At 42.1% G+C, this 72089-nt stretch overlaps 1 protein-coding gene across 1 annotated transcript; it reads right to left on the minus strand.

The window, feature by feature from the left end:
- Positions 1-18688: 18688 nt before the first annotated feature.
- si:dkey-30e9.6 (uncharacterized protein LOC564083 homolog) lies at positions 18689-26411 on the minus strand. The gene is made up of 5 exons (XM_067995908.1): positions 25992-26411; positions 23908-23992; positions 19659-19801; positions 19414-19491; positions 18689-18769 (listed from the first exon to the last, which is right to left on the minus strand). The coding sequence occupies exons 1-5, from the start codon at positions 26409-26411 to the stop codon at positions 18695-18697; spliced, it is 801 nt and encodes a 266-aa protein (XP_067852009.1). The 3' UTR covers positions 18689-18694.
- Positions 26412-72089: the final 45678 nt, after the last annotated feature.

The raw sequence follows: 72089 nt of genomic DNA on the forward strand, positions 1-72089 counted from the left end.
TAGTAGCGAGTTCCACATTCTAACCACTCTCTGGGCAAAGAAGTTTCTCCTGAATTCCCTATTGGATTTATTAGTGACTATCTTATACTTATGGCCCCAAGTTCTTGTCTCCCCCGCAAGTGGAAACATCTTCTCCACGTCTATTTTATCAAACCCTTTCATAATCTTAAAGACCTCTATTAGGTCATCCCTCAATCTTCTCTTTTCTAGAGAAAAGAGGCCTAGCCTGTTCAATCTATCCTGATAGGTATAACCTCTCAGTTCTGGTATCTTCCTAGTAAATCTTCTTTGCACTTTCTCCAGTGCCTCTATATCCTTTTTACAATATGGAGACCAGAACTGTTCACAGTACTCCAAGTGTGGTCCTGCACAAGTTTAACATAACTTCTCTGTTTTTCAATTCTATCCCTCTAGAAATGAACCCAAGTGCTTTGTTTGCTTTTTTTATGGGCTTATTAACCTGCATCACTACTTTCAGTGATTTGTGTTTCTGTACCCCCAGATTCCTCTGCTCCTCTACCCCATTTAGACTCTTATTTTCCAAAGAGTATATGTCCTCCTTATTCTTCCTACCAAAATGTACCACCTCACACTTACCTATATTGAAACTTATTTGCCAATTACATGGCCATTCTGCGAGTTTATTAATGTCTTCCTGTATTTTGTCGCAGTCCTCCTCCATATTAACTATACCTCCCGATTTGGTATTTTGAAATTGTGCTTCCGATTCCCAAGTCCAAATCATTTATGTAAATTGTGAACAACAGTGGTCCCAGTGCTGATCCTTGTGGAACATCACTCCCACCTTTTACCAGTCTGAGTAACTACCTTTAACCCCTAGTCTCTGTTTTCTGTTTTAATGCCATTCTGCTACTTGTCCCCTGACTCCACATGTTCTGACCTTAGTCATGAGTCTACTATGTGGTACCTTATCGAAGGCCTTTTGAAAATCCAAATATATTACATTTACTACATTACCCTTGTCTATCCTAGGATGTAGGCCATCAGGTCCAAGGGATTTGTCGGCCGTTAGTCCCATTAGTTTCTCAAGTACTTTTTCTCTCTTGATATTAATTACTTTAAGTTCCTCACTCTCATTAGCCCCTTGGTTCCCCATTATTTTTGGTATGCTTTTTGTGTTTTCTACTGTGAAGACAGATACAAAATATTTGTTTAACGTCTCTGCCATTTACTTATTCCCCATTATAATTTCTCCTGTCTCAGCTTCAAAGGGACCCATGTTTACTTTTGCTACTCTCTTCCTTTTTGCATACTTGTAGAAACTCTTACAATCTGTTTTTATATTTCTTGTTAGTTTAATCTCATTCTATTTTCTCTCTTTTTATCAATTTTTTGTTCATCTTTTGCTGGTTTCTAAAACTCTCCCAATCCTCAGGCTTACTACTATTCTTCGCAACATTATCAGCCTCTTTTAATCTAATACTACCCTTAACTTCTTTAATTAGCCACGGATGGATCATTTTTCCCATGGGAGTTTTTATTTCTCAATGGAATGTGTATTTGTTGAGAATTTTGAAATATTTTCTTAAGTGTCTGCCACTGCTTATCTACCATCATACCTTTTAATCTAATTTCCCGATCTACCTTAGGCAACTCGCCCCTCATAACTATGTAATTGGCCTTATTTAAGTTTAAGACTCTAGTTTCGGACTTAAGTATGTCACTCTCAAACTCAATATGAAATTTTATCGTATTGTGATCACTGTTCCCCAGAGGATCCATTACTATGAGATTACTAATTAACCCTGTCTCATTACACAATACAAGTTCTAAAATGACCTGTTCCCTCGTTGGTTCCACAATGTATTGCTGTAGGAAACTGTCTCGAATGCATTCCATGAACTCGTCCTCCAGACTATCTTTGCCAATGTGACTTGCCCAGTCTACATGAAGATTAAAGTCCCCCATGATTATTGCATTATCTTTGTTACAAGCTTCTATTATTTCTTGATTAATACTCTGTACAACAGTATAGCTACTGTTAGGGGGCCAATAAACTACTCCCACTAATGTTTTCTGCCTCTTGTTATTTCTTATCTCCAGTGTTGATTTGATCTGGAATGTCACACTCTGCACTCTGCTTACTTTAATGGGTTTCAGGCACAAAGCTTTTACAGTGATTACTTCCAGCTGTCTTAGTCACAAAAGAAGAAGAAGAAGAAGAAGAAGAAGAACAACAACAACAACATCAGCAACAGCAACAACTTGCATTTATATAGTGCCTTTATCATAGTGAAAAATCACACGGTGCTTCACAGGAGTGATTATCAAGCAAAATTTGACACCAAGCCACATCAGGAGATATTAGGACAGGTGACCAAAAGCTAGGTCAAAGAGGTAGTCTTTGTGGAACATGTGAAACCTGACGTGCTTTCGGATGATGTCGCCGAGGGGCAGCATTTAGATAAGGAGCGTTTTAAATTACAAGAGGGAAGTATGATGTGGAGATGCCGGTGATGGACTGGGGTTGACAATTGTAAACAATTTTACAACACCAAGTTTAGCGAGGGAATTCCAAAGCTTAGGACCTAGGCAGCTGAAAACACAGCCACCAATGGTGGGAGCAATTAAAATCAGGGATGCACAAGAGGCAAGAATTGGAGGAGTGCAGAGGCCTCGAAGGGTTGTAGGGCTGGAGTAGGTTACAGAGATAGTGAGGGGCGAGGTCATGGAGGGATTTCAAAACTACGATGAGAATTTTAAAATCGAGGCATTGCCAGACCGGGAGCCAATGTACGTCAGCGAGCACAGGGGTGATGGGTGAACGGGACTTGGTGCAAGTTAGGATATGGGCAGCAGAGTTTCGGATGAGCTCAACTTTATGGAGGGTGGAAGATGGGAGGCGGCCAGGAAAGTATTGGAGTAATCAAGCCTGGATTTAACAAAGGCATGATGAGGATTTCAGCAGCAGATGAGCTGAGGCAGGAGCGGAGACGGGCGATGTTACGGAGGTGGAAATAGGCGGTCTTGGCGATGGAACAGATGCCTGGTCGGTAGCTCATCTCAGGGTTAAATAGGATGCCATGGTTTTGAACGGACTGGTTCAGCCTCAGACAGTGGCCAGGGAGAGGGATGAAGACAATGGCTTCGGTCTTCCCGATATTTAGTTGGAGAAAGTTTTTGCTCGTCCAGTCAAACAAGCAGTGTGACAAATCAGAGACAGTGGAGGGGTCGAGGGAAGTGGTGGTGAGATAGAGCTGTGTGTCGTCAGCGTAGAGGTGGAACCTGATGTGTTTTTGGATGATATCTCCGAGGGGCAGCTTGTAGATGAGAAAAAGGAGGGGGCCAAGGGTAAGTCCTTGGAGGACCCCCATTGTAAAGGCGTAGGAGTGGGAAAAGAAGCCATTGTAATGACTAGATAGATAAGAATGGAACCTGGTGAGCGTAGTCCCACCCAGCTGTTTACTACATTTCCAAGTTTCGTGTCATCTGCAAATTTTGAAGTCATTTTATGTGTTAAATTCCAGGAGCACAATAGGTCACAACATATGCATAGGTCAAGTGATTCAATAGTATGCAAAATAGCAGTATATATATTTGATTGATTAGTTTAAATTTCTACTTATAGGGGAGCCAAAGATTGATTTAGCTGTATTGATTTGACCTGGAATGTCACAGTGGTGACCCACCATCTCTGCGCTCTGCTTACTTTAATGGATTTTAGGCACAAAGCTTTTACAATGATGACCTCCAGCTGTCTTAATCACAAATGACCAGTAGTAAGCATTGAATCTATCAAACTGGTAGACTATTTCTGTGGGTTGATTCACCAATTGTTATAGCACATTATTACAGCAAGGCATTGATATATAGTTTATACCGATGTGCAACACAAAACACACATGGGAAAAACAACTACAAATGCTGGAATCTGAAATAAAAACAGAAGTTGTTAGAAATGCACTGCAGGTCCATCAGCACCTGGAATGAGGATAGCAGGTTAAACAAAAAGCAAATAGTGCTGATGCTGAAAATATGAAAGAAGAAGAAAATGCTGGAAGCACTTAGCAGGTCAGTTAAATGTTGGTTAAAGTTTTGGACATGGACCCCTCTTGCCTGTTTTATTACAGAGCACACAATACTCACACTCCTTGGAGCACAGCAATTTGATCAGTTGTTGATTACAAGCTTTAGGAACTATAATTTATGCTTACAAATGACAAAGAATCTTGCCAACAGTAATAAAAGTATTCATTCCAATCACACATGCTAAGCTCTGCATGCTTCAGTATCCCTAAAAATAATTATTTCTGCCAGTAATCTAGAATTCAAAATTAGTAAAGCAATGCATTTGGACTAAAGTGTTTGCCATTTGTTTTGAGACCCCATTGCTTTCATTTAGAGTGTCAAGTGTTGTTGTCCTTAGCTGGCGTTAGCAATCTGTAAAAACAACTGATCCTGCATTCAAGGCAAACAATGGTTGTCCTGGCAAACAAGTATCAGAATAAAAAGGAAGATCAGATTTCTTGAGGGTTCCTCACAAACCATTCAGCAGAAATAATGTAAACCGATGCTTCTTGGTGGTGCCAGTGCTAATAGCAACCGAGTGCCAACATTGCTTTAATTTCAGATGCTGTTGCTATAAAGCTGATGTTTATTTCAGATGAGTTTCAGCATTCTCTGTTATTTGTACAACCTGCACAGGTTAAAACTGTCTTCTGACCGACGAGAGTTTGAAGTGACATTGTGCTGACCTGGTGTGCGTGCGTGTGCTTCTGACATGAAGAGTGCTTCTTTGATGCTGATGGTGCCCAGGGGAGCAGAACTTTTGACAAGATGTATCTTTAAACTTGTCATGGAGTTGCTCTCTTGAGTGCCATCTATTGCAGATCTCTGAATTCCTCAAGGAGACTGAAGCTTCATTTTCCCAGTCTAAATATGGATTAACATTGCCGACAACATAGCTTTTATCTTTGTGACGAATCATTTTCCTGGCAAGAAGAGTATCTTTGATTTTTGAGTTCAAAGGTGGAAATCCTGTTCTGAAGGTTTAATGTTTATTTACAATCAAATGGAGTATCAAATAGATGATAATGATAATCAAAGCGTAAAAGATTTCAAATGAACTACGAAGCTATTGATTTGCTACAACTATTTAAAAGATGGTGGTGGTGGAGTGTCTGCAGAATTTGTGACTAATAATGCTGAGTTTTATTGCAATACAGCTAGATACAAAATTTAGGATTTAAATTATATGCAATTGTTATGGCTTTACTGAGGGGTAATCAAATATGTTCACTCTTTTTCTGCAAAATCTCAAATTCATGTACGCAATTAATCAAAACCATACATTTGATGAAAGTTTCTATTTTCCTCTTGTATTTGTGCTGTGATAACTTAAGATTCAAATCGGTGGCTATTTTGTGAATTGTGTCAGGGAGGAATGACATAGAGAATGCCTGTAAAGTGTCTGCCCCTTCCAACTTTTTAAATGTTTTTTGTGGCTACTCTCCTGCCTAATCAAGCATAATAGTCCAATATGTAAATTCTTGTTTCATGCAAATGAAAAGAAAACATTGAAAGGGCACTGACTCTATTTGTACTTCTCCCTGCCACAAAATCCCCTTTAGTGCTGGCATAAATAATGTTGTTCCAAATTTGGGTCAATCTTCCAGGGTTCAGTAGTGACATCCGCTCCTTTAAACAGTCTAAGCATCTTCCTTTTATTGGAATAAAAACAGAAAATGCTGGAGAAGCTCAGCAAGTCAAGCAGCATCTGTGGAGAAAGAAACAGAGTTAACGTTAATGTCAGAGTTCTGATGACAGGTCTTTGACTTGAAACATTAACTCTGTTTCTTTCTCCAAAGATGCTGCCTCACTTGCTGAGCTTCTCCAGCAATTTCTGTTTTTATTTCAGATTTCCAGCATCTGCAGTATTTTGCTTTTTGCTTTCATTGGAGTAGATTCACACTGCCCAATATATACTTGTATAACAGGGTAACCCAGGGTCATAATAATAGTATCCCTTTGTGATTTGAATTGGATACTTACGTCTTTCATACGTACTTCAACCTTTCCGAGGACAGACGGAGCAAACGTTGGTGCCACAAAACCAGATATGAATCGATTAGCTGCTTTATTTAACAGTAAGGTAAAGGTACAAAAAGGCAGTCATGATTGTAGTTGCTTAATTCAATCAGTACAAATTATCTTCACATAATAATACAAAACAATGAACACGCCATACTTCCACATGTAGGTGGGTTGTCTTACTTGACCTGAACAAGTGACATGGAGGATAATTTTCACTCAGACTTGAACACAAAACTGGCAGTTGCAGATTGGCTGCATGTTATAAACTGTCCAATTTTCTTTTCTATTGAAGTCAATGGAAAGGATAATCGGGTGGGGTGTATGATGGGTGGGAGGTGTGTGATGGGTGGGAGGTGTGTGATGGGTGGGAGGTGTGTGATGGGTGGGAGGTGTGTGATGGGTGGGGGGTGCAAAATGGCCGGGGAATGTATAATGGATGGAGGGTATATGATGGGTGGGGGGAGTATAATGGGTGAGGTTTAGGAAGGGTGGGGAGTGTATAATGGGTGGGGTGTGTATAATGGGTGGGGAATGTAAAATGGGTCAGGGTGTATAATGGGTCGGGGTATATGATGGGTGGGGTGTGTATAATGAGTGGGGGGGTACATGATGGGTGGGGTGTATAATGGGCAGGGGTGTATAATGGGTGGGGAATATATACTGGGTGGGGGGTACATGATGGGTGTGGTGTATAATGGGTGGGAATGTATAATGGGTGGTGGGTGTATAATGGGAGGGGATGTATAATGGGCGGGGTGTGTATAATGGGCGGGGTGTGTATAATGGGTGGGGGATGTATAATGGGTGGGGGGTGCATAATGGGAGGGGATGTATAATGGGTGGGGGGTGTATAATGGGTGGGGTGTGTATAATGGGAGGGGATGTATAATGGGTGGTGGGTGTATAATGGGGGTGTGTGTATAATGGGCGGGGTGTGTATAATGGGTGGGGTGTGTATAATGGGCGGGGTGTGTATAATGGGTGGGTGTGTATAATGGGTGGGGGGTGTATAATAGGCGGCTGATTTTCAACTACCAGTTTACCACCCACACCGAAAGTGAAAATCATCCCCATCTTCTACATACAAAAATTGTAATCAAGCTATTTACAAAAAAAGCTTTTGAACAACACCCAAACCATAACAGAAAGGAGGAGGAGGAAGTTGGAGACAGATGGGGGAGGCAAAAATAACTGAATTAATTCCATTGCCTGTTATTGTTCTCGCCAGCAAAATCCTTCGGTTTAAATATAGCCTCCTTTGGAGCAGCACCCAGAATTGCCGTCACAGAATCATAGAACTTTACAGCACATAAGAAAGCCATTCAGCCCATTGTGTCTGTGCCGGCTCTCTGAAAGAGCTGTCCACTGAGTCCCATTTCACTGCCCTTTTCCCATACCTTTAAAAACATTTATTGTTCAAATATTCATCTACTTTCCTTTTAAAAGCTATTATGGATTCTGCTTCCACCATTGTTTCTGGTAGGGCATTTCACAACCTATCAACCCTAATAATCCCTTCACCGTTTTGGTGATGATCTTAAATTATGTGCTTGAATTACCAACTCACCAACCAGTGGAAATAACTTTTCTCTATTTACCTTATCTCGTAATTTTGAACATCTCTATCAAATCTATTGTTAATCTTCTCTATTTTAATGAAAAAAATTCCAGTTTGTTTAGTCTCTCCTCATCACTGAAGACTCTCATCCCTGATATAATTTTAGTAAATCTCCTCTGTACTATCACCGTGGCTCCCATTCTTCCCAAAGGATGGTGTGCAAAACTGGACACAATATTCCAACTGCGTCTTAACCAATCATTTTTCTAGGTTTAGCATTACTTTTCTTTTGTACTCTGTGCCCTGATTTATAAATTCTAGGAAGGGCTTTGTCAAATTGCCCTTCCAAATTAAAAGATTTGTGCATCGGGACCCCCAAGTTTTTCTGTTTATCTACTCCTTTTAAAGTTTTACCATTTAGTGTATTCCCTTATTCTTCCTCCCCAAGAATTTTCATCTCATATTTCTCTGCATTAAGTGTCATCGAAAATCTATCTGCCCAAGTTATTAACCACCTTACCTCCCCCTAAAGCCATACAAGATATGACCACATGGTTTTGAAACCAGTATCCGTAAATTACTAGGAATAAAAAGGAGAATTTTGAAAATTTCTGGATTTTAACCTGGACAGTTGTGATTTGTATAGTTGTGATGGATTTGTACCTCGAGATAGCACCAGAAGATTACAGTCGAATCATGGGATTTAATAATTGAGAAAATGAAAATTGAGCATATTGGACATGAAAATCTTCCTTAGACATGTCCTCAAAAACATTGCAAACAAAGGTTGCATTTAATAGTTTAAAGTGGGTTTCACTGTAACTCAAGTACTAAATGCTCTTTAAACCATTGTAATTACCTCTTAAATAATGTCCCTGACATCGACCTGATTGCTCCTTGAGGTTCTTCTCCCAATATTTGGCTGTGTGCCATTATATCTGGCTATTCCTTTTCTCACATTACTATGAACCAGACTGCCCACCTTTTGGTAATATCTTCCAACAATTTTTAATCAATTTCTGTTGCGGGCTATTGACCTTTCATGTCTCCCTCAAGACAAGGAAGCAATCAAGATCTGAATTCAGCAAAAACCTACATGATGTGAATGCCTATGTGACTCCCTGCTATGTCTCAAATGCGATCTGCCAACTCGGGCTTGAAAAGAACAGAGAGACTGGTCCCACACATTGATATATCATGGGCAAAGGTATGAACCATAAATGGAGGGGAAATGAGAACACAGATCTGAAGGCTGATTTTTATCCCTCCCTACCCCTTGTTGGGTGGAAACAGGATGGTGGTGCAATAAAAAAAATGTGTAGCATTTACCAGCCCATTCTCACTTATGTCCAAGTCACTGCCATTCTAGAGGGAGCTTTGAAATGGGCAGCTCAGGATCCCACCGGAAACAGGCGAGAGCCTCATTAGCCCATGCAAATGATAGTCCTATGACATCAATAGGACCCCAACGCAATTTTGAAATACCAATAAGCGAAGCGTGCCCTGCTTATGCTCCACCCATTGGTACCTGGTGTAGAGCAGCCAAACCAGAGGTCCTTAAAGAGACTACTGCAGGTTGGCCAAAAAAAAGTAAGAGAAAGGTTTTTAAATTATTTTTGTGGGGCCAGGAGGAACCGACTTTTCAGCCCCCTCTGCCGATCAGCAAGCTGCTACAAATGTGCAAGCAACCCACTGACAGAATTCAAATTAGGTCCAACCATGAAAGTGGTTTGGGCACTCTGACCGCTTTCATGGGATGGATAGTGGGCTCACTCTGCCTGTCTCTCACCCAGTGTCGCTTCTAAATCATACTCAAAATAAAAAATGATGCTCTGTCTCTTTCTTATAAGATCTTTTGTATCTTCTCTTACTCCAAACAAAATTTAAAAATTTTGATGAACAATTTTTCATGAAGACAGTACAATTTAATGCTTGTTTTTTTCTGCAATTTTCAATTGGAATTTTTCTCCTAATCTTCTTCCCTTCTGTCCAGAAAATGCTGGATGAAGCTCCAACAAAGGCAAAGAATAACTTGGCCATACTAAGTAAATATATATTAAAGTTAATCTCTTTTATTCCCCTTTCTAAGCACATTTATCCAACAATTAAATATATATGCGTGGGGGGCAAAGACAGTGAAACACCTTGGAGTAAATTTTAACCCCCAGGAACGGGTGGGTTAGAGGTGGGTGGGGAGTAAGAATCCTTCGTTTCCAGACCGGGACCACATCTCAGCTCCAACACGCCTACTTCTGGATTTAACTCAGGCAGATTTGTATGCGTGGAGAGCAGACACCTGAAAATCCCCTGCCACCACTTAAAGCTGGCGGGCCGATACTTAAAAGGACAATGTACCTCATTGAGATACTTGAGGTACTTAATATTTTGTGCATTGGAATAATAAAACAAATTTAAACTTACCTGTTCGGGTTTCCCATCGCTTCCCATTCACGTCAGGTGAAAGCAAGCGGGAAGGACCCGGAGGAGCAGGAGTACTTTATCCAGGCCCAACAAGCTCACTTGGCCGACAGGATCCTCACGATCGGCTGACACCCCCTCCCGCCACGATGGTGGACCCCACCCTACAGTGGACCCCACCTCCCCATCAAAATTGACCGTATTGTCTGTCAAGATAATGGGGCAGTAAATTGGGGGTGTATTCTCTAGAGTTTCGAAGGTTAAGGGGTGATCTGATTGAAGCTTATAAGATATTAAGGGGAACAGATAGGGTGGATAGAGAGAAACTATTTCCGCTGGTTGCGGATTCTAGGATTAGGGAATACAGTCTAAAAATTAGAGCCAGACCTTTCAGGAGCGAGATTAGAAAACATTTCTACACACAAAGGGTGGTAGAAGTTTGGAACTCTCTTCCGCAAATGGCAATTGATACTAGCTCAATTGCTAAATTTAAATGTGAGATAGATAGCTTTTTGGCAACCAAAGGTATTAAGGGATATGGGCCAAAGGCAGGTATATGGAGCTAGATCACAGAGCAGCCATGATCTTATCAAATGGCGGAGCAGGCACGAGGAGCTGAATGGCCTACTCCTGTTCCTATGTTCCTATTGGTGATCCCACCTGAAATCAGGCGGGAATGAGGTGGAGAATGTTGGAAAACTGGGGTGTTGAGGTGCCTCACCTCCCCAACTGAGATTTCCTTCCCCTGACTTCTGTTGACACCACCGCTGGGCACTCCTTCCCCACCCACCACCTGAAAATAGCAGTGGGTGCACAAAGTCAAAGGCACCTTCTTTCTACCTTCATTACCGTCACTCCTTAGAGCCTGCCATATGGAAAGTGACTGTATTCCGGAAGTGGTGGTAAAGGGCCAGAATGTTCCTGCCCCCTTAAGGTACCTCATCGCCTCTTCTAGTAATGCAGCAGTATCTTCGCTGCAGCACCACTGGGAATCTCTGTCTTTGCACTGACGGACATCTTTTTTGATGGCATGAATCCTCCCAGGAGCCCATTGTGCATATGCAATGAACTCTGACCCAGGAAAATAGGTCAGGGCAGGGACAAACATGAAGGGCCTCAGTTTAATGTCTCATCCAAAAAACAGCATTTCCAACAGTGCAGCACTCCTTCGGTACTGCACTGGAGTGTCAGCTGATACTATCTGCTCAAGTCTCAGGAGCAGCACTTGAACCCACAACCTCTGGCTCAGAGGCAAGAGTGCTACCACTGAGCCATGGCTGACATTTTCAAAGTAAGTCTGTCTTGTCAAGTTGAAATCATTTTGTCTGAGACGCACTCATTTCAGTTTGAAAGTGTAATCTATTTTGATGATTTACTCTGGAAATAAGCACAGTTCCACATTTTTAAATGCAAGTGCAGTCGTTCAATTATTTTTAATTGTAAATTTTGTTCCTAACGTTTCTGTGATGTTAATACTTCTAGCAAGTATGAAGTTCCAAAATATTTTTGTAATATTGCTTCTTTGGACATAATTGTGCTGACCCAATAGTCAGCTTAAAGTTTCTGTGACAAATAAAATTTATCAATAGAGGTTGTCACAGAAAGTTATCAATGAGCAACTTTTACTGCCATCAAGTGCCTTATCGTTGAATCTATTCAATTGCTAATAAGAGGAAAATCCACTGGTACCTTCAGCTTGTTTTGTTCAGTCAATCAAAGAAAGATCTAATCTTCACTATCCCTAAGAAAGGAAATTGAATTAACTATAAATAAATTGCTAATATATTTCCACAGCTGCAAGAATTTTTGAACAGTTGTCCATGTCAATAATCTAGCAGTGTCAGTATACCATTCAAGCACTGATATTTTATGACAAGGGTTTTATTCTTACAATGAATTGCCCTGGCAACTATATATCAAATATTCTAATAATCTAATTATAAATAATGCATCCAAATGTCTCAGGAAGGCGTGTCCTGGTGCACTGTTTCCATTGCAATTACTCCAATAAATGATTTGAGGAGATTGTTGGGCAGTGGTTGCTAAGCTGTGGTATTTGTTTTTCTTTGTTTCCATAGATATAAGCAGAGCTTAAACAATGAGAATAGGAGCAGAGGAGGCTATCTTTAACTTTCAAGTAGGTTGCACAGTTCTGCCTCTGTGAAAGGTTGAGAGGTGACACGACACATAATGCATTTTTATTAAAGGAACACTGTCTTCATGGTTTGCAAACGCACAACCCAATAATGTAAACATGTTGAAATACATCACTGGCACTTGCACATGATGCATCCCGGCTCCTACTTCTGGGTTTAACCCAGGCAGGTTTGTATGTGTATGGAGAACAGGCACCAGGAAATCCTGGCCACACTTAAAGCTCGAGGGCTGATACTTAAAAGGGCAATGTACCTCATTGAGATACTTGATGTACTTAATATTTTGTGTACTGGAATAATAAAATAAATTTAACCTTATCTGTTCGGGTTTTCCATCGCTTCCCATTCATGTCAGGTGAAAGCAGGTGGGAAAGGCCGGATCCATGAGATGAGTGCATTTATTCCATTGCTTGTTGGCCTGGATTAGCAGGAGTGCTTCATCCAAGCCCAACAAGCTCACCTGACTGATAGGACCCCCGTAATCGGCCGACCTCCCCTAACCCCCCGCCGATGGTGGACCCCCACCCATGATGAACCCCGATCTACCTCTGACTCTTCATCCGACCTCCAGCGACCTCCGATCTTCTTCCTTGGCCCCCCGAACTCCTCCCTGGCCCCACTCCAATCTCTTCCTCGGCCCCCCAAACTCCTCTCCAGCCCTCCTGATCTTCTCCCTGGCCATGATCCCTCCCTCCCTCCTTCCGATCCCTGGCTGTGGCCTGCTGCAGCAGGCCTTCCTGCTCGACAGCTAGCCAGCCTGTCAATCAGGCTGGCAGCCGGGCGTGAAGCCCGCAAGTACAATTGATTAGCCTCCGGGTTTCGCACCTGGAAATCTTCTCCCCTGCTCCCTTCCTGGCTCGCAGTTAAAATTTACCCCCTTGACATTGGTGGTGTGGATCAGTGGCACTGAGGTTTTGCATGCACAGAGGGTCAAAGGTTGCATGTGTGGTTGCATATGGGAATGGCCTGAAAAACAGTGAGGGGGAAAATCATGCATGTTGGGAGATCATAAGAGAACCATTGAGGGGCTCCAAATTAGTGTTATGGTGAAGGTGAAAAGATTAGGAGCTTCAGAAATGAAGAAAAAGGCAATGCAAAGGTTGAGAAAAGGGAGGCATGTCAGAGTACGCAGAAGGATGGCTAAGGAAGCAAAATGGCTGTTAGTAATCAACTGTCTATATTTATGCAAATTATAGTTATTTGAATCAATCAGAAACATATAGATACATAGATGGTAAACAGGGTTCTTTACTATATTTATATATAGAAGTAATGAAGCCATCATTGTATCATCAATAATGTCTGTTGCTGTAAATTTATCATTGTGTCTTTGTTTTGTCTTAGGTTTAATTAAGCTTGTTTCCATCACTGAAATGATTTTCTTTCTTCTCATGTTGGACAAGGGGACAATGTTTAGGAACGGAAATGGGTAAAGTGAAAGCTGCAGTATAATGACTGCCTTCACTGACTTCCATCTTCTGCTGAATTTCCCTTTGTAATTTTAACTCCTTTGTGCCATTACTGACAGAAAGAAGCTGGAAGTCCAATTGTTTTCCTTGCTATGTTTGAGATCCCTGAGAAGTTACTGTCTCCTCTGTAGTTGCAGACATACAGGCATGGGCAGACACATACAGAAGTTCAATTCACATTAAGCATATTCTGTGCCATTAATGGAGCAGCTTATATGTGTGTTAGTTATAAATATGTTGGGACTGCTATGCATTAATGTATATTAATCAGCAGACAGAGGAGGACATTCTCCCATCAAACACATAGGTCTACCCTTCATATGCTCAGTTTCCATGAATTCTGGTTTAATTGCAAATTTCCAGTCTTGATACAGAATGGACCTCACAACATAAATTTTCTGATCAAATTCACCAATAAATAGGTGTAAATTGGGTGAAATTGATTGGAAAATTGGATAGAGATCTGTAACACCTGATCTCCACCCAATGTGCCACTTTAAGCACCACCTGCATTTCTGGGAGTGGGGAAAATATGAGCAGGTGAAACAGGTGGCATTTCATTAAAATATTTTGCTTATTTTCTGCTGCCATTTAGATTTTGAGGAACCTTTGTGGTATTTGCACCGCTGCCTCTTTTTCTCCTACAGCTCCACTAATGGAATTCCAAATGGAAATCTCCATAGACCTGAGTTTTTTACAGGAAGGAGAGGAGGTCCAAAAGAGGGATGCCGGGCAGGTCTGGTAGCTCCAGGGGTGTTATGTACCCACTTGTAAGTATCCCCACACCTGCATTTACGGAACCAAGTGCATGTACCTCAGAGTAAGCAGATTGGTGCATGTGGAGGCTCCAACTTCCAAAGGAAAATTGTGGCAGCAGATGCAATAGCACAAAAATTATGCGTTAAAGCTAATTTTAATGCTGGATACTTCTTCAGAAGCACTTCAATCACAACACATCATGTTTTCAGTGGTACCGCATGAAAGAAGGCTCGTCAAAGTGAACAACAACCAGCATAACCTGATTGGCAGTACCTCCCAAAATGCTACTAAACAAATCTGCAAGCATTGTTACACTTACCTGGCAAGGGTTATAGAGAACTGTGTTGTAGTGTCTGGATAAGCTAGATGCAGAACTATGCCATCTGTTGCTAAGATACCTGAAGTTAATGTGCACCATAGGACTGGCACAATTGATGTGGAACTTTTTTGAAAAATAAAACAGTTTGTCAGCTTATCTATAACCAATTCAAAGAAATCTTCCAGCCGATGATGGGGTTTAACAGATTTTTTTGTGAACTTGCCTCAAAGAGGTACAAGCACAGTATAGGAACCTCTTATAACTTTTAACTTTCTAATATTAGCAAAGAGCTATTGTGCATTGTCGTTGTGCAGAAGTGATCACATTGATGTAAGTATAAATGCTCAGAGCTCCCCTTTTCCTGAACGTTGAACGGTGCAGTGCCAGCAGTATAACTCAGTGCTGCTAGCTTGCACTCATCTAAAGCATGATGTGGAGATGCTGGTGATGGTCTGGGGTGGAATGTTCCCCTGTCTGAACACCATCCATGCAGAGGTGTGATAACAGGCAGTTGGAAAGATTATCTGTAATCACCAGGCATTGTTCTGTGGCTATATCTGCAGTACTTTGATGGAAACCTTCGCACACCTGACGAAGGAAGAAAGCTCCGAAAGCTTGTGATTTTCAAATAAAACTGTTGGACCATAACCTGGTGTTGTAAGATTCCTTACATTCATCTAAAGCAGGTCTCAGACTGGTGCAGGCAGTACAACTGGACCATATAAGTTTCTTTTTAACTCTTCTAATCAAATTCATTCTGGTCCCTCCTGGACTATTGGAGATGGTTTTCTAACAAAGGTAATTAACTTGTATCACCATGGTTACAATAAAGCCCGAAAGCTGATAAACTAACATTTTATTGTACTTTATTGTATTTTGTAAATATGTCATGTGCTATAACTGATCTCTTAGAATCATAGATGTTTACAACATGGAAACAGGCCCTTCGGCCCAACATGTCCATGTCGCCCAGTTTATACCACTAAGCTAGTCCCAATTGTCTGCACTTGGCCCATATCCCTCTATACCCATCTTACCCATGTAACTGTCCAAATGCTTTTTAAAAGACAAAATTGTACCCGCCTCTACTACTGCCTCTGGCAGCTCGTTCCAGACACTCACCACCCTTTGAGTGAAAAAAATGCCCCTCTGGACCCTTTTGAATCTCTCCCATCTCACCTTAAATCTATGCCCCCTCGTTATAGACTCCCCTACCTTTGGGAAAAGATTTTGACTATCTACCTTATCTACCACCCTCTGTCTTCTGTCGTCAATCCAATTTTGTATCCAATTGGCCACCTCACCTTGGATCCCGTGAGATTTAACCTTATGTAACAACCTACCATGCGGTACCTTGTCAAAGGCTTTGCTAAAGTCCATGTAGACCACGTCTACTGCACAGCCCTTATCTATCTTCTTGGTTACCCCTTCAAAAAACTCAATCAAATTCGTGAGACATGATTTTCCTCTCACAAAACCATGCTGACTGTTCCTAATCCGTCCCTGCCTCTCCAAATGCCTGTAGATCCTGTCTCTCAGAATACCCTCTAACAACTTACCCACTACAGATGTCAGGCTCACCGGTCTGTAGATCCCAGGCTTTTCCCTGCCGCCCTTCTTAAACAAAGGCACAACATTTGCTACCCTCCAATCTTCAGGCACCTCACCTGTAGCTGTCGATGATTCAAATATCTCTGCTAGGGGACCCGCAATTTCCTCCCTAACCTCCCATTACGTCCTGGGATACATTTCATCAGGTCCCGGAGATTTATCTACCTTGATGCGCGTTAAGACTTCCAGCACCTCCCTCTCAGTAATATGTACACTCCTCAAGACATCACTATTTATTTCCCCAAGTTCCCTAACATCCATGTCTTTCTCAACCGTAAATACCGATGTGAAATATTCATTTAGGATCTCACCCATCTCTTGTGGTTCTGCACATAGATGACCTTGTTGATCCTTAAGAGGCCCTACTCTCTCCCTAGTTACTCTTTTGCCCTTTATGTATTTGTAGAAGCTCTTTGGATTCTCCTTTGCCTTATCTGCCAAAGCAATCTCATGTCCCCTTTTTGCCCTTCTGATTTCTCTCTTAACTCTACTCCGGCAATCTCTATATTCTTCAAGGGATCCACTTGATCCCAGCTGCCTATGCACGTCATATGCCTCCTTCTTCTTTTTGACTAGGGCCTCAATCTCCCGAGTCATCCAAGGTTCCCTACTTCTACCAACCTTGCCCTTCACTTTATAAGGAATGTGCTTACCCTGAACCCTGGTTAACACACTTTTGAAAGCCTCCCACTTACCAGACGTCCCTTTGCCTGCCAACAGACTCTCCCAATCAACTTCTGAAAGTTCCTGTCTAATACCATCAAAATTGGCCTTTCCCCAATTTAGAATTTTAACTTTTGGGCCAGACCTATCATTCTCCATAAAACTAATGGAATTATGATCACTGGTCCCAAAGTGATCCCTCACTAACACTTCTGTCACCTGCCCTTCCTTATTTCCCAAGAGGAGGTCAAGTTTTGCCCCCTCTCTAGACGGGCCATCCACATACTGAATGAGAAATTCCTCCTGAATACACTCAACAAATTTCTCTCCATCCAAGCCCCTAATGCTATGGCTGTCCCAGTCAATGTTGGGAGAGTTAAAGTCCCGTACTATTACACCCTATTTTTCTTGCAGCTGTCTGTAATCTCCTTACATATTTGCTCCTCAATTTCCCGTTGACTATTTGGGGGTCTGTAGTACAATCCTATCAAAGTGATCTCTCCCTTCTTATTTTTCAGTTCTACCCATATAGACTCAGTGGGCGAACCCTCGGATATATCCCCTCTCACTACTGCCATGATGTTCTCCCTAATCAAGAACGCAACTCCCCCTCCTCTCTTACCTCCTGCTCTATCTTTCCTATAGCATCTGTACCCTGGAACATTGAGCTGCCAGTCCTGCCCCTCCTTTAGCCATGTTTCAGTAATAGCTATAACATCCCAGTCCCATATACCCATCCATGCCCTGAGTTCATCTGCCTTGCCCATCAGACTTCTTGCATTGAAATAAATGCAAGTTTAATCTAGACTTCCCTTGGTCTTTGCCCTGCTTTCTCAGACCATCTGTCCGGTCATGTTTTGTACACTCTCCCTTACTGCCTTTTGTTTCTGTCACCACTTTACTTCCCACTGACTTCCTGCATCGGTTCCCATCCCCCTGCCACATTAGTTTAAACCCTCCCCAACAGCACTAGCAAACACTCTCCCTAGGACACTCCCCCTCTTCATCTAGACATCTGCTGCTTATCTGCTTTCATCCCTGTTTAATGTTTATATCTCTCTTGAACCATTGATTCCTAAAGTCTGAAATTGAAACAGATTTTTCTAATTACCTAGATAGCTTCAACGTCTGTGTTAGCATTGCATTATATTGTAGGTATTACTGTCTTTATGAAAGTGTCAGAAAAACAGATACTTGTTGGAGAAAGAGAACAACTGAAGGACTAAAAATCATTTTTGTAACAGAGATGAAGTGATGTGATGGTTTTATCAGCATTGTTTCATGAAGAGAGTGCACCTTTTAAGAAAACAAAGTCAAGATCTACCCCAATACCTCCTAACTTCAATGGAAATAAATGTCAGGAGAGATATGAAATGGGCTGCCGATTCACTATCACCCATTTTACACTATAGCACAACCTCAAAATCTACCCCATTGTGTACTAGATTAAAGCATACATAACCTGAAATTTTCAGAACCACACACCTCATACTTGAAGAGGAGAACCTAGGAAGATTGAAAAATTTGTCGGTCTAAAATAAAACGTAGTTAGTCTAATAAGCAACATAACCACAGGACATGTTACTAAGGTTAACCCAAAAATACTGTCCTAAAATATATTTAGTGAGTATAATTTTTGTGATTTCCAAAAGACATATTCAGCATTAACACACATTGTCTTGCTGTACTACTGAGTTATTTTGTTTCCTGTTGAATCGCTGGTATCCATTTGTTTTAATTGCCTCTGCTGCAGTTCTTGCTCCTAAAAAAGATAAAAGTAATATGACTTATGCCTGTGAGAATTTCAGCAGAGCAAAGCGCTAAATGACTTGAAATGTCGGGACTTGGATTACTGGGCTTTTACCCCTTTAACGTAGCCCTAGGATTTCTGAGGTTTTCCTGGATGATGGTTTCCTCAAGTAACACAGCCAATCAGATCTATTCTAATGAGGCCCAAGGGGGCGGTTCCCTGCCACTTGCCTCATTTTATGACCTCTACGCTTGCTGGAGGTGGGGGGGGCAGGGGGTGCACAACAAAGAGGTTGTTAAAATGGCGCTGAAGTCAAAAATCGGGAGAGATGTAAAACAGGCTGACAATTTGCTATCACCTGTTTTACATTATTGCACAAAGAATAATTACACCCGATGTGTGCATTGCAGAGCATGTCATGGAATAAGTCTAAATAAATATTCACACTCCTTGCCTTCAGGCTCCAGCAGAACTTCAAATGCTCTCAAACTGTACTGTTAGAACACTCTCAGAGAATATGTGATAATCTAATTGTATATTGTGTGGGTAAATCAGTCATGTCTGAAAATGTAGTTCCTTTTGACTCATCACCATATAAATTAATGCATTATGAAAGAATACAGCCATGGTATATATTGGGTATTCCTGCAATTCACCTTTTGCCAAAGCTTTGTAAGTTTTTCTTCTACTCGGTCCATGAAGGCACTGTTTATTCCCCGATGCCTTCTGTGTCTCTGTAAGTGAGTCAAGATGATAAGGTCATGTTTTATGTGGAACACAAGTTGCATTATTGCCAGAATCACTGCGTATTGCGCTCATATTACATTTGAAGAAAAGATGAAAAGCATACTCCAAATATCAGGAATCTGTTGATTTAATGACCGATAAATTAAATACTGACCGTATAGGAAGCTGATTTGTGTGGCCAGGGCTCTTTCTTCAAAATGAGCTGAGTGTCCCATTTGACTTCCCGAGCTTTGTAAGTATCAAAACTTTGAGCACTTGCACCCTTTTGCTGATTGATGTCTGGGAGAAGTTCATGAACTAATAAAAGAAATTAAGCATCATTTAGTTAGTGTGTGATTCATCCATAATCAGATTAGTAGATCTCCCATAGAATTGACCGTGAGTAGTGTGCGTCAGTTTGTCAAGTTTACTGTGAAATCTGGTGGGCCAACCGGTCATGATGGGCCTGCAGCAGCATCTTAAAGAATTGGGAGTTTACAACAACAGGGGAAATTTTGCAGCACCGACAGCAGCAAGGAGTTGAAATATTGGAAGCCTTTAAGGCGCAAAACACACATACGACTGGAGAGAAAATGAATGCCAGTCCTGCTTCCAGCTTTCCATGACTGCAGCTGAGGATCTATTTAAATACCATTGGAAATGGCCATCTCCTGACCTGTAACGCCCATGGTTTCTGGGCAGGTTGAGGAAGTAGCGACGCCGGAGACCTGACAAAGTCATTTGGCCCCCATCTGCATATATTAAAGAGGATCCTGCTAGTTTCTGGTGTAAGCTCTGTCTGCCTAAATCGAGGTCTGCTCAAAAATCAGAACGGACAGACCTCCAGCGGTAAATCAGCAGGACTTTATTTTCATGATTTTCATCCCGCTTCTGCATTTTTATGCCTAAAATACATAAGTAGTGAGAAAAATCAGCCCCATTGTTTCTGCAATCATCATGAAACCATTAAGACAACTCAGCTAATAAAAATGTAGCAATTTCAGGGAATGTTTGTTGTTCTGCAGAAGGTTGTTTAATTGACACCCAAGAGTAACCAATGAGAATAATCAAGAAATTCTATGTCGAAGTTTGAGGTTAGGTTTAAATGAATTCATGTCATGTGTCATGGGTCATATATCTGTTAGCTGCTACCTAAGGAGTAAGCTGAGACTGGAATGAATTTTAAGGGCTAGATAGCGTGCCTAATGATAGATTATTCCAGTTTGACAGATTGGAGGGGACCAGGGGACATGCATTTAAACTATGCAAAAGTAGGAATTGACTGGATGTTAGGCAGTTCTTTATTTCCCAGAGAGTAGTGAGCCTCTGGAATACATTGCCAGTTGGTGTGGTGCGTGCTGACTCTCTGTACGCCTTCAAGAGAGAGCTGGACCAGTTCTTGATTGGGGCAGAGATCTCATCATATAGCAGGTTAGTGGATTAACAGATAACAAACACATGGTCAATGTGATCTTCTGGACTGGTTTTGATCACCTGAGGGGGTCGAAGAGAAATTTTCTGCAGTTTTTTTCACTTATTGGTCCTGGGTTTTTCTCTTTTTTTGCCTCTTCCAGGAGATGATATAGCTGCGGCAGGGGGGAAGGGGGAAGCGGGAGGGGGGCGAAAGGGGTAGGAAGGGTCTAGTCATGATGCTCCAGCCATCATGAGTGTGGGGCAGGCTTGATGGACCAGCTGCTCTTTTTCTGCTTGTCATTCCCGTATGTTTAGTATGTTACCTAATAAGTTTTTGATCACTTAGTTCAAGGCATTGCAGTTGAGCCTACAGAGCCATTTGGTACAATTCTATACTGTGAATACTAAAGGATGTTCCTCAATGCTCACAATGACCCTTTGCTGAGATGACTATGGCAAAACAATTTTAAATTCAACCAATTATTTCAAGTTTGCAGCAGCAGTGACTTGAGAAAAATTCTACATTATATACACAAAATTATAATCTGGAAAATTTGCTCAAAGCACTCGCTGAAGATCTTGGGAAGTAAGGTGCATTGCCAAATAAGGGAAGGCTCACCAAGAGAGGAATGATCCAGGAAGTCCTGCTTGAAAAGGAAAGCTTTTCAAAGTGAGACAAATTGAAGGAGAAGTAACAAAGAAAACCTATTTGTTGGAAGACTGCATAAGGTAACTCTGCTCAGGGAATGGCTACTTAGCAGTTAGGAACATAGGAACATATGAACAGGAGTAGGCCATTCAGCCCCTCGTGCCTGCTCCGCCATTTGATAAGATCATGGCTGATCTGTGATCTAACTCCATATACCTGCCTTTGGCCCATATCCCTTAATACCTTTGGTTGCCAAAAAGCTATCTATCTCACATTTAAATTTAGCAATTGAGCTAGTATCAATTGCCATTTGCGGAAGAGAGTTCCAAACTTCTACAATCCTTTGTGTGTAGAAATGTTTTCTAATCTCGCTCCTGAAAGGTCTGGCTCTAATTTTTAGACTGTGCCCCCTACTCCTAAAATCCCCAACCAGCGGAAATAGTTTCTCTCTATCCACCCTATCTGTTCCCCTTAATATCTTATAAATTTCAATCAGATCACCCCTTAACCTTCGAAACTTTGGAGGCGATCGATTGCGAGAAATCAAAAATGAGAAGTTAAAACTAAACCTAGCTGGGGATGGCTAGTTCGGGAATATCAATTCTGATAAGCATATGACAGGATTTGAAGTAAGGCTGGTGAAGCAATTTGTCATATGGAATAAATGCCATATTCAATGTTGATTCTGCCATTTCTGTAACTTTGGAATAATATTGGTAGTCTGCTCACACTATTGTGTGCCAAGAAAAATCTTAATTTCTGCAACCAAATCTATCAGTGTTACTTCAAATAGCATACCATTTTCGATACCTTTAATTGAAATCATTGGTTATTTGTTGTGAAGGTGTCAGCTGACTATAAACAAGCAGGGCAAATGTTCACATTTGTGATGGCATCTGATTGCAGGTAATGTAATCGTACCAATACCAAAATTTAGATATGATCTTCAAATCCATTCATTTGTTTGAAAATTGCACTCTGTTAAACCTTTCAAAAATAGAACTAATCATCCAACACTATTGTGGATGCAGTTGTTTGTCCTGTTTGTTTAATTGATAATCCACTTTTAAATCCTCAATTAGTGGCTACGGTGGTTAAATTACTGGCCCAATAATCCAGAGGTCTGGACTAGTAATTCAGAGAACAGTAGTTCAAATCCCAGCATGGCACTTTGAGAATTTGAATACTGTCAAGCAGGGCCGGTTAACTTAGTTGGTTAGAGTGTGGTCCTAATAACGCCAAGGTTGCAGATTCAATCCCATCCTGGTCAGCTATCCTGCCTGATGTTGCTTTGCCTGAACCACAGCGATTCATTTGCAGATGACATGAAACTCGGAAATACAGTGAACAATGAGGAGGATAGTAATATACTTCAAGAAGATATAGACAGACTGGTGAAATGGACAGACACATGGCAGATGAAATTTAATGGTGAAGTAATTCATTATGGTAGGAAGAATGATGAAATGCAATATAAGCTAAATGGCACAATGGCTAAAGGGGGTTCAGGAACAGAGAGACCTGGGGGTGTATGTGAAGGTGAATCTTTTAAGGTGACAGGACAAGTTGAGAAGGCTGTTAAAAAGAATACGTGATCCTTGGCTTTATAAATAAAGGCATAGGGTACAAAAGCAAGGAAGTTATGCTAAACCTTTATAAAACATTGGTTAGGCCCTAGCTGGAATATTGCGTCCAATTCTGGACACCATACTTTCAGTAGGATGTCAAGGCCTTAGAGAGGGTGCAGAAGAGATTTACTAGAATGGTACCAGGGATGAGGGACTTCAGCTATGTGGGTAGACTGGAAAAACTGTATTGTTCGCCTTAGAGCAGAGAAGGTTAAGAGGAGATTTGATTGAGTTGTTCAAATTCATCAAGTGTTTTGATAGAGTAAATAAGGAGAAATTGTTTCCAGTGGCAAGAGGGCGGTAACCAGAGATCACAGATTTAAGACGATTGGCAAAAGAACCAGAGGCGACATGAGGAACACTTTTTTGGAAGCAAGTTGTAATGATCTGGAATGCATTGCCTGAAAGGGTGGTAGAAGCAGATTCAATAAAAACCCTCAAAAGAGAATTAGGTAAATACTTGAAGGGGAAAAATTGCAGGGCTATGGGGAAAGAGCAGGGGTGTGGGACTAATTGGATAGCTCTTCCAAAGAGTCGGCCCAGGCACGATGGGCCGAACGGCCTCCTTCTGCGCTGTATCATTCTATGATTCTATGAAATCATTACACGTATCATGAGCATTGCAAACAATTTTTCACAATTAAAAGCATAGGAAAAATGAAAAATACTTGTACCTCTCGTCATTTGTTACTGTGGGTTCATGTTAATTTATTGATTTACAGCAATTAATATACCTGCATTTAAGTTCTTTGATTTAAACTTCAGATTGAATGGGTCTCTGTCAAAACTGGTCACAATGTCCGGGATATTGGTCTTATACTAATGACAAAAAGAGAAGACAGTTATCATAATTATTGTATGTAGTTTGCAGAAATAAACATACTTTAATACTTTATAACCATGACAGCCATTGTATAAATCTACATTGTGAAACATAAGATCAGTATAAAGATTAATACCAAATAATGCAGCATAATGGCAGGATCATGGTGCTGCAATTTACTGTGCTATATGCTTAAGAATATGGGTTTACATCTGTATTTCCTCACACAGTGAGATCCTGATCTCATCAATACTGTTGGAATGAGTTGTTAATCAGGATCTATTGCAACTTTCGAGGGAGAAGTGGATGAATATTTGAAGCAGAGGAGGGTGTAGGACTACGAGGAGAGAGCAGAGCAGTGGGATTTGTTTTAGATTGCCCTAGCAAAGAGGTCACACAGACATGAAGGGCCAGATAGCTTCCTTCTGTGCTATAAACTTCTAGGAGGAAAAATTCAACCCTGTTTCACCCATTTTTTGGGCAGAGTATTATGTTGGGGGTACAAGGGTCGCGATCTCTTGCACCCAATCTCTCCTGGAAGTATCGTGACTGCCAAATTGGAGTTAGCGACTCCTAAGTGTGCAAGAGCTCCTGCCTGAAACAGGCACTATCTGCCTTAAATATGCAAATCGAGGCCCTAACATAGTTTTTAGGACTCCGGTGCAAAATCGGTGAGCAAATATGCAGAACGTGTGCTGAACATCTACCGCACAGTTGTTTTGGATTTTCAGCGGCCTAACCAGAGGTCCTTAAAGGGAGGCCACCCACAAAAATCTAAGCATACTTTTTAATAGTTTAATTTCTGTGGAGCCAGGAGGGCCCAGGCTCCTCCTGGTTCTCCCACGAATGGGCCTCAGGCCGATGTCCTTGAGTGCACATTCGCATTGATCAGCCACATTTCATCCTGGACACTGGCGTGAGTTGTATTTCTCCCCTCTATGCTTCTAACATAGAAAAATGCCTCACAGGTGCATCACAGTTGAAGGCGAGTCAGGCAAGAGAGAGATTGGAGATGTGAGTAAAGCTGTTGTTGAGAAGATAGGTTTTAAGAAGGCTCCTGAAGGTGGGGAGGGAATAGCATGACAAATGAGTTTAGGAAGAAAATTCTTGGCTGTGGAGGCAAGATGGATGAAAGGTCTGTCACTGATGGTAGAGCGGAGAAAAGGTGGAACACTCTGTAGACTAGTGCTGGAGGAGCAGACAGTGCGGGCAGGAATGTAGGGCTGGAAGAGGTTGCAGGGATAGGGAGGGGTAATGCCATGGAGGAATTTGAAGATGAGAATGAGGATTCCAAAATTGATGCATTAGGAGGTGGGAACCCAATGAAGATCACCGAAGGGTGATAGGTGAATGAGATTTTGTATGGGATAGGATGTAAGCAGTGGAGTTCTGAATGAGTTGGAGTTTATGCAGGTGGAGTCCAGGAGGCTAGCAAGGAAGGCATTGAAAGATTAAATTCTGAATGTGACAAGTGCATGGATGAGGGTTTCTGTTGCAGTAGGGGTGAAGCGGTGGATATGGGTAATGCTCTCGGAGTTGGAAATAAGCAGTCTTGATGATATATTAGATGTGGGGATTGTAGCTCAGCTCAGGGTCAAACAGGAGACCAAAGTTGTACATTGTCATGTTGGGTTTGGATAGGTATCCAGGGAGGATGGAATCAGGGTCTAGAGTGTGGAGTTTCTGGCAGAGGCTGTACAGGATCACTTCAGTCTTGCCAATGTTGGACTACAAAAATGCTGACACATCCACAACTTGATATCAGACAGTCAGTCTGACAACAAAGTCATGGAATTGAGCTTGGAAGTGGAGAGGTAAATGGGGGACTGCTGACAACCATGGATCTGAACACCAGGAGGGGACGTTTAAGGTGCAAGTTGTATTTCTGCACATTCTCATGTATTAGAGGCTTATGTGAACATCTATGTCCCAAGTGCACCCTTGTGACTAGGGTCTTCTAAATTTACCATTGAGACAATATTAAATAATAAATACCTGTCTGAAATCATGTGGCTTTGGATCTTTAAAAGCACCATTTTCATACTTCCCATTCTTCACAAACATAATCTTAGCTTCAAATGGATCAAGAATTTTAAACCTGCAGACAAAGTTTGAAGGCCGTCTCTGCAGAACAAGTTCTGGAAACATAACCTTTCTGCTTGTTTCTACCGTCTTAAAATCTTTTGATGTGTTTACATTTTTCCGAACCATTTTCTCACTGAACATTGCTGAGGATGTGTAGAATTGTAAGCTGAAGTCTGGAGGTTTCCTGTTCCATATATGGTAGTCTTGTTCTGGCTTTGAGTGAATATAGCTTTTACTTCTAGTCATAGCAACGCTCTGCCTTGCAATGAATTTGTTTTTTGACAAAAATCCAAAGGAGGGTTCACCGACGAAAATGATCTTTGGATCCATTTTCTTACCTTTGACATTAGTTTCACTGACACCCCATGGACAAATGTTATTACAAAAGTAGTAATAAAATTCTTCTGCAAGAGGAACAAAATGTTAGGAATAAATAAGAATACACTAGGGGGTTGTATTTCTATGGGGGTTCTCCGATCATCTGCTGTAATGTCGGTTGCTGTAGACTCTCCGCCAAAGTTACAGTGCACGATTGGAAGAACTCCCTGTGGAAATTCACCCCCTAAGACCTTACAAATTCAATAGTGTCACCTTAGAATTAATTCCATTGTGCAACTATGAGGGCAAACTGTTAGAATTATGATTAATGCAGGTGGGTACTAGGACCATGCAGAGAGCACAAGGTTTGCCATGGGTAGAGTTTCTGGGGCTACGATCTGGTTGAGATAGAGGTTTTGGGAAAGGTTGTGATGTTAGTTGAGGGATAACTATTGGCCAGACAGCAAGGGGAACTCCTCTGCTCATCTTTGAAATAGTGCCATGGGATCTTTTACATCCATCTGAATGGGCAGACCGGCCTTGATTTAACATCTCATCCAAAGGATGGCACCTTTGTCAATGCAGCACTCCCTCAATACTGCATTGGAATGTCAGCATGGATTTAGTGCTCAAGTCTCTGGTGTGGGACTTGAACCCACAACCTTCTGACTCAGAGGAAAGAGTGCTACCACTGAGCCACAGCTGACACAGTGGGCATTATTTTGACTTGGAGCCAGGAAGAGAGTGGGCGGGGGGCAGGTTTTTCGGGTACGTAATCTGGAAGTAAAGTTGGCAGATCGGAATGTGCGGCCGCGACCTAATTGAATGGTAATAATTTTACTTCCAGGTTTTGCGCCCAGGAGTCAGCCTGATTGACCGGTGGGGGGGGGGGGCGGCGGAAGGTGGGGGGCGGAAAGGGGGGACCTTTGTAAAGATTGGAAATGGGAGGGGCTAAACCGTTGAGAAGATCGGGGGGAACATAGGAACAAGAGTAGGTCATTTAGCCCCTCGAACCTGTTCCGTCATTCAATGAGATCATGGCTGGTCTGTGATCTAACTCCATTTACCCACCTTAGCCCCATATCCCTTAATACCTTTGGTTAACAAAAATCTATCAATCTCAGATTTAAAATTAACAATTGAGCTAGCATCAACTGCTATTTGCAGAAGAGAGTTCCAAACTTCTACCACCCTTTGCGTGTAGAAGTGTTTTCTAACTTCACTCCTGAAAGTCCTGGCTCTAATTTTTAGACTGTGTCCCCTAGTCCTAGACTCCCCAACCAGCAGAAATAGTTTCTCTCTATCCACCCTATAAGTTCCCCTTAATATCTTGGAAACTTTGATCAAATCGCCCCTTAATCTTTTAAATTCCAGGGAATACAACCCTATTTTGTGTAATCTCTCTGTGTAATTTAACTCTTGGAGTCCAGGTATCATTCAAGTAAAGCTACACCACACGCCCTCCAAGGCCAATATATCCTTCCTAAAGTGTGGTGCCCAGAACTGAACACAGTACTCCAGGTGTGATCTAACCAGGGCTTTGTAGAGCTGTAGCATAACTTCTACCCCCTTGTATTCTAGTCATTTGGATATAAAGGACAGAATTCCATTAGCCTTTTGGATTATTTTCTGTACCTGTCCATGACATTTTAATGATCTATGTACAAGGACCCCTAAGTCTCTTTGAACCTCCACTGTTTCAAGCTTTTCATCATTTACAAAGTACTCTGATCTATCCTTTTTAGGACAAAGTGGATGACCTCACACTTGCCTACATTGAAATCCATTTGCCACAGTTTTGCCTGTTCACTTAATCTATTAATAACTCTCTAATTTTATGCTTCCATCTACAGTGCTTATAATGCTGCCTATCTTTGTGTCATCGGCAGACTTGGACACGTGGCTCTCTATCCCATCATTAAGCCATTAATAAATACAGTTAATAGTTGAATTCCCAACACAGATCCCTGTGGGACACCACTAGTCACATCCTGTCAATTTGAGTACCTGCCCATTATCCCTACTCTCTGTCTCTTGCCGCTCAGTCAATTTCCTAACCAGGTCAATAATTTGCCCTCATTTCCATTAGCTTCAACTTTAGCTAACAGTCTCTTATGAGGGACTTTATCGAATGCCTTCTGGAAGTCCATATAAACAACATCCATAGACATCTCCCTGTCCAGTACTTTAATCACCTCTTCAAAAAATTCAAACACATTCGTCAGGCAGGATTTACAAATCCCGGCTCTCTCTGATCAGCTGAAAATTTTCAAGGTGTTCAGTCACTCTATCCTTAATTATAGACTCTAGTAATTTATAGACAACAGATGTTAGGCTAACTAATCTATAATTCCCTGGTTTCCCTCTCTCACCTTTCTTAAAAGGGTGGGGGGGTCCATTGAGAAGATGGGGGGGTGGCAATTGAGAAGGTCATGAGAAGAGGCCACGGAGCATATCGGGAGAAGAGTTGGTGATCGGAGGTAGGGAGGGGTCTCAGACTTGTGGCCGATCGCAGGGGTCTGATCAGAGCAGGTAAGCTTGTTGGGCCTGGAGGAAACACTCCTGCTCCTCCTGGCCCACAAGCAGTACAATAAAGGCATGTACCTGATGATCCGACCTTTCTGATCTCCTTTTCACTGGCAAGAATCAGAAGGGCTGGGAAACCCACTCTGGCGAAGTTAAATTTGAACTTATGTTAAATTCAACTAAAAAATATCCTTGATGGCTCATAACGACGTTAATTGCCCCACTAACGACTCGTCCGCCAGGACTATTTGGAGACGCGGCCGCAGCGAATATGTTCCACGCACACATCCAAACGTGTATATGTTAAACCTGGAAGTGGGTGCATTGGAGCCAGGTTGTGGTCGCGATCAAAAAAAACTTTAAGAGCCGTTGGGAAGGCGGATGTCTCAGAACTTAGAATGGTGACGTCATCCCATCCTAACTCCATCATTTGGATGTGGCTGCCACTATGAAGGTGGGAGCTTCTCCAGCAGAACCCTGTCGTAAATCGGCCCCTTCAGAAATTGCTGGCCCTGCAAAGGCACAAATCTTGACTTACGCATCTTAGGAGTTTCAAGCTCTGTATGTCACTGTACTTTTATACAAGGGCATCGGATAATGCAGTACAGAGTTTCTGCCAGCAGAGGGTGACATTTAACTATGTATAATAATTTTACACGTTACAACAGTTTAGATGCGTGCGCAGAACTTGCGCGCTGAGGTTATGTCCCCTTGTTGTGATCTCACCTTTGCACCTATTCTACAGAAAGAAAAAATAGATAGAGAAACAGCAACTGAGATCTTTCTTATCTCTCGATTGGAAAGGGACGAGGAGGGAAAGATTTAAAAAGCATTTACATGAAGGTTGTAGGCAGACCAGAGGAAATTGGCTGCCATGAAAAGACTCGTGTTGTGACTGAAAAGTGGATGATCCCACTGTTTACCCCAGAGAGTTGTCTTGTTGTGGAAGCCAGCTTGGTTGCAAGTAATGACATCATGGGGTATATTTTCCAATTGGCGAGGTTCAAGAGCAAGAAGAAGGAGCAAGGGGCCCAAATTAGCTGAATTTAAAAATTAATGTGCAGAAAGCCAGCAAGATAAATAAACTTACACACAAAAAAATTAGAATAAAAAGACGCCAAGCTTGAAAACTTATGGGAAATTTGGGAAAAAAAGCTTCAATAGCACATCAATAACAGCCGGTTTGAGGGCGTGGCTTATGACGTCTGAATGACGGGAGCAAAAAGTGCTACAATGCCATTTATTTTGGCACAATGCCTGCAACTACATTGCTACAGGTAGCTGTTTATATGAGAAAATCTAATTGTAAGGGTTTACATAGAAAAAAAGACCAAGGTCTATCTAGTTTGTCTTCTACCATCCTGGTAGTCGCATGATGCAACGATAATGGCATTGCTAACAAACCATAGGAATCAATCGCTATCAATTAGTCTACAACAGACTCAGACATGACGCAAGGAAAATCCCAGCGGTGGAGAGTTTTAGGAACCATAGGTGCAAAGTTGCCTGTTCCTCCCAAGAATGCTACACTTACCACATGTCATATCTCAAATTATTCATATACGTAGATAATTTTAATGCTATATGTTGATGTAAAAATTTGTCCAAAGATTTGTGGACAGGAAATGCGCGGATGCAGAAGATTTTTACTAATATATATATAAATGGTATTCCAAAGCTATTAGTAGATTTTGCACTGTTTTGACAATGTGATGAATCCCTGCAGGAAAATGCTTTAAAATAATTCACAGCAGCAAGTGGTAAATTTGAGAACGAATTTAAAAGCAAATATAATTAATCCGTGGAATACGTATGCAATACCATGGATTGGGAGTGCAGTTACTGCTGTTGAAGAATGACATTCATTCACTCATCAAATGCTGACTGCACTGTGCCAGCCTGTCTCTCACAGATAATTTTGATTGGCCTCAATGTCCCTTTTTATTTTGGTTGCTGACAAGTTGTTCTAGTTTTGATACTAATTCACTGAGGTATAATAGAAATACACAGAGTGAACAGAAAATGGGTAGCAGCTCTTTTTCAAAGGACATTATTGCCTCATTGCACAATTTTCAAGCAGGCTCAGTTTTATTCTGAAAATCCTGGGGGTGAAATTGATACATACGAACATATGAATTAAGAGCAGGAGTAGGCCATTCGGCCCCTCGAGCCTGCTCTGCCATTTGATAAGATCATGGCTGATCTGATTGTGACCTCAACCCTACTTTCCCGTCTTCCTACTATAACCTTTGACTCCCTTGTTAATCAGGAATCTATCTAACTCAGCCTTTAAAATATTCAATGACCCTGCCTGCACCACTCTCTGGGGAAGGGAGTTCCACAGACTCACAACCCTCTGAGAGAAAAAAATTCTCCTCATCTCAGTCTTAAATGGGAGACCCATTATTTTTAAACTGTGGCCCCTAGTTCTAGTCTCTCCCACAAGGGGAAACATCCTCTCAGCAACTACCCCTTCAAGTCCCCTCAGGATCTTATGTGTTTCAATAAGACCACCTCTCATTCTTCTAAACTCCAGTGTATACAGGCCCAACTTGTCCAACCTTTCCTAAGATAATCCCCTCATCCCAGGAATCAGTCGAGTGAACCTTCTCTAAACCGCCTCCGAAGCAATTATGTCCTTTCTTAAATAAGGAGGTCAAAACTGCACACAGTATTCTAGTTGTGGTCTCACCAATGTCCTGTACAACTGTAGCAAAACATCTCTACTTTTATATTCCATTCCCCTTGCAATAAATGACAACATTCCATTTACCTTCCTAATCACTTGCTGTACCTGCATAATAACTTCTTGTGATTCATGTACCAGGACACCCAGATCCCTCTGTACCTCAGAGTTCTGCAATCTCTCTCCATTTAAATAATATACTGCTTTTCTATTCCTCCTGCCAAAATGGACAAGTTCACATTTTCCCACATTATACTCCATCTGCCAAACTTTTGCCCACTCACTTAATCTATCTATATCCCTTTGCAGACTCCTTATGTCCTCTTCACAACTTACTTTCCTACCTACCTTTGTGTCATCAGCAAATTTAGCAACTGTACATTCGGTCCCTTCATCCAAGTCATTGATATAGATTGTAAATAGTTGAGGCCCAAGCACTGATCCCTGTGGCACTCCACTCGTTACATCTTGCCAACCTGAAAATGACCCATTTATGTCTACTCTCTGTTTCCTGTTAGCTAACCAATCTTTTATCCATGCTAATATGTTGCCCCCTACACCGTGAGCTCTTATTTTGTGTATTAGCCTTTGATGTGGCACCTTGTAAAAAGCCTTCTGGAAATCCAAGTACACCACATCCACAGGGTCCCCTTTATCCATGTTGCTTGTTACTCTAATAAACTCTAATAAATTAGTCAAACACGATTTCCCTTTCACAAAGCCGTGCTGACTCTGCCTGATTGTATTGAGATTTTCTAAGTGCCCTGCTATAACCTGCTTAATAATAGATTCTAGCATTTTCCCTATGACAGATGTTAAGCTAACTGGCCTGCAGTTTCCTGCTTTCTGTCTCCCTCCTTTCTTGAATAGAAGAGTTACATTCACTATTTTCCAATCTGATGGGACCCTTCCAGAATCTAGGGAATTTTGGAAAATTAATATGAATGCATCTATTATCTCTGCAGCCATTTCATTTAAAATCCTAGGATGAAGTCTGTCAGGACCTGGGGACTTGTCAGCTTTTAGTTCTAATATTTTTTTCAGAACCCTTTCCCTGGTGATTGTTAATGTTTTAAGTTCCTCCCTCCCTTTCACCTCTTGATTTACAATTATTTCTGGCATTTTATTTATATCCTCTACAGTGAAGACGGATGCAAAATATCTGTTCAATTCATCTGCCATTTCCTTATTCTCCATTATTAATTCCCCTGACTCACTTTACTTTTTTCCTTTTTAAATACCTGTAGAAACTCTTACTATCTGTTTTTATATTTCTAGCTAGCTTTCTCTCGTACTCTAATTTCTCCCTCCTTATTATTCCTTTAGCTATTCTTTGCTGTTTTTTATATTCTGTCCAATCTTCTGACCTGCCACTAATCTTCGTGGAATGGTCTTCGGCAGTCGCACAGAATAGATGATAACTAATCGGCCGTCCGTTTTACACCTGTGAGATTTTCTTTTCCAGGGAGTCAATGTTTTGTGCTGGTTAGTATTTTGCCTTTGTCTTTTTGCTTCTGTGAATCACTGTTTTTAATAATAGATAAAAATAGTACTATAATCTATATACCATAATGTATGATATTTTCCATTGTCTGACTTGACAGGAGAAGTAGTGTGTATTCTACATATTCTGCAGGAAGCAATCAAGATCAATTGTTAGACTGGGACTAGGCTAACACAGTGCAGCAGAGAATAAAGGTTGAGGTATAAGTTCAGTCTGCTTACAGAAACTGCTGTCAAGCTGTTTACACAAGGAAAAGGTGTTGGGAAAAAGCCCGAACTGTAACACCTTGGACACGCTAGAAGACCAAGTGGGCACAGAAAGAGAACCTTTTGGAAGAGGTGAACTTACTACTCTGGGATAGGTAGCAGCTGAATTGAGAAACATAGAAACATAGATACATAGAAAATAGGAACAGGAGTAGGCCATTCTGCCCTTCGAGCCTGCTCTGCCATTCAATATGATCATGGCTGATCCTCTATCTCAATACCATATTCCCCTTCTCTCCCCATACCCTTTGATGCCTTTTGTGTCTAGATATCTATCTATCTTCTTCTTAAATATATTCAGTGACTTGGCCTCCACAGCCTTCTGTGGTAGAGAATTCCACAGGTTCACCATCGTCTGAGTGAAGAAATTTCTCCTCATCTCAGTCCTAAATGTCCTACCCCGTATTCTGAGACTGTGACCCCTCGTTCTAGACCCCCCACCCCAGCCAGGGGAAACATTCTCCCTGCATCCAGTCTGTCTAGCCCTGTCAGAATTTTATACGTTTCAATGAGAAGAGGCAGTGGAGAAGAATTGAGACATCGAGGAGAATAATGAGGGTTAGTGTACCATGGTCAGTCATACAGCAATTTGTTGATGTCACAACAAACTCTTATTATAAACCTTTCATAAAACAAACTGATCTTCAGTCTAATAAGAGCTGAAACATTAGTGCAATGATATGAAGAACTACAGATTTGATTACAATGATATGACAGATTAAAAGAAATTTGCTAAATTATTATTTGCTACATTAAACAACAAAAAAATTATGTATCAGAAAATGGATTGTAAAAGCGTATCGGTCTCTACAATAATTGCAATGTAGGGCAAAGATAATTAATAGTCAGGAACATTAAATATAAATATGTTACCTTCAGCAAAACTAGTTCATTCAAATGGAAAGCTTTTTGGTCTTGATGTGTTACATTGTACAGATGAAGAAAGTGCATTAAACATCAAACTTCCACTGTGAGAAACACTATGTTCGCTTTAATTCCCCTCCACACAGTTTGTTCACTGTGTTGTCTATAATGAGCTGCTATAATCACATTGGTGTTCCATGAAAGGTCACAAGTAAATATAAGTCCTAGCAACAAGCAAGGTAACACGCAGATTCGGAAACCAACTTGAAAAAGTCTGTGTCAGTACCCTTATGTCTTCTATATATACAAACAATGCTAAAGAAAATAATTCAGTTTAGTTACTGCTGACCGGGCAAATTACAGCATTAGCAAATGTTTCGACTAGAAACACCAAGGTTAACTGTTGGTAAAGTAAACATTAAAGTTGAGAAGCTAAAGCATACTGCTTCTCTTTGTTGCTAAGGAACAGACCTCCTGCAGTTCTCTTATTGAATGAAAAAGACTTGACAAAGTTGCTCTCTGACTCTGAAAGGAAGTGACATTTTCTTGGCAATAAGACACACAGAGGATAATTTAAGTCACAGATACCTCTAGTTTATATTGGGTTCTTTAAAAATCTATGCCACAGTATCCAGTTCATGTAAACAGGTTTTAAAATCAATAGTCTGGTAACACCACCAACGTGTGAAAGTGTGGCTTCTGTCTTTCTTTGATGTGGAGATGCCGGTGATGGACTGGGGTTGACAATTGTAAACAATTTTACAACACCAAGTTATAGTCCAGCAATTTTATTTTAAATTCACAAGCTTTCGGAGGCTTCCTCCTTCGTCAGGTGAACGATGTGATTTTTCACATCGTTCACCTGACGAAGGAGGAAGCCTCCGAAAGCTTGTGAATTTAAAATAAAATTGCTGGACTATAACTTGGTGTTGTAAAATTGTTTACAAGTCTTTCTTTGAGTAAAAGCTGTAATTAACAATTCATTAGCAGCCACGGTAACAATGACACTAGTTAGCTGGATTTCTGACATATAACCCAGTGTTCAAATCTCAGTCTTAACATTTGAGTTTCCCCAAAAGAATTAACTTTACTGCTCTTGGCTGGGTTGTGATATACAGGAGCTGACCCCCTGACAAAGGAGAATTGTATAGTTGTAGTAGTGTTTACTGGGACATGGAGGTCCAGAAGGAGAAATTCTTTCTCTGGAAGGAGAAAGCATATTTTCCCTTCAACAAATAATGTGGTCAGCTTTTATAAATTATTATTCACAAATAATGTACAATTAAAATATATATATATATATATATTTCTAACAGTGATAAAAGTCCTGCATCTATCATGTCCATCACACCCCAAAGTATAACACTTTATTAATTTTATTTATTTCCTACCCTTTATTATATTTCAGTGCTAGAAATTGAGTAACTAATTTTGAGTGGTGAAATACTCCAAAAAGAACCAATTAAGGAGAGGTTTGGTCTCATGAGTTGTGGCTGCCTGCCATCACTCAGTTGGTTATTTTCACATCTACCATTCATCCCACTGTATTCAACAAAATAAGACTCGCATTTTAATTTGCCCATGCTGAAACTAGAAGTAATACCAAGCCTTTCCAGTAGACAGCAGCAAGTCACTACAATTCAGCAATCTTATTCATGAACTTTTCTGGGTAAAGCTGAGATGGAGATGTGTTAGTTTTAAAATATGTCCACTTAAAGGAAGAATACCTGAACTAGTTGGTGCAATGTGTTAGACACTGGCTGGTGTGGCAAATGGATGTCACACTGGTGCAGTAGGGGTTGGGGGCTGAGATATATTGTTAAGGTAATGTACAGGATCTTTACTCTGCTTGTAGTTACACCATACCTGATGTGGAAGTGCTCGATGATGACATTAGGCGGGGCCAAAATTCTGGGATTTTCCACCAGACCTGAGGTCAGGCATCAAATACAACATCATATACGGGTAGACGTATTGTAATTAGTTGCAAGTGACAGGAATACGCATACAATGTATTTCCCATCATTTGCACCTCACCATTGCCTGTATGTTCATAGAATGAAAGGTTGCTATGGGCTACTGGTGTGGGTGGGTGAAATTAAATGTCAAGGGCCACTTTTCCAAGCGCAATCGATGGCAGAAAGAAGGAAGTTCAAAAATTGAGTAATAAAAAAAAGGTGTTGTGAATTCTTCAGCTAGAACCTCTGGCCATGTTACCCTGCAGCAGATGTCATAGCTATTTCACTCCCCTACCTGAGGCAGGTGACTTGCTGATGGTATTAGAAGAGCCTGACCCTAGAACATCAGTCAGGGTTAGGAGCTGCAGGCATGGGACAGACGGAAGTCCCGCACCACCAAAGATCCAGTGCGGCAAAGAGAAAAGTCTGCTCCTTGGGTGCCTAAAATGGGAAGAGGACCATTCCCCAGCACTAATTTACCTCACCTCGCTGAGCACAAGAATAGAGAAAATTCAAATAATGCCAAATAAAAGGAGGGATGGTAAATGATCTGGCATGAATGAAAAGATTTTGCTGCTTTGCTGTGGGAATACAGGATTGGTGCAATAGGACAGTGGGTATACATTCTATTAAAGTTATAAAAATTACATTGGTTCCCTCTCCTCTTCCCTTTTTCATATTCTGCAAATACTTTATTCAATCTGCTTAGAAATTAGGCAGTGGGAAGATTTGGTGTGTCACAATAACATATTTCAATCTTATGAAGCATATTTTTTGTTTGAAATAGAATATTGTTCCTGTCATAGTTTAAATGTTAGGAACACTTATTATGCTATTTCAGCCATATAATCTTGTAAAGAACTGACAGCCTGGTCGTGTCTCTCTGTTGCTAGTCAGGGTGCACTTTGGCATGTTGTAGGCTATCCTTATTAAACCACCGCATTGCTATAGAATGTACTGAGTCCAGGAGCAAGAGATGGTTTTTGTATCTTGCCAAACTGGGCTACAAATTCCATCGCTGGGTGGGTACAGGTGTTGTAACACACGGAAATTTTAACAGTGACGTACAGATCAAACTTTCTTCAGCATTCCTGTTCTTCCCTTGACTTTTCTGGCTATTTTGACAGGTTAAAATAGAAAAAGAAAATGTTAGAAATGCACATCAAGTCAGCTGATCAGTTCCGATGATGTGTGTTACCTGAAGCATTAACCTATCTTTCTCTTTCAGAAGCAGATCAACCTGTGACTATTTCATGCAAACATACAGAAATGGCACTCAGGTAAATACGAGCTAGTCCATTGAGCCTGTCCCATTTCATGACTCCAATCCCCCACCTTGTCCTCTCCATCCACCAGCATCCACACAATCTGGGAGAGGCAAAAAAACAGGGAAAAAACCCTAGGTTAATTCAGGGAAAAAAAATTGGGAAATTCTTCTTCGACCCCCAAAGGCAATTAAAATAAGTTCTAGGAGACCAGTGACCATGACCCACAAGTCGAGGGAAGAACAGGAATGCTGAAGAAAGTTTGATCTGTACGTCACTGTTAAAATTTCAGTGTGCTACAACACCTGTATCTACCCAGTCATGGACTTTGTAGCCCAGTTTGACAAAATACAAAAAACATCTCTTGCTCCTGGACTCAGTGCAGACTATAGCAATGCAGTGGTTTAATAAGGACAGCCTACAACATGCCAAAATGCACCCTGACTAGCAACAAGAGAGGCATGACCAGTGACCATGCATTGTCCAATGACCCACCTACCATTTGTAAACTGCAAATCCATACTCACTGCATAAGCCAGCAAATTATTTAAGAGTTTGGTGACATTCTTTGAAAAGCAAAACCTCCTGACATCTAACCTGAATTTCAGAATTTTCTGTTTTTATTTCTGATTGGAAGTGAGATTTGTTATTGCAAGTACAAGCTCATATAAACAGAGCTATGTTTACTTTTAACAATGAGATGCATAAAAATAGATTACATTACATACAAATCAAATGAGTAAAACTTGATGGGTCTGAATGTAGAACAAGGCGAGGTTAGGTGTTGAAAAGATTTGCTTCCTTGATCATCATTGTTTGGAACAAATAATACAGGATGTGTTGTTTTAATTGTGAGAAAACAACGTTTTTCTTACATTAAAATGTCTATTGTCTATAATTGAATAATTTAGTCAACTGCACTTTATTTTATGTAGGTGTAGCTATCCCAAGACTAAAGGTCAAAAAGTTTGTACTAAGGAAAATTGAACAGAAATGTTTGTAATATGCCAGACTAGAAGCAGAGATCTGGCACACATGCGGGTTTAGTTAACAGTGACATTCAGGGAAATGTTTGAATAACTGAGGCCATACGATAGTCCAATGACTAGTGTTAAAGGTCATGTGAATTTGAGCAGTGCAACAGCAGTAATTCCTGACCTCAGGGAAGACCTATCTGTAGAATGTGCTGGAGGACACATTTGCCTACTGACAATGATAGTCAAAAAGAGCACGTAAGATTCCAAACTCAAGGGGGTAGTTATGCTTTAATGGGGAAAGGGCTCTGTATAAAGTCCCTTGAGACTTGTATTACCTGATGGTTATTCCAGCTTGAATGTTTATTCTAGATGCAAATTTTAAAAAATCTATTTGACAGCTGAAAGCTCAGCGGGATCACAATGACCTAGGACTGCTCTACCTGCAACTGGCTGCAGAGAGGAAATATTCCATTCTCATATATTCAACACAGTTGGATTGTGGTGCGCTGTTCTGTACTAAAAATCGGTCTGTTTATTACAAGCAACATTGAACATCTAATTGGATGTTAAATGAGGTTTGCCAAATATTATTATTATGAATTTGAGCATAATTTGTCACTTCCATAATCAGACAAATTTAAAACTGACCAAATTATCAGAGTAATACTTAACTCATTTTATTTACTCCAGTAGTCAATTGTGCTATTGCTAATATCGTGAAGCTATTTTTGATTTCCAGAAAGAACGGCAAAGCCAACCAACCTCTTGGTAGTTTGTAGCGTTATTTGTTAATAATTCAGAACAGTGAGGGTCAAACCAGAATCAACATTGCTCACTGAGACTTTACAGCTTTCAATTAATTTTCCACATGTTGGTAAAGTCAGTGTCAAAATTACCAATGGGTAGAAAAATCAGCCCAGAGGAGGGTTTGAATTTATATTGTATTAAATCAGTTTATAATTCCAGGATGTCATCTTGTAAATTATGGATAATTTTTTGCATGTATGTCACATATTTGGCTGCAATTGTCATTTGAAAAATAAATTTGATTGGATAGTTGATTGGAAAGATTAACAAAACATATAATTGCCTTGATTTTTCTCTGTGTGAGTGATAGTGGATTACCTGCCTACCCTTTTTTTTACAATTTTGCTCTAATTATAACTCATGTATATTCAAGTATTTACCTGCAGACTTCCGGGCATTGCAATGACCATTTTTTTTTAACCACTGGCATTGTGGAGAGGAAAGGAGATCAGAAAGGATCAGTTTTGAAGTACAAAGTAGGTACGGATTCTTGGTGACAATAGAATGTACTGTCGGGTAAAAATGCTCAAAAGTCTGGCGGTAATCTTGCTCTATAACGCTGCCAAGAAGGAAATCCAACCCATTAACATTTCACAGATGCCAAATTTGCACCAGCTGGATTTGAATAACAAGTTACAAATTTACCATGGCCTTTTAGCCCCATTTGTCATATTTTCAACTAGAGACAGAGCTGAGGTTGCATTTTATGCCCTGAACTCATGTTGTCCTGTGGATTGAGAATTAAGACAGCCATACACTGTCTTTTCCAGCTACTGTCATCAGTGTGACCTGAAATGATCTTATTTTGACTGGATTTAAGCTTTGGTCTATGAAAGTAAACCTTTGGATTAGAACACTGCATTTATGAAAGCACAATTGTGTTGGAATTACTGCTACTCCAGAAAATCAGGGAAAAAAGTCAAGCCTTTTGTTGAAACATTGTTGTAAAATTAGAAACCCAGTGCAATAGGCATAGGTGGTCACATTTAAAAATTAAGGCACTCATATTATACAAAAAGTAACATCATCCACACTGACTAAAATTTTAGGTCATGAATAATTCTTACTGTTTTTGTCTGTTGAAACAATTTTATTGAGGGCTATTAAGAGGTTAGTCATTCAATCAGCTGCAGGGCTTTTGGTAAATGGCCAAAATGCTTGTCAGCACCATTACTGTCATGAAGTGTTTGAGCCTAAACGACAGAGATTAATTGTAAGAATTTTACAGAAAGATCTTCAGACTTAGTAAAAATGATACTGACTTTAAAAATAGCTGAGAATATCATGGTGATGTGTGAACATCGCAACACGTTAGTTACACTTCCCAGACGGAAAATTTCAAATTAATGAATTGAGTTTAGACCCACCTTACAAAAAACAATTAAAAAAAAAATATTGTTAGAATGTGGTCAACACTGGCATGCTCGCATTTATTGCACATCTTCAGTTGCCCTGAGAAGATGGTGGTGGGCTTTCTCCTTGAACTGCTGCAGTCCTTGTGGTGATGGTGCTTCCACACATGATGTTAGGTAGGGAATTCCAGGATATTGACACAGTAACAATGAAAAAATGGCCAAGACAGGATGATATGTTACTTGTGGGGGGGGGAGCTTGGAGGTGTTGATGTTCCCATAATTTTGATGTTCTTGGTGGCAGAGGTCATGGGGCTGTCAGGTGTTACCAAAGTAAGCTTGCTGAGTTGCTACAATGCATCCTATAGATATTATACACTGCAGCCGCGGTGCATTGGTTATGTGTGGAGTGGATACTGAGTCCAGAGGCAAGAGCCCCAACCAAGCGGCCTGCTCTGTCCTAGATAGAGTCAAGCTTCTTGAGTGTTCTTGCATCTGCACTCTTCCAGATGAGTGCTGAGTATTCACACTCTGGATTTGAGCCCTGTAGCTGGTGGAAAGACATTAAGGAGCCAGATGATGATCCGCTCATTGCAGAGTACCCAGTCTCTGATAAAGCTGGTTCAGTTATCCTTCTGGTCAATGGTGATCCCCCAGGTGGAGACTCAGATAATGGTGGTTCTGCTGAAGGTTAGGGAGAGGTGGTTGGGCCTTTACTTATTTTAGATGGTCATTGTGTGGCACTTATTTGGCTAGGCAATGCCACTTGTTAGCCCGAGCCTGAAAATTGTTCAGATATTGCTGGAGGTTAGCATGGGCTGCTCAATTATTGGAGGAGTTACGAATGGAATTAAACACTATAGAATCATCAGTGAAAAGCCCCACTCCTTATAACAGAGAAAAGATCATTGATGAAACAGCTGAACATGACTGGTTTAAGAATGCTGCCCTGAGGAACTTCAGCAGCAATGTCATGGGGCTGTGATGATTGGCCTTTGACAACCACAGCTATCGTCCTGTGTATCAACTATGACTCAAGTCACTGGAGGCTTTTGCCATTGAGCTCAGTTTTGCCAAGGCTCCTTGGTGCCATATTTTGTCAAATGCTGCTTTGATGTTGCAGTTACTCTCATCTAGCATTCAGGTCTTGGGTTCATGTCTGCATCAAGGCTGTGATGAACTCATTGATTTTGTCCGAACCTGAACTGAACGTTGGTGAGCAGGTTATTGGTATCACTTGATAGCACTACTGAAGACTTCTTCCATAACTTTGCTAATCAGGGGGAAAGGGATAGTAGGGTAGTAATTTCCCAGATTAGATTTGTCCTGCTTTTTGTGGATAGGACATACTTGGGCAATTTTCCACATAGTCAGGCAAATTCCAGCGTCATAGCTAACTGGGATAATTTGGCTATGAGGCTGGCTAATTCTGGTGTGCAGGTCTTCAGCACTATAGCTGGGATGTTGCCAGGACCTATAACCTTCGCTGTGTCCAGTGTACTGAGCCACTTCTTAATGTCATATGGAGTGAATCGAATTGGCTGGACAGTAGCATCTATGATAGAAAAAAGCAGGAACTAAGCGTCACAAAACAGATTTGAAAGTTCTTTAGCTGAATGCACGTAGCATTCGTAATAAAATGGACGAGTTAACGGCACAAATAACTACGTATGGATATGATCTTGTGGCCATTACAGAAACATGGCTGCAGGGTGACGACGACTGGGAATTAAATATGCCAGGGTATTTAACAATCAGGAAGGACAGGCAGGAAGGAAGGGGAGGTGGGGTGGCTATGTTAATAAAGGAAGGAATCACTGTAATACAGAGAAATGATATTGGGACAAAGCATCAAGATAATGAAACAGTTTGGGTGGAGATAAGGAATAATAAGGGAAAAAAAACATTAGTGGGCGTAGTATATAGGCCTCCTAATAGTTGCAACTCTGCTGGAAGAAGTATTAATCAGGAGATAGTCGGGGCATGTAATAAGGGAACAGCCATAATTATGGGGGATTTTAATTATCATATTAACTGGACAAATCAAATTGGGCAGAGCAGCCTTGAGGACGAGTTCATTGAGTGCATCAGGGATGGATTTCTTGAGCAGTATGTAACTGATCCTACAAGGGGGCAGGCAACCTTGGACCTGGTCCTGTGTAATGAGTCAGGATTAATTAATAATGTCCTAGTTAAGGATCCCCTTGGAACGAGCGACCACAACATGGTTGAATTCCATATCCAATTAGAGGGTGAGAAGGTTGATTCTCAAACAAGCGTACTGAGCTTGAATAAAGGAGACTATGATGGTATGAGAGCGGAATTGATTAAAGTGGACTGGGAAAATAGATTAAAGGGTAAGACGGTACATGAGCAGTGGTGTTCATTTAGGGAGTTATTTTACAACTTTCAAAATAAATATATTCCACTGAGGAAAAAAGGGTGTAAAAGAAATGACAGCCATCCGTGGCTAAGTAAAGAAATCAAGGATAGTATCCGACTAAAAACAAGGACATATAAGGTAGCCAAACTTAGTGGGAGGATAGAAGATTGGGAATTCTTCAAAAGACAGCAAAAAGTAACTAAAGGATTGATTAAGAAAGGGAAGTTAGATTATGAAAAGAAATTAGCAAAAAATATACAAACAGATAGCAAGAGTTTCTATAGTTATATAAAAAGAAAAAGGGTGGCTAAGGCAAACATAGGTCCCTTAGAGGATGAGACCGGGAAATTAATGGTGGGAAACATGGAGATGGCAAAAATGCTGAACAAATATTTTGTTTCAGTCTTTACAGTAGAGGACACTAAGAATATCCCAACACTGGACAAACAGGGGACTCTCGGGGGGGAGGAGCTAAATACGATTAAAATCACTCAGGAGATGGTACTCAGTAAAATAATGGGACTCAAGGCGGATAAATCCCCTGGACCTGATGGCTTCCATCCTAGGGTCTTGAGGGAAGTGGCAGTAGGGATTGTGGATGCTTTGGTGATAGTTTTCCAAAATTCCCTGGACTCAGGAGAGGTCCCGGCAGATTGGAAAACTGCTAATGTAACACTGTTATTTAAAAAGGGTAGTAGGCAGAAGGCTGGAAATTATAGGCCAGTTAGCTTAACATCTGTGGTGGGTAAAATTTTGGAGTCTATTATTAAGGAGACAGTAACGGAACATTTAGATAAGCATAATTTAATAGGACAAAGTCAGCATGGCTTTATGAAGGGGAAGTCATGTCTGACAAATTTGCTTGAGTTCTTCGAGGATATAACGTATAGGGTGGATAAAGGGGAACCAGTGGACATAGTGTATTTAGACTTCCAGAAGGCATTCGACAAGGTGCCACATAAAAGATTATTGCTCAAGATAAAAAATCACGGGATTGGGGGTAATATTCTGGCATGGGTGGAGGATTGGTTATCGAACAGGAAGCAGAGAGTTGGGATAAATGGTTCATTTTCGGACTGGCAACCAGTAACCAGTGGTGTTCCACAGGGGTCGGTGCTGGGTCCCCAACTCTTTACAATCTATATTAACGATTTGGAGGAGGGGACCGAGTGCAACATATCAAAATTTGCAGATGATACAAAGATGGGAGGGAAAGTAGAGAGTGAGGAGGACATAAAAAACCTGCAAGGGGATATAGACAGGCTGGGTGAGTGGGCGGAGATTTGGCAGATGCAATATAATATTGGAAAATGTGAGGTTATGCACTTTGGCAGGAAAAATCAGAGAGCAAGTTATTTTCTTAATGGCGAGAGACTGGAAAGTACTGCAGTACAAAGGGATCTGGGGGTCCTAGTGCAAGAAAATCAAAAAGTTGGTATGCAGGTGCAGCAGGTGATCAAGAAAGCCAACGGAATGTTGGCTTTTATTGCTAGGGGGATAGAATATAAAAACAAGGAGGTATTGCTGCAGTTATATAAGGTATTGGTGAGACCGCACCTGGAATACTGCATACAGTTTTGGTCTCCATACTTAAGAAAAGACATACTTGCTCTCGAGGCAGTACAAAGAAGGTTCACTCGGTTAATCCCGGGGATGAGGGGGCGGACATATGAGGAGAGGTTGAGTAGATTGGGACTCTACTCATTGGAGTTCAGAAGAATGAGAGGCGATCTTATTGAAACATATAAGATTGTGAAGGGTCTTGATCGGGTGGATGCAGTAAGGATGTTCCCAAAGATGGGTGAAACTAGAACTAGGGGGCATAATCTTAGAATAAGGGGCTGCTCTTTCAAAACTGAGATGAGGAGAAACTTCTTCACTCAGAGGGTGGTCGGTCTGTGGAATTTGCTGCCCCAGGAAGCTGTGGAAGCTACATCATTAGATAAATTTAAAACAGAAATAGACAGTTTCCTAGAAGTAAAGGGAATTAGGGGTTATGGGGAGCGGGCAGGAAATTGGACATGAAGCTGAGTTCGGATCGGTCAATGCCCTGTGGGTGGCGGAGAGGGCCCAGGGGCTATGTGGCCGGGTCCTGCTCCGACTTCTTGTGTTCTTTAGATTTGTGGTTGGGATCAGATCAGCCATGATCTTATTGAATGGCGGAGCAGGCTCGAGGGGCCGATTGGCCTACTCCTGCTCCAATTTCTTATGTTCTTATGTTCTTATAGTGTGAATCTTGTGAGGAAACCGAACAGTATCGTCCATTTAACATTATTGGTTGAACTTCAACGTTGTCTCTTGCTGCCTCACATAAGGACAGTGGTGAGAAAGGGTCTTGGCTCAGAAGATCAGAAAGTAGAATTAGTATGGGTGGAAATAAGAAATAACAAGGGGCAGAAAACATTGGTGGGAGTAATTTATAGACCCCCTAATAGTAGCTATACCATTGGACAGAGTATTAATCATGAAATAATAGGAGCTTGTAACAAAGGTATGCAGTAATCAGGAGGGACTTTAATCTTCATGTATCAAATTAGCAAAGGTAGTTTGGAGGATGAGTTCATGGAATGCATTCGAGATGGTTTCCTAGAACAATACGACATGGAACCAACCAGGGAACAGGCTATTTTAGAACTTGTATTGTATAATGAGACAAGGTTAATTAGTAATCTCACAGTAAAGGATCCTCTGAGGAAGAGTGATCACAATATGATAGAACTTCACATTGAGGTTGAGAGTGACGTACGTAAGTCCAAAACTAGAGTCTTAAACTTAAATGAAGCCAATTACATAGGTATGAGGGGTGAGTTGACTAAGATAGATTGGGAAATTAGATTAAAGGGTATGACGGTTGAAAAGCAATGGCAAACATTTGAAGAAATATTTCAATATTCTCAATAAATATACATTCCATTGGGAAATAAAAACTCCACGGGAAAAATAATCCACCCATGGCTAACTAAAGAAGTTAAGGATAGTATTAGATTAAAAGAAAGGGCCTATAATGTTGCCAAAAATTGTAGTAAGCCTGAGGATTGGGAGAGTTTCTGAAACCAGCAAAGGATGACCAAAAAATTAATAAAAAGAGAAAAAATAGAATATGAAAATAAACTAGCAAGAAATATAAAAACGGATTGTAAGAGCTTGTACAAGTATGTAAAAAGGAAGAGAATAGCAAAAGTAAACATTGGTCCCCTAGAGGCTGAGACAGGAGAAATTATAATGGGGAATCAGGAAATAGCAGATGTGTTAAACAAATATTTTGGATCTGTCTTCACAGTAGAAGACGCAAAAAGCATACCAAAAATAATGGAGAACCAAGGGGCTAATGAGAGTGAAGAACTTAAAGTAATTATTATCAGTAGAGAATAGTACTTGCGAAACTAATGGGACTAAAAGCCAACAAATCACCTGGACCTGACTGCCTACATCCGAGGGTACTAAAAGAGGTGGCTGCAGAGATAATGGATGCATTGGTTATGATCTTCCAAAATTCCCTAGATTCTAACACAGTCCCAGTGAATTGGAAGGTAGCAAATGTAACCCTGCTATTCAAGAAAGGAGAGAGAGAGAAAACAGGGAACTACAGGCCAATTAGCCTGACATCATTCATTGGGAAAATGCTGGAATCCATTATTAAGGAAGTGGTAACAGGGCACTTAGAACATCATAATATGGTTAGGCAGAGTCAACATGGTTTTATGAAAGGGAAATCGTGTTTGACAAAATTATTAGAGTTTTTTGAGGATGTAACTAGCAGGGTAGATAAAAGGAATCAGTGGATGTAGTATATTTGGATTTTCAAAAGGCATTCAATAAGGTGCTACATAATAGGTTATTACGCAATATAAGGGCTCATGGGGTTGGGGGGTAATATATTATCATGGATAGAGGATTGGTTAACGGACAGAAAACAGAGAGTAGGAATATATGGGTCATTTTAAGGCTGGCAGGCTGTAACTAGTGGGGTACCGCAAGGATAAGTGCTTGGGCCTCAGCTATTTACAATCTATATTAATGACTTGGATGAAGGGACGAGTGTAATGTATCCAAGTTTGCTGACGATACAAAGCTGGGTGGGAAGGTAAGCTGTGAGGAGGACACAAAGAGTCTGCAAGGGGATATAGACAGGCTAAGTGTGTGGGCAAGAAGGTGGCAGATGGAGTATACTGTGGGGAAATGTAAGGTTATTCACTTTGGTAGGCAGGATAGAAAAACAGAATATTTTTTAAATGGTGAGAAACTATAAAATGTTGGTATCCAGAGAAACTTGGGTGTCCTGGTACAAGGAACACAAAAAGCTAGCATGCAGGTAAAGCAGGCAATTAGGAAAGCAAATGGCATGTCAGCCTTTACTGCAAGGGGGTTGGAGTACTAGAGTAAGGAATTGTACAGGGCTTTGGTGAGACCTCACCTGGAGTACAGCGTACAGTTTTGGTCTCCTTATCTAAGGAAGGATATACTTACCTTGGAGGCGGTTCAACAAAGCTTCACTAGATTAATTCCTGGGATGAGAGGGTTGCCCTACGAGGAAAGGTTGAGTAGAATAAGCCTATACTCTCTGGAGTTTAGAAGAATGAGAGGTGATCTCATTGAAACATATAAGATTCTGAGTGGGCTTGACAGGGTAGAGGCTGAGAGTTTGTTTCCCCTGGCTGGAGAGTCTAGAACTAGAGGGCATAGTCGCAGGATAAGGGATCGGCCAATTAGGACTGAGGTGAGGAGGAATTTCTTCACTCAGAGGGTTGTGAATCTTTGGAATTCTCTACCTCAGAGGGCTGTGGGTGCTCAGTCGTTGAGTATATTCAACGATGAGATAGATAGATTTTTGGACTCTAAGGGAATCGAGGGATATGGGAATCGGGCAGGAAAGTGGAGTAAAGGTCGAAGATCAGCCATGATCTGATTGAATGGTGGAGCAGGCTCGAGGGGGCCATATGGCCTACTACTGCTCCTATTGCTTATGTTCTTATACCTTTCCTCGGTTCAGGTTTGCTGGCAGTGCTGGCTAAGGATTTTTAAAACATAAAAAATGCTGTTGGATTTTGAATTTAATTGTTTCCCTACTGCAATCAATTGCTTGTGATGCTGGTAATTAGAAATTAGAAATAATCCTCCCCCTCTCCCCCTTAGCAATGTAGGATGCCAGGAATGCACAGATGTCCCTTGAATTCAATGTTGCTAGGTCAAAAATGATGAAAAGCATGTCAAAAGCAGATCCTGCCCAAATTCTCCCCTCCTTTTGCCAAATCATAATATTTTCACAAACTTAAGAAATTCAGGCTCCCTGTGTCGAATACTGTAGATAAATTACTTATTGCTATTTTTTTTATTCGTTCATGGGATGTGGGCATCACTGGCAAGGCCAGCATTTATTGCTCATCCCTAATTGCTCTTGAGAAGGCGGTCGTGAGCCGCCATCTTGAACCGCTGCAGTCCGTGTGGTGAAGGTTCTCCCACAGTGCTGTTAGGTATTGCTGATGATTGAGAGTAGACTGATGGGGTGGTAATTGGCCGGATTGGATTTGTCCTACTTTTTGTGGACAGGACATACCTGGGCAATTTTCCACATTGTCGGGCAGATGCCAGTGTTGTAGCTGTACTGGAACAGTTTGGCTAGAAGGTGCGGCTAGTTCTGGAGCACAAGTTTTCAGCACTACAGCCGGGATGTTTCCGGGGCCCATAGCCTTTATTGTATCCAGTGCACTCAACCGTTTCTTGATACCACGTAGAGTGAATTGAATTGGCTGAAGACTGGCTTCTGTGATGGTGGGGATATCGGGAGGAGGCCGAGATGGATCATCTACTCGGCACTTCTGGCTGAAGGTGGTTGCAAATGCTTCAGCCTTGTCTTATGCACTCACGTGTTGGTGTCTGCATCATTGAGGATGGGGGTGTTTACAGAGCCTCCTCCTCCTGTTAGTTGTTTAATTGTCCACCACCATTCACCACTGGATGTGGCAGGACTGCAGAGCTTTGATCTGATCTGTTGGTTGTGGAATCGCTTAGCTCTCTCTATGGCATGTTGCTTCTGCTGTTTAGCATGCATGTAGTCCTGTGTTGTAGCTTCACCAGGTTGGCACCTCATTTTTAGGTATGCCTGGTGCTGCTCCTGGCATGCTTTTCTACACTCTTCATTGAACCAGGGTTGATCCCCTGGCTTGTTGGTAATGGTAGAGTGAGGAATATGCCGGGCCATGAGGTTACAGATTGTGCTGGAATACATATCTGCTGCTGCTGATGGCCCATAGCGCCTCATGGATGCCCAGTTTTAAGCTGCTAGTTCCGTTCTGAATCTATCCCGTTTAGCACAGTGATAGTGCCACAGAACACGTTGGATGGTGTCCTCAGTGTGAAGACGGGACCTCGTCTCCACAAGGACTGTGCGGTAGTCACTCCTACCAATACTATCATGGACAGATGCATCTGCGACAGGTAGATTGGTGAGGATGAGGTCAAGTATTAAATACTGTACAAGGCAATTATAATCTACAATTTCCAGCTTTTCTTTTATAAATTAGAGACAGACTGTTTGCAGGAAAAATAAATTGGCAAGTCTTTTTGGGGAGGGAAAAATGTCAGGCGCCATTTTTGTCATGGACATGTCACATATAAGCATAAATTATGTCAAAATGCATAATTGTGTCATATTTCCAAATAAATGAAAACATGTTTCCTAAATCTGTTTTCATGGAGTCAGAATTGGGCCATTTTGATTGATTTGTAAACATCTAAAAATGCCCAATTAGGATCACTTCCAATTTGGAATCATCATCAATTTTGCCGACAGTGCCAGTGCCAGTGCCAGTGACAGCAACACCAGGTGTGAGGAATATATGAACATTAAGCCAAAGCCACAGATATTAGGAGAGATGAGGGTCACAGAGGTAAGTTTTAAGGATGGCCTTGAAGGAGGAGAGGGAGATGGAGAGGTAGAAGTATGTAGGGAAGGAATTCCAGAGCCGGGAGTCTAGGCAACTGAAGAGACAGTGGAGTGAAGGGAAAGCACAAGAGGTCTGAGTAGGGAAGTGGAAAGTTTGTGAGCTGTCAGCATGGTGGAGACAAAAAAGGAACATAAGAACATAAGAAATAGGAGCAGGAGTAGACCATACGGCCCCTCGAGCCTGCTCCTCCATTCAATCAGATCATGGTTAATCTTCGAAAAGGTGACTGATTTGTGCATGGGGGTGGCAACATCAGGTAGATTTTGGGATAATCAGGTGTAAAGTGGTTGTATCCAATTAGAAAAAGAGGTGGAGATTCATTATGCCAGAAATCTTGTGTCCAATTTCTCATTCTGATTTTTTTTCCATGTCCCAGGAAGCTGGTGCATGCATATTACTAAGGCTGCAATAATGTCATTGATTCTTTCATCCAATTTCCCAGCGTGCACATTTGCATAACACTGCTTCCTCTACTCGCCCATATAAAATGGGTGGCCAGGGTTGCCATGGACTCTAAGAAAACTGAAAACATTCTGGATGCATTTGTAGGAAGATTAGTCATTCTTGACATACTGCAGGCATTCTGGGTAAACTAAAAGGGTTACTCTTTGCATTATGGGAAATGCTAGACACAGACAAAGAGGTCAAACATCCTTGAATCACTTGATTTTTTATAATTAAGACTGTGTCGGCTTTAACTAGGATCTAATTGAGACTGCAGGCCAATGGACTGATTAATATGCTGTGATTAATGTGCTACCGTCTGTGAGTAGATGAGTTTAATGACTTAAAAGGAACCTTGCGTAACCCTGATAGCAGAAAAGGTGTCTTCATATTATGACATAGGCACTGGCAAATGAGAAGGCTATTACTCCTAATTGGAGACCTGTCCTTCATTAAACAGTTAGTACTTGGCAATTATACTTTCTAAACACATGTCTGAATAATACCAAGGAAAGGGTCTATGTGATTAAATTGATCGTCTTGGTTATTAATGGTTATGTCCCCTTAAGTGAGATTTCTTTAGTAAAATTAAAGGTATTTATGGTTGTACTATGTCCACTCAAATCAGAAGGTTTTCAGAGAGCTAAGAAAATGTTTAGAAGGAGGTTTTTCTAGGAGAAGGTTCTTGAATGGTTTAGAAAGCTGTAAAGTGCTTAGAAGCAGATTTTCTAAAGTTGAGTAAAAGTTAAAGGTAGAAATTGTTAGTTTAAGAAAGGTTAGATGTTTAACTCAATAGAAATAAAAACTACAGAGTGTAGTTAATAGCTTGAATTTGAGCACAGAGGGAAAAGTACAGTAGCTGTACAGAGAAATAATGTATGTGCAAGGTTAGTTAAACTGGGATGAGATGAAAATGACCAAATAAAGATGATGATAACTACAGATGACAACTTGCTGCAGGCAGTCACACAGGAAAAGTAAAGAATTCCAATGTCACAGGAGACAAACTATTACAAAGGATGAGGTTCTTTATTTTGTGTTCACATTACAGAAGAATAGCCCTGAATAGTGGAACTTAGTAGTAATATGTTAAACACTGACTGTAAGCTTAACCTGCTTTGTGGTACTGTAATCTTGGACATATCTGTTATCTGTTATGCAAATCTAGCTGATGCTGAGTTAATGTGATATGCTACAACTTTTTTAATTCATTCTTGGGATGTGAGTGTTGCTGGTAAGGCTGGCATTTATTGCCCATCCCTAGTTGCCCTGAGAAGGCCCATATGCAGCCAAACCAGCGGTCCTTAAAGGAATTGTTGCAGCCCACTATGGAAAAGGTAAGTTTGTTAAAATAAACTTACCTGAATGCGGTGCTGAGAGGTGCAGGAGTTCTTCTCTGAGCTCCACATTAAAACCATGGGCCATTGCCGTCCCACCATGTCCCATCCCATCCCATCCCATCCCATCACTACCTCAACCACCAACCCTCATCTCCTGGTCACCCGCCCCGGTCACTCCCGATCGCCCCCCCCCTCCTCCTTGCAAGACCTATCTGCAGGCAATGCAGTGGCCCAAAATTCAAATGGTCTTTGTCGGCGAGCTGCCTGGGGATGCCCAGCAGGCATCTGCAGCTCGCTGATCTGATGCAAATGAGGCCCAAGGTCCAATATCACTCTGGGCCCAGTTCATATCAGCCTGTGAGTTCTTCATCATATAACAGCACAGCCTTAATGGGGGTAATTTTACCCCCCGAGGACGGGTGGGTTGGGGGCGGGAAGGTAAAAATGTGAAACCTGTCCATTTCCGGTTTTAACAGAGGTGGGTCGGGGAGGGCGGGCGAACAATCTGCTCTCAGGAGGCGGGTTGGTCAGTAAAATCTTTTAAGGAGGCTGTGTGCCTCCATTTTAATAGTTTTTTTATTTTTAACCCCTGGGGGCCGGGATTCCCGGACCTTGTGACTCTCACCACGTAAGAGGAGGCAAGAAGGGCCAGATCAACAGGTGAGTGCCTTTATTGCACTGCTTGTGGGCCAGGAGGAGCAGGAGTGTTTCCTCTAGGGGCCCAACAAACTTACATGCTGCGATCGGGTTTCTGCGATTGGCGGACCTCCTCACCCCCCACCCCATGCCCAACCCCACCCCCCACCCCAACCCACCCCGATACCTCCAACCCCCCGATCTATCCACGGCCTCCCCATGTCTCCGACCCCCGCCCCTCCCCCCCCCCCCCCCCCCGCCTCACTCCACGATGTCTCCGGCCCCTCCCCCCCCCCCCCCCCCCCCTGATAACCGACCCATACCCCGATGACTGACCACCCCCCCCCTCCCCCGGTTGACCAGCCCCAAGTCCCCCGATGTCAAACTTACCTGCTGGCATCTGCTCCCCGGCAGTTCTCCCGTCCGAAAGGCAGCCAGCCTGTCAATCTGGCTGTGGCGTGGGTAACGGGCAGAAAAAATTTAAAAGATGTCCTAGAGTCAAAATCCTAAGAACATCTGGGAAACCCATACTTCCCATCTGGAAATGCTCCCCAACCCCACCCACTGTTCTCCACAGCTCGGAGTAAAAATCGAGGCTAATGGGTCTGAATTTCTGTGAGGGTTGTCCTGATCTCCCAGCATTAGTTTGGCGGAAGATCGGAACCAGCAGAAAATGGCATAAACAGCCGTTTTCAGCCATTTAACCTCTTCATGGGAGTTCAGCGATCTCCAGCTAAAGTAATAGCAGGAATTCGGAACTACCCCAGCGGAAATTCCAGGCCAATGACATGGCAGATTGATAGTGAGTTCATATTGTACAAAACCACTCCAAATGGAAACTGTTTGGTACCAGCGGAGTGGAGTGGAGCGGAGTGGAGTGGAGTGGACCTGAGCGACAACAGTGCAGCAGCAGGCCCATAAAGAGCAGGGGAAGAGGTCTCGAGAGCAGAGGTACCGATGGCGGCGGCAGCGGAGTGGAGCAGACCTGAGAGACGACAGAGTGGCAGTGGGCCCATAAAGAGCGGGGGTAGAGGCCTCGAGACCATAGGTACCGGCGGCAGCGGAGCGGAGCGGACCTGAGCAGCAGCGGGCCCATAAAGAGCGGGGGACCAAGATCGAGAACAACAACAAGAATAACAGCAACAAAAATCAAGCAGTAACGTAGCAGGACAGCAAGTAATTGATTGCTTGGTGAATATTACCCTTTTTTTTCTCTAAACTAGGGCATTGGTTTACATTAAGAGCTGGGAAATTAAAAAAGGGGTAGGTTAATCAGGGTAAGTAAACAGTAAGTGAATTAATAATAACAGTATTGTAAGTCTTTAGTTTATTTCTGTTAAGTTGAGTAGTATTCTAATAAACCAAGGCATGGCAGGGCACCTTAGACCCATCGGATGCACATCTTGTGCCATGTGGGAACTCCAGGACACTTCCTGTGTCCTGGACAACCACAGGTACAGGAAGTGTTATTTGCTGGAGGAGCTCGAGCTCTGGGTTTCGGAGTTTGAGCAGTGGCTGGTGTCACTGCAGTGCATCCACGAGGCTGAGAGCTACTTGGAAAGCATGTTCCTGGAGGTGGCTCCCCCCCACAGCAAAAGAGACAGCAGGCAGAGAGGGACTGGGTGACCACCAGGCAGATAACGAGGACCAGGCAGGTAGTGCAGGAGTCCCCTGAGTACATCTCAGTCTCTAACTGGTATTCGGTGAGGAAGAGGGTTCCTATGGGGAGTACAGCCAGAGCCAAGTCCACAGCACCATGAGTGGCTCAGCTGTACAGGAGGGGAGGAGAAAGGTGAGGAGAGCAATAATGATAGGGGATTCAATAGTTAGGGGAACAGACGAGAGTTTCTGCGGCCGCAGACGTGATTCCAGGATGGTATGTTGCTTCCCTGGTGCCAGGGTCAAGGATGTCACTGAGCAGCTGCAGAACATTCTGAAGGGGGAGGGTGAACAGCCAGAGGTCGTGGTCCATATCAGTACCAACAACATAGGTAGAAAGAGGGATGAGGTCCTACAGGAAGATTTTTTTAATATTCGTTCATGGGATGTGGGCGTCGCTGGCAAGGCCAGCATTTATTGCCCATCCCTAATTGCCCTTGAGAAGGTGGTGGTGAGCCACCTTCTTGAAAGCTGAGTGGCTTGCTAGGCCATTTCAGAGGGCAATTAAGAATCAATCACATTGCTGTGGGTCTGGAGTCACATATAGGCCAGGCCGGGTAAGGATGGTAGGTTTCCTTCCCTAAAGGACATTCGTGAACCAGGTAGGTTTTTACGACAATCCGGTAGTTTCATGGCCACCATTACTGATACTAGTTTTTTTTTATTCCAGATTTTATTTAATTAATTGAATTTAAATTCCCCAGCTGCCGTGGCGGGATTTGAACTCATTTTAATGTGTTAGAAAAGAGATTAAGAAGCAGGACCTCAAAGGTAGTAATCTCCGGATTACTCCCAGTGCCACGCACTAGTGACTATAGAAATAGGAGGATAGTGCAGATAAATGTGTGGCTGGAGAGATGGTGCAGGAGGGAGGGCTTTGGATTCCTGGGGCATTGGGACCAGTTCTGGGGGAGGTGACCAGTTCAGGCCGGACGGGTTGCACTTCAACAGGGCTTGGACCAATGTCCTCGCGGGGAGGTTCGCTAGTGCTGTGGGGGAGGGTTTAAACTAATTTGGCAGAGGGATGAGCACCAGGATGTAGCATTGAAAAGGAGAAACAAGGTGCACAAAGGATTGGGAGAGACAGATAGCACTAGAGTAAGAAATAGTGCAGTATTAGGTAGGATCGGACTAAGAGAGAATACAAGAAAGTCTAAGATAGGTTTACAGTGCACGTATGTAAATGCACGAAGCGAAGTAAACAGGGTTGGTGAGCTGCAGGCGCAATTGGCCACATGGAAATATGATGTTGTGACGATAATGGCGACTTGGCTCATAAAGGGCAGGATTGGGTACTAAATATTCTTGGATACAAGGTGTTCAGCAAAGATAGGGAAGGAAAGAAAGGGGGGGGGTGGTGGGGTGGCAGTATTGATTAAGGAGAATATTGCAGTGCTGGAGAGAGAGGATGTCCTGGAGGGGTCAAGGACAGAATCTACCTGGTTAAAGTTAAGAAACCATAGAGGTGCCATTACACTACTGGGGGTATTCTATAGGCTACCAACTAGTGGGAAGGATATAGAGGAGAAATTTTCAGGTAAATTAGAGATGTGCAAGAACCATAGAGTAGTGATAATGGGGGACTTTATCTATCCTAATATAGACTGGGAGAGTAATAGTGTATGGGGCAAAGAGAGGGAGGAATTTTTGAAGTGTGTTCAGGAGAACTTTCTTGACCAGTACGTTTCCGGCCCAACGAGGAAGGAGGCATTGCTGGATCTGGTTCTTGGGAATGAGGTGGGCCAAGTGAAGCAAGTGTCAGTGGGGGAACATTTAGGGAACAGTGATCATAGGATCATAAAGTTTAGATTAGCTATGGAAAAGGACAAGGAGCAATCTAGAGTAAAAATACTCAATTGGAGGAGGGCCAATTTCAGTGGGATGAGAACGGATTTGGCCCAGGTATATTGGAATCAAAGATTGGCAAGCAAAACTGTAATCGAACAATGGGTGGCCTTTAAAGAGGAGATGGTTCGGGTACAGTCTTGGTGCATTCCCATGAGGCAGAAAGGTAGGGCAACCAAAGCCAGAGCTCCCTGGATGACAAAAGAGATAGAGAGTAAGATGAAGCAAAAAAAGGGGCCTTATGACAGATGTCAGGTTGATAATACAAGTGAGAACCAGGCTGAATATAGAAAGTTCAGAGGGGAAGTGAGAAAGGAAATAAGAGGGGCAAAGAGAATATGGGAATAGATTGGTGGCCAACAAAGAAGGGAATCCAGAAGTCTTCTATAGGCATGTAAATAGGTAATAAGAGGAGGGGTGGGGCCGATTAGGGACCAAAAAGGAGATCCAATCTTGAAGGCAGCAGACATGGCTGAGGTACTAAATGAATACTTTGCATCTGTCTTTACCAAGGAAAAAGATGCAGAACAGATTTACTAGAATGATTCCAAGATGAGGGGCTTCAGTTACATGGATAGACTGGAGAAGCTAGGGTTGTTCTCCTTAGAGCAGAGAAGGTTGAGAGGAGATTTGATAGAGCTATTCAAAATCATGAAGGGTCTAGACAGAGTAGATAGAGAGAAACTGTTCCCATTGGCGGAACGGTCTAGAACCAGAGGACATAGATTTAAGGTGATTGGCAAAAAAAACAAAGGTGACGTAAGGAAAAACATTTTTACACAGCGAGTGGTTATGATCCGGAATGCACTGCCCGAGGAGGTGGTGGAGGCAGATTCAATCATAGCTTTCAAAAGAGAATAGGATAAGTACTTGAAGGGAAAAAAGGTGCAGGGCTATGGGAAAGGGTGGGGCAATGGGACTAGCTGGATTGCACTAGCAGAGAGCCAGCACGGACTCGATGGGCTGAATTGTCTCCTTCCGTGCTGTACATAAGAACATAAGAAATAGGAGCAGGAGTAGGCCAATCGGCCCCTCGAGCCTGCTCCGCCATTCAATAAGATCATGGCTGATCTGATCCCAACCACAAATCTAAAGAACACAAGAAGTAGGAGCAGGACCCAGCCACTCAGCCCCTGGGCCCTCTCCGCCACCCACAGGACATTGACCGATCCAAACTCAGCTTCATGTCCAATTTCCTGCCCGCTCCCCATAACCCCTAATTCCCTTCACTTCTAGAAAACGGTCTATCTCTGTTTTAAATTTATTTAATGATGTAACCATTCTATGATTCTATCTGTTGGTCCTGGTGCTGTGGAATCCATCCTGTTGTGCACATGTAAGCTTGTCCACACAAAGCCAAAGAAAATAATGCACTGTACTTTTGGTGCCAATGGAAAAAACACCTCTTGAGGTAGTCCTCCAAGCCTCTGGAGTCATTAGTGCTAGCTCATTATTACTGCTGAAATGCAGGATTGTCAGCACCATTTTAATATTAATGCAGCACTAGATATGCTTGTCTACTGGGGCTTCATATTGAACTGATTGTTGTCTCAGTTACATTAGGATTCATCTGGAGGCGTTATGAATGTAGTCCTGTTCCAAATATGCTCGTCTTCAGCTTTTCAAGCTGGTAGCTTGTACTCTAACAAGTTGTCACAGTTTTAATTTCCTTTTTGTTCCTAATTAAATCAGAAGAGAAAAAAAATCTCCAAATCGTTCTATCTGAAAACACTCTGAGTAGATTTTTGATGATGATTTTTCAATATGGAAGACTGCTGGGCACCTGATAGGTGCAGTGTACCTTAGGTGTGCTACACTTCTCATCAAAGAAGATCCCTGATTTTCCTGCCCTGAGCCATTTGCACAACCAGGATGCACTGTTGGTGTCGGATCCTCCTCCTTCCTCCCCACCATCCCTCCCACTAGGACTGCGCCTTGTGTCCATAAATCGGCAGTAAACATAGGCATAAACAGGGCTGAGAGGCCTTCAACTGTGCTCCTGACTGTCAACATCAGCTCCTTCCGGCTGCTTCTGGAGGGCAACAGCCAGAAGGCTCAACAGTCCATAGGGGTCTCAGAACAGGCCCTTGTACAAGGTTCTTCAGATGCACATCTGATGGACTCCAAGGTGAAGGTTGGGAATCCCCCCCACCACACCTCATTAAAATAGGAATGCTGTGCTATGCCTACCCCAGGTGCCGTCCCTTCAGATTAGAGCATCTGAAAAGGGGCTGCCAGCAATCTGCTACCATAATCAGGCAGGTGTGCTTTATTAAAATTTCCAGGCCAGCAAGGAGAAGCAGTGTTGCTGGAGGCCATCTGGCTGATAGTTTTGACGGCAACCAGAAGGCCCCTAAACCAATGGGAATTAGTGCTTTTGCGGCCTACATTATGGGACAAGCTACCACCTCCGATCTAAGGCACCTGTCTATTCTCGGGGTATTCCACACCCAGGTGAAAGCCAGGACGTGCAACTTAGCTGAACTCAGAAATTCATTCGGGTTCATCTGTGCTCCATTTGGCGCCCACTGCCCGACTTATGTGGGGCAGAGAGACGGAGAATATCTGCTCACCCTTCTGTTTCTACATGTTCTGCTATAAAAATAAACTCTGCTCTATCCATGGCAATCGGTTTGCAATGTATCTCATTTATTTTTTTCCTCAGGCAGCCTTGCTATTGACAATGGTCTGACACTGGTAAGTATGAACCTGTGGTGTTAATTATAAGTTAATCTTGTTGTATATGAAGAATTATGCAGCTAATGCCAATGTGCTTGTACACGATCAATTGGAATCCACTTTAACTGGTTTTGCGAGAAACAATGGTTAAATCCTTTTGGTTAGAGTTTAAGAGATGACAACCCATGTAGAGGTTAATAGGAAGTACTAAATACTGAGATGCAGTGACCTGTAATGATTGAGTCCGATCGAGCTCCAGAGTGTGGTTTAATCATGTTTTCCATTGAATGAATAGCAATTCCATAATCGGCTGCTGTTCACAGGGTAGTTCTTGACTAGCTCAGACCTAAAAAAAAACTGTTGTATCTGTAAAATAATGCTATTAAGGGATTATTCTTTAACTGGTAATCTAATGCATGTTACCCAGTTTGGCAATTCACCTGTGCTTGTTTTGAAAACTGAGCAGATACATTTTGGCTCTTTTTCTGAATGCAAACAATTTAGTAAACCTTGCGTTCCAAATTTATATACCACTTTATGTTGTTGCAATATGTAGCCAGTATTTTGGATTCAGTAGATGAACTTGATACAGCTGGGCTACTGACATTTCAATGCTTTATTCAATTTATATGTCTGAAAACTCAAATTGCCTGGTTAGAATCCATCTTTCAGCTTTCACTTCAGGAACATGGATTTGAATCCAGTGCAGCATGATGGTATGGAAAGCTCCTTTCTCTGCCTTAGGGATCCTGAATGAAATGAATTTGTGAAATAGTTTTATAAGACATTGAAAATACTTCGCTTTCACCCCAAGAAATCCACCCAAAGGAAAAAATTTTAATATTTTGGGTATGTGCAAACTGAGCCACGCAAGAAGAAAATCATCACCTAACTTTTGAGAGTTATGATGTTGCCCCTTATTTATCATTTACACTCTGGGTTAAATTTATACTTGAAGTGCAGAGGTAAAGGGCATGGTTTTGAACGATGGTGCTCAGTTCCAATCTTAAAATAGCTGCAGGTACCCTTTGTGGTTGTGACCCTAATTCTGTATTTCCACATTTCATTGTTTAGTTTGGTTTTTGGTGTGACCGTTGAGTGCCATAATTTCATGAAACTAACCTTTGGAGTATTTGCTGTGATGTGGGTTAAATGTGGCACTTCTTTATATTCAGATGAGGGTCATTTTCTCGACTAGCAAATCCATTGAGCTGCTTTCTTCAGTGTCAGAAACCTCGACACCATGAACCATGATGATATGAATGAATCATTTGTCCTTTCTAATAGCACGTCACTGATAAGATTTTGGACAGATTTGTCGGAGGCCCCACCCTTCTGGCAGGGCCTCATATGTAGTGGGCAACCTATCAGAAAATTGCAAGCAATGCACCTGATAAGGCATCTGCTGCATGCAAGGTCTTGCTGATGATAGTGGGGCCTTGGAAAGTTCCACTCATCCGATTTATTCCGCAAGTTTTAGTGCAGAGCAGAGAATAAAATCTGAGCCTAGGTTTAGATTAATTCTGGAATGTTGCTTTTCCTGGGGATGACCATAAAGCAGTTGATTGTCTGGTCCCAGTACGGTGACTGAAAGAACATAAGTACATCTCTGTTCCAAGCATAGAGACCGGATCTTACACCAGTTTGCAAAGTCTGCTCACTTGTGTAATTATTCAATGCTCCCTCCACAGGTTGAGCCCTGTGTAGGGAGCGTGCAGTGTAAGGATAACTGGTGTAGCAGCAGATTCAGAGAGCTGCTGCTGTGCCTTAAATGGGCAAATACATAGCAATATAGAAAATAGGAGCAAGAGTAGGCCATTCAGCCCTTCGGGCCTGCTTCGCCATTCAAAATGATCATGGCTGATCGTCTAACTCAGTACCCTGTTCCCGCTTTTTCCCCATATCCATTGATCCCTATAGCATTAAGAAATACAGTTTATGCAGTGCAAATTCACAGGAAAATGCACTTGCACAGGTGGCTGAGGGAAGCAATAGGGCTGTTTTCTGAGCACCATTGACTCATCTGAGAGTGTGCAAAACACCCTGCAAAGTACAGTGGCTGCTATGGAGAAGTACACTAACTGTATCTTTGCAGTGGTGTTTGAGCACTTCACAGAACTGCACTACACCCTGGAGCATGTGGTACCTTCATGGCCATCCACAGTGCAGACCCCCTTATTAGAGGACCTAAATATACAGTAGCCTAAGAGGAGGGGTATACAACCTTTACATAAAACTATCCAAGTTTGCTGATGACACAAAACTAGGTGGGTATGTGAATTGTGAGGAGGATGCAAAGAGGCTTCAAGGGGATATAGACAGGCCAAGTGAGTGGGCAAAAACATGGCAGATGGAATATAATGTGGAAAAATGTGAAGTTATCCACTTTGGTAGGAAAAACAGAAATGCAGAGTATTTTTTAAATGGTGAGAGATTGGGAAATGTTGATGTTCAAAGGGACCTGGGTGTCCTTGTACATGAGTCACTGAAAGCTAACATGCAGGTGCAGCAAACAATTAGGGAGGCAAATGGTGTTGGCCTTTATTACAAGAGGATTTGAGTACAGGAGTAAAAATGTCTTACTGCAGTTATACAGGGCCTTGGTGAGACCGCACCTGGAGTATTGTGTACAATTTTGGTCTCCTTACCTAAGAAAGGATATACTTGCCATAGAGGGAATGCAACGAAGGTTCACCAGACTGATTCCTGGGATGGGGGGATTGTCGTATGAGGAGAGATTGAGTAGACTAGGTCTGTATTCTCTGGAGTTTAGAAGAATGAGAGGTGATCTCATTGAAACATACAAAATTCTTACTGAGATCGACAGGATAAATGCAGGGAGGATGTTTCCCCTGGCGGGGGAGTCTAGAACCAGGGGTCACAGTCTCAGAATAAGGAGTAGGCCATTTAGGATTGAGAAAAGGAGAAATTTCTTCACCATTCAACAAGATCATGGCTGATCTTCTACCTCAACACCATTTTCCTGCACCATCCCCATATCCCTTGATGCCTTTAATATCTAGAAATCTATCGATCTTTGTTTTGAATGTACTCAATGACTGAGCCTCCACTGGTGAGCACTGAAGGGATCCCCAGATCAATCCAGACACCTGAAGCGCATCTTGATCATTCCTATGACTTGTTCAATGACAGACCTGGTGGTGTTGTGACTGTCATTGTACTGCTGCTGTGCCTTGTTGGTGGGGGTTTCTGAGGTGTCATGAGCCACGTCTTCAGGGGGTATCCCTTGTCTCCAAGGAACCAGCCCTTAAGTCTGTCCTATGCGTAAAAGAGGGCCGGGATGTTGGACTCGCTCAAAATGAAGGAATCATGGCAGCTGCCCAGGAATTTGGCCCACACCTGCACAAACCTCTTCCAGTGGTCGCAAACCAGTTACACATTGATGGAGTGATATCTCTTTTGGTTAATGAACAGTCCTGGCTCATGTGTAGGTCCTCTGATTGCTACATGTATGCAATCAATTGTGTCCTGTACCCATGTGAAGCCATCCAGAGAGTGGAAGCCGACTGCCCTTTCAGTCTGGCTGATGTCGTTGATGGGGAAGTTGATGTAGTCGGATGCCCTGCGAAACACTCCATCTGTGATCTATCATATACACTTATGTGCAGATGACTGAGGGATCTTGGTGATGTCACTGGTGGCACCCTGGAAGGATCCTGGAAGTTGAGGGCAGCGGTGACTTTATCTGCGATGGGCAATGCGTGGCCACCAGGCCCAGCCAGGTGCATGAAGGAGCCTGCAGGTGTCTGCAAACACCTGGCGACTCAATCTGAGCCTTCATAGGCACTGCTCCTCAGTGAGGTCCAGGAAGCTCAGCCTCCATCTCTACACCCTCTCACGAGGGTAGTGCCTCCTACAACCTCAGCCCCTCGATTGTTCCCTTCTCTGCTCTTCTGCAGGTCCTTGTGGTGCACCTCTGTCTTGTGGAGCTGCAACTCCCAGAACTGCACGCCGTGCCTGCTGCGGATGGTGATGTGTCTCCTCCTCAGATGTACTGCTGAATAAATCCATTGCTCTCCCCATCCTGATGGTGTCAGTTTGAGGGGGTCCAAAAAGTAGGTAAATATGTCTGAACACAAGAATTCTGAGTGTAAACAAAGAAATCTCAGTCTAAACACAAAGAACTCCCAGCCAAAGGTTTGTCTGAGAGAACTGATTGCCCTGCTGCAAAAACTCACCTTTTCTTCATGTGTCAATCACTGGTTTAAATGTCCAAATGGGTGCCGGCTGCAACTCGCCTCCGTTTCCATGGTGTGTCTCAGAGGCCACAGGGGACATGCTCAGAAACCGTTAAAATGGCTGGTGTAACTCAATACACAAAAAATTAACATCCTTAACTAGTTTAAATAGCTCAACTGGCCCTTTAAATATTGTCCCGCCGGCATTAAGTGCTTAATTAAAGCAACTTTACATGCATTAGTTAAAGAACGTCTGATTGCAATTCCAAATTTTGATTATTATCATTCATGCTGTTCAGTGTAAGTGGATAAAGGTATTACCTCCATCAAGGAACATGGGTAAATATACTTATGTTCAGACTCTCTTTGCTGGTGGGTTCTGGAAGTTTGTTTCCAGGCCCACTATTACATTCTTAAAATTTGAACTGAATCCAAGCCCAAGTTCAATTTATTCAAATACATCCCGAAAGACTTTCATCGTGTCTCAGCTATAATTTATGAAAACATATGCAGATTATGAATTTACAGACACTGGATCTCCTGTTTTTCTTCAAGGATTTCAACTTTATTTAAAGAATTATAAAGTTCCATAATTTGTTTATAAACACAATCTCCTCTGCTACTGTGCTGTGGGGGGGAAAAAAATAGCTTGTAACTTCACGCTAGAGGGACACCTTTTGTGCTTCCTTCACCCAGTGCATTCTCGGTAATGTTTCATAGAGATGTTTTGACTCCATGTAATCTGTACTCTTACCATATAATGTTTCACAAAATTTTGACTCATAAGGAAAATACCCCGCTTTAAATAACATCATTATTTTAAAGTTGTACTGAAGTTATACAAGTGAAAAATTATACTTATTTCCCTTTTGATATGACATGCTGACTTCACTGTTTGCCTTTCATTTTGCCTCACTCCAGGCAATCTTGTAGTTCCCTCTGATGCTTGCATTTTAATGGACTAATAAATGTTAACGATGCAAGGAAACCATTCTTCTTGATTGTTTTATTGGTGCAGATATACAATATTCTGTGTGGTTAGACAGATAATTTAGTTAGTAGCAAAATTCTGTTTGTCTTAGAAAGGAACCATTTGTGATGTTTCTAGATTGTGATCTAACTGGGGTAGATATTGGTCCTTGCTGTGCATATTCTCCATGTGGAAAATGGGGGCAAAAATTGCCAATTGGCATCCCTAGTGATTGACATATGCATGAAGCCTAACATCTGTTTAAGGCAATGTGAGGCCTAACAACTGTTCAATGACCCCTCTGCAAAATTCGTCCATCCACTGAGGTTTTAGGGGGATTTCTGTGGCCTAACAAGTGTCTGCCACCAAAAAGTTTTTTTTCAATTACCTTACTGTGGAGCAAGGAGGAGCAGGAGTGGTCCTCCTGGGTCCACCACATGGGCTGGCCCTTGATCGTTCCTCTCTCATTCTTCATCCTCCAGGACTTACCTTAGAACCGCTGCCGGCAAGGCAAGCAGCCCAAATTGGATCAAGCCACAGGTGCAAGCTGGCTGTGGAGGCACGACAGGCATTGGCAGCTAAAATGGGGCCTAAGCCCCAACTTTGGCCAGCCTTGGACCTCCCGGATGTGGTGGACACTGGAAACGCGCCACCAGTTATGTGCCTGAAAACAGGTCATGACAAATTGTTAACCCATTTTCCCAACATTTTTCCTTTATCTTTTTGCTGGTTTTCTTGTATCCATGAAAATATGGAAACTATGAATATAGTCATTTAAGATATATATGTGTATACATGAAAATACATAGTATATACAGGAAAAATGCAGTATGTAACTTTTTAAACTTTTCTCTTTCTTTGTATCTCTTGTCTTCTGCCCCGTTCTCTGCCATTTTTTGCTTTTTTATCTTTTTTTTTCTATCTTAGATTTGGTATTCTTTCTTTCTTTCTTTCTTTTCATTGGACTGTTTTTTGCTCTATTTTGGTGGGTGGCTCTCCTTATTCCTTTTACCTCTCTACTTTATTATTTTTGTTCTCCTTTTCTTCTTTGTTTCTTTGAAATTCTTTGCTCATCCTTTCACTTCCCCTTGCTCACCTCTATCACATGTAGGTCATTTCGTTTTGATCCCTGCTTCCTTGATATGGTAATAATCCCGCCCCCCTCCCCCACCCCGGCCAATGCTTGTCTTGATTTCCCCCTCTGTCTCTAGTTCCTCCTCTGACTGCTGCCGCCTCTCCAGGTTTGCCTCATATTTTTCTGTCCAGTTTTTTCATCCAATCAGAGGACACAACTATCTCATTGGGGAGGAAACTTCTCTACCACAAACAGCCTGCTTCAATCTCCTTTTTCTTCCCCTTCCAATGCTAAGGGTTAATCCTCTGTATTTTCAGCATTTTCTGTTTTAACTCTGTATTTTATGAGTGGTGTTTATAGAATCATAGAAGTTACAACAGGGAAACAGGCCCTTCGGCCCAACATGTCCATGTCGCCCAGTTTATACCACTAAGCTAGTCCCAATTGCCTGCACTTGGCCCATATCCCTCTATACCCATCTTACCCATGTAACTGTCCAAATGCTTTTTAAAAGACAAAATTGTACCTACTGCCTCTGGCAGCTCGTTCCAGACACTCACCACCCTTTGAGTGAAAAAATTGCCCCTCTGGACCCTTTTGTATCTCTCCCCTCTCACCTTAAATCTATGCCCCCTCGTTATAGACTCCCCTACCTTTGGGAAAAGATTTTGACTATCTACCTTATCTATGCCCCTCATTATTTTATAGACTTCTATAAGATCACCCCTTAACCTCCTACTCTCCAGGGAAAAAAGTCCCAGTCTATCTAACCTCTCCCTATAAGTCAAACCATCAAGTCCTGGTAGCATCCTAGTAAATCTTTTCTGCACTCTTTCTAGTTTAATAATATCCTTTCTATAATAGGGTGACCAGAACTGTACACAGTATTCCAAGTGTGGCCTTACCAATGTCTTGTACAACTTCAACAAGACATCCCAACTCCTGCATTCAGTGTTCTGACCAATGAAACCAAGCATGCCGAATGCCTTCTTCACCCTATCCACCTGTGACTCCACTTTCAAGGAGCTATGAACCTGTACTCCTAGATCTTTGTTCTATAACTCTCCCCAACGCCCTACCATTAACTGAGTAGGTCCTGGCCCGATTCGATCTACCAAAATGCATCACCCCACATTTATCTAAATTAAACTCCATCTGCCATTCATCGGCCCACTGGCCCAATTTATCAAGATCCCGTTGCAATCCTAGATCACCTTCTTCACTGTCCACAATGTCACCAATCTTGGTGTCATCTGCAAACTTACTAACCATGCCTCCTAAATTCTCATCCAAATAATTAATATAAATAACAAATAACAGCGGACCCAGCACCGATCCCTGAGGCACACCGCTGGTCACATGCCTCCAGTTTGAAAAACAACCCTCTATAACCACCCTCTGTCTTCTGTCGTCAATCCAATTTTGTATCCAATTGGCTACTTCACCTTGGATCCCGTGAGATTTAACCTTATGTAACAACCTACCATGCGGTACCTTGTCAAAGGCTTTTCTGAAGTCCATGTAGACCACGTCTACTGCACAGCCTTCATCTATCTTCTTGGTTACCCCTTCAAAAAACTCAATCAAATTCGTGAGACATGATTTTCCTCTCAAAACCATGCTGACTGTTCCTAATCAGTCCCTGTCTCTCCAAATGCCTGTAGATCCTGTCCCGCAGAATACCCTCTAACAACTTACCCACTACAGATGTCAGGCTCACCGGTCTGTAGTTCCCAGGCTTTTCCCTGCCGCCCTTCTTAAACAAAGGCACAACATTTGCTACCCTCCAATCTTCAGGCACCTCACCTGTAGCTGTCGATGATTCAAATATCTCTGCTAGGGGACCCGCAATTTCCTCCCTAACCTCCCATAACGTCCTGGGATACATTTCATCAGGTCCCGGAGATTTATCTACCTTGATGCGCATTAAGACTTCCAGCACCACCCTCTCTGTAATACGTACACTCCTCAAGACATCACTATTTATTTCCCCAAGTTCCCTAACATCCATGCCTTTCTCAACCGTAAATACTGATGTGAAATATTCATTCAGGATCTCACCCATCTCTTATGGTTCCGCACATAGATGATCTTGTTGATCCTTAAGAGGCCCTACTCTCTCCCTAGTTACTCTTTTGCCCTTTATGTATTTGTAGAAGCTCTTTGGATTCTCCTTTGCCTTATCTTTGAGATGTTTCTCTTTTTGTAAGATAAATGCAGAAGTACCTGCTCTATTTTGTATTTATTGCTTTGCCCATAGTTTGGCTGACCTTGTTTATGAGTTTCTGCTTTTTTCTTCTTAATCTAATTTGACACCAGAGGATGTTGCGTCTGCAATTATCTTAATTAATCGCTAAAAAGGGTAGAAGAATGATGGCGGCCCAGATTTCCTTAGTTTTACCGCAGACTTTGGATGGTATTGCGGTGAGTGGAGGAGGGAGGTTGACAGGGAAGCTGTTCCTTCAGGTCCATACCGATCGATGAGACTTCCAGGATTTTCCACTGTAAGTGCAGCTGGACATTGAATACACCTAGTTACATTCAAAGTAGGAGGTAATGTAATGACGTTGTACATCACATTTACTGTCATTACTGCCATAGCAACACTGGTGCTTGTCAATGCCAGCAGGTTACAGGGCATCCTGTGATGCTAAAGCTGGTAGAGGCCCTTTAAATTTTAAATCTTCCCCTTGAGGAGTGGAATCAATCATGGAGATTAATTTCTTCTGGCTGCGATTTTTAAATTTTGGGGAGAAAAGGCTCTGTGCTTACACTACCCTGCAAGCCCCGTTCTGATGCTGCACATGCCCAAAGCCTGCAGAAGTCACTTTTCCACACCTCCCCTGGGGTGGGCTCCCGGGCGCTGACAGGAATACTGTCAAGGGCCTATCAGAGACATGCAAATTAGGTTGACTCCAGGAAATTCGCTGGAGTTGGAGGTAGGTTGATCGAGTGGGCAGAAAGCTCAACCCACTGTTCCTGTGACAAAGCAGCTGCTGAGGAATATCTGTTGTACCAGGAGAGAGGAGAAATTTGTGATACAAATAAGGGCCATCTGTGCTGCAAGAGTTCTTTTTTTTTTTGTTGAGCTGTTTAAGGCACTGGGGACCGAAAGACCTAGAATGACATTATGGTGGGATAGAGAACCAACCCTGGTGGATTACAATAGAAATTGCTTATTAAATGTGATGGTAAAAAGTTATTACATTATTTAATGGCTACCCTTGTTGTATAAAGGGAAATGTCACATTGGTGCTGTACAGAATGCTCTTCTGGGTTTCTGCTAAGGCATAGTGCTGGGGAAGTGTACAAACGAACTGAAAGTCATATTCTGCTAATTCAGTATCATCAGTGATACAAATAGAATGCGAAAGGAGGGAGAGAGAAAACAGAGAACTATAGGCCAGTTAGCCTGACATCAGTAGTAGGGAAAGTGCTAGAATCTATTAATAAGGACATAGCAACAGGGCACTTAGAAAATCATAATGTGATTAGGTAAAGTCAATGTGGTTTTATGAATGGGAATTTGTGATTGACAAATCTATTAGAGTTTTTTGAGGGTGCAATTAGCAGTGTAGATAAGGGGGAACCAACGGATGTAGTATATTTAGATTTTCAAAAGGCATTCGATAAGGTGTTACACAAGGTTAGGGCACGTGGGTTTGGGGGTAATGTATTCGCATGGATAGAGGATTGGTTAACGGACTGAAAACAGAGAGTAGGAATAAACGGGTCATTTTCGGGTTGGCAGATTGTAACTAGTGGGGTGCCGCAAGGATCAGTGCCTTGAACTGGGCAGTTTACGATATACATCATTAATTAGATGAGGGGACCGAGTGTAATGTATCCAAGTTTGCTGATGATACAAAGCTAGGTGGGAAAGTAAGCTGTGAGGAGGACACAAAGAGGCTGCAAAGTGATACAGACAGGTTAAAGTGATTAAGCAAGATGGAATATAATGTGGGAAAATGTAAAATTATCCACTTTGGTAGGAAGAATAGGAAAGCAGAATATTTTTTAAAAGATGAGAGACTAAGAAATGTTGGTATTCAGAGGGATTTGGGTGTCCTTGTACACAAATCCCAGAAAGTTAACATGCAGGTACAGCAAGCAATTAGGAAGGCAAGGGGGTTGGAGTATAAGAGTAAGGAGGTCTTGTTGCAATTATATCGGGCTCTGGTGAGACCACACCTGGAGTACTGTGTACAGTTTTGGTCTCCTTGCCTAAGGAAGGACACACTTGCCTTCGAGGTGGTGAAATGAAGGTTCACTAGATTGATTCCTGGGATGAGAGGGTTGTCCTTTTGAGGAGAGATTGAGTAGAATTGGCCTATGTTCTCTGGAGTTTAGAAGAATGAGCGGTGATCTCATTGAACCATATAAGATTCTGAGGGGGCTTGACAGGGTAGATGCTGACAGGCTGTTTCCCCTGGCTGGAGAGTCTAGAACTAGGGGCATAGAATCAAGATAAGGGGTCAGCCATTTAGGACTGAGATGAGGAAAAATTTCTTCACTCAGAGGACTGTGAATCTTTGGAATTCTCTACCCTAGAGGGCTGTGGATGCTCACTCGTTGTGTACATTGAAGACAGATTTTTGGACAATAAGGGAATCAAGGGATATGGAGTTAGGGCAGAAAAGTGGAGTTGAGGCGAAAGATCAACCATGATCTTATTGAATGGCAGAGCAGGCTCAAGGGGCCTTATTGCCTTCTCCTGCTCCTATTTCTTATGTTCTTATGTAGAAATGTGTACTTTTCAAGCTGCTGGTTTACAGCCTATTTTATGGGCCATAAAGCTAAGCTTGTTCATTTTAATATGATTGAGATAAGAACATAAGAACATAAGAAATTGGAGCAGGAGTAGGCCAATCGGCCCCTCGAGCCTGCTCCGCCATTCAATAAGATCATGGCTGATCTGATCCCAACCACAAATCTAAAGAACACAAGAAGTCGGAGCAGGACCCGGCCACATAGCCCCTGGGCCCTCTCCGCCACCCACAGGGCATTGACCGATCCGAACTCAGCTTCATGTCCAATTTCCTGCCCGCTCCCCATAACCCCTAATTCCCTTTACTTCTAGGAAACTGTCTATTTCTGTTTTAAATTTATCTAATGATGTAGCTTCCACAGCTTCCTGGGGCAGCAAATTCCACAGGCCGACCACCCTCTGAGTGAAGAAGTTTCTCCTCATCTCAGTTTTGAAAGAGCAGCCCCTTATTCTAAGATTATGCCCCCTAGTTCTAGTTTCACCCATCTTTGGGAACATCCTTACTGCATCCACCCGATCAAGACCCTTCACAATCTTATATGTTTCAATAAGATCGCCTCTCATTCTTCTGAACTCCAATGAGTAGAGTCCCAATCTACTCAACCTCTCCTCATATGTCCGCCCCCTCATCCCCGGGATTAACCGAGTGAACCTTCTTTGTACTGCCTCGAGAGCAAGTATGTCTTTTCTTAAGTATGGAGACCAAAACTGTATGCAGTATTCCAGGTGCGGTCTCACCAATACCTTATATAACTGCAGCAATACCTCCTTGTTTTTATATTCTATCCCCCTAGCAATAAAAGCCAACATTCCGTTGGCTTTCTTGATCACCTGCTGCACCTGCATACCAACTTTTTGATTTTCTTGCACTAGGACCCCCAGATCCCTTTGTACTGCAGTACTTTCCAGTCTCTCGCCATTAAGAAAATAACTTGCTCTCTGATTTTTCCTGCCAAAGTGCATAACCTCACATTTTCCAATATTATATTGCATCTGCCAAATCTCCGCCCACTCACCCAGCCTGTCTATATCCCCTTGCAGGTTTTTTATGTCCTCCTCACTCTCTACTTTCCCTCCCATCTTTGTATCATCTGCAAATTTTGATATGTTGCACTCGGTCCCCTCCTCCAAATCGTTAATATAGATTGTAAAGAGTTGGGGACCCAGCACCGACCCCTGTGGAACACCACTGGTTACTGGTTGCCAGTCCGAAAATGAACCATTTATCCCAACTCTCTGCTTCCTGTTTGATAACCAATCCTCCACCCATGCCAGAATATTACCCCCAATCCCGTGATTTTTTATCTTAAGTAATAATCTTTTATGTGGCACCTTGTCGAATGCCTTCTGGAAGTCTAAATACACTACGTCCACTGGTTCCCCTTTATCCACCCTATACGTTATATCCTCGAATATCAAACATCAGAGATTTCTGTCTGAGGAATGAAACTTAGTTTTAACTGACCAAAATGAAGAAAAACAGTTATTATTTCACTTCACCTTATAATCACTTTATTTTGTAGGGTTAAAAGCAGATTTTGTGCATGTCAATTTTCACATCTCCACCTAAACCACTACACTTCTGATTGTACCAAATGTCTTTTACCAGATAAATAGCAATAGTATTTTCTAATAAAATATCCTGAAGTTAAACAGAGGTTCATTGAAATTTCAACAGAGAAGAAGGCCATTCAGCCCATTGTGGCAATTGCCACATCAGAGCTATCTACTCTAATCTCAGGTCCCCACACTCTTTAACATCAGTTATTGTGTAAGTGTTGTGTGTTTTCACAATTTTCATAAAGTTTATTCAATTTCAGTGGAAGAAGAGCAGCCAAATCAGGGTACAATTCGGCTGCCCTGCACAATAATTTTCACCGTTACAAGCATAGACTCAGTGTGACGATGCCAGTATAAAACAAGTTTTTTTTTCTCACCAGGTTTTCTCCCTTCTCCTCATCTTATTGAAGGCATTGAAGTATGAATCCAGAGGTCAGGTACCCTCTGGTATCTCACCCAAGTGGCCATTATTCCTGTGACTGAATGTTTGCAAGCTATTTGACTGTAGGCAACATCACAGCCAAGTCTGATTTTTGTCCTCCTCCAACTTTTGCACACATGCACTTTCCAGCAGGGTGACTGGCCAGTGATCAGGAACTATGCCTGATTTTTCTCTCCCTTAACCAGGGGAACTGGGGCCAATTGCACTGCCCCTACCACTATTGCAGCTGAGATTTACTAACACTGCATACACCAGGGGTTGAAATTGGGATCTTCCTGCTCTGAATGTCTCAGTTACTTGTTGGATAAGCTCGGTGAGCTATCACGGAAGTCCCACATCTGTTGTTTTCAAGCTGAACATTTTCTGGTGATACAATCTGATTTCTTCCTCCTGAATTTCTTTTTGCTCTACAGCATGTTTCATATTTATCCCTCCCAGGGGTACCTCACCTACAAAATTGTACAATGACACCAAATCTATTGTGCACTTAACCGGAGTGAACTGTAATTAAGAATTTAGACATTTTGACAAAAGAGATCAT

This window comes from Heptranchias perlo, chromosome 2 (genome assembly GCF_035084215.1).
Source record: "Heptranchias perlo isolate sHepPer1 chromosome 2, sHepPer1.hap1, whole genome shotgun sequence".
Lineage (NCBI taxonomy): Eukaryota > Metazoa > Chordata > Chondrichthyes > Hexanchiformes > Hexanchidae > Heptranchias > Heptranchias perlo.

Excerpts from the sequence above, each read along its gene's own strand:
- si:dkey-30e9.6 (XM_067995908.1), bottom strand. The coding sequence starts at position 26,411 with ATGGATCCAAAGATCATTTTCGTCGGTGAACCCTCCTTTGGATTTTTG. Across the intron at positions 19,492-19,658 it reads ACAAATCAGCTTCCTATACG|AGACACAGAAGGCATCGGGG; the intron begins GTCAGTATTTAA and ends ACTCACTTACAG. Across the intron at positions 18,770-19,413 it reads TTACAAAGCTTTGGCAAAAG|GAGCAAGAACTGCAGCAGAG; the intron begins GTGAATTGCAGG and ends TATCTTTTTTAG.